Source organism: Polyodon spathula, chromosome 11 (assembly GCF_017654505.1).
Source record: "Polyodon spathula isolate WHYD16114869_AA chromosome 11, ASM1765450v1, whole genome shotgun sequence".
Lineage (NCBI taxonomy): Eukaryota > Metazoa > Chordata > Actinopteri > Acipenseriformes > Polyodontidae > Polyodon > Polyodon spathula.
The window spans coordinates 30,352,241-30,423,433 of record NC_054544.1 but is presented as its reverse complement, the minus strand read 5'-3'; the positions used below and the strand labels follow the sequence as shown (position 1 = coordinate 30,423,433).

Sequence of the window (71,193 nt, the reverse complement as noted above, 5' to 3'; positions counted from 1 at the left end):
AGGCCAACAATCACTTTGAAGGAGCTACAGAGTTCAGTGGCTGGGAGTGGAGTAATGGTGCACCAGTTAACCATATCAAGAGCTCTGCATAACACTGGCCTGTATGGGAGGGTGGCAAGAAAGAAGCCATCTACTCAAAAAATACCATCTGAAAGCACGTCTGGAGTTTGCCAGAAAGCATGAGAGTGACCCAGCTGTGATGTGGGAAAGCTTTGTGGTCAGATGAGACCAAGATAGAGTTTTTTGGCCAAAACTCAAAGCGTTGTGTGTGGCGCAAACCTAACACTGCCCATGCATCAAGACACGCCATCCCTACAGTGAAGTATGGTGGTGGCAGCATCATGCTGTGGGGATGCTTCTCATCAGCAGGGACTGGGCATCTTGTTACAATTGAAGGAAGAATGGATGGAGCAAAATACAGAAAAATACTGCAAGAGAATCTGCTTCAGTCCACTAAAAAACTGAAGCTTGGGAGGAAATTCACCTTTCAGCAGGACAATGATCCCAAGCACAAGGCCAAAGCAACATTGGAGTGGCTCAAGAACAAAAAGGTGAATGTCCTACAGTGGCCCAGTCAAAGTCCTGATCTCAATCCCATTGAGAATCTGTGGCACTATTTGAAAATTGCGGTCCACAAGCATCGTCCAACCAACCTGAACAACCTGGAGCAAATCTGCCAAGAGGAATGGGCCAAAATCACTCCGACACTGTGTGCAAAGCTGGTACATACTTACCCCAAAAGACTTAAAGCTGTTATTGCAGCGAAAGGTGGCTCTACCAAATATTAATGTGTGGGGGTTGAATACTTATGCAAGCAAGATATTTCAGTTTTTTATTTTTCTTAAAAATATTTCCCAACATAAAACCAATGTCACCTTACAATAATTGATTTTGAGTTTAAGTGTTTTAAAAAAAAAATATCGAACAGAACGAAATTTCAATGTACCATTTGTAATTCAGTAATATGAGAGAATTGGTCAGGGGTCTGAATACTTTTGCAAGGCACTGTGTGTGTGTGTGTGTATATATATATATATATATATATATATATATATATATATATATATATATATATATATATATATATATATAATGTGTGTGTGCTTCAGCTCAACCAACTTGCCAAGGGAAAGTGTGTTTGAATGCAAACAGTGGAAGTACTTGTAGGCTGTTGATGCCATAGCAGGCAGCTAAAACTGAAAAGCAGCACCTAAGTTTGCTTTCAGAGCACTTTAACACAGGCATCATATAATAGAGATGCAATAAGAGGTACTTCGACTGATTGCAAACACCTTAACAATTAGATGCAACTCACTATGTAATGCATTTATTTGAAAATTTTCCACACTTAAATGAAAGGCTTCAGCAGGATGGAAGGTAGTTGATATGCTTTAAATGTATTCTTGTGGCTTCAACTACTTACACACACCACTCTTAAGCAGCAAGCGTTGCCCCTCCTTAACCTGTGATCAATCACGACACACCCGGGCATTAGTATAAGCACATTTATTTCTAAGACTTGAGAGATTAAAAAGTGAAATATCCCTCGTCTTTCCATGGAGTTTATCCCCTATCTCACTTTAACTGGGTGCTGCTGGATTACTTTCTTATACCCTGTAACGCTGCTGATTAAGCTATCCCTGCTACTACTGCTTTCATTTAAAACTGTGGATAGAATTGGGACAACAACAACAAAAAACATCCAAGAAAGCCATGTGGTTATTCACAGCTGCACACAATAAACATCCGTAGAGATCACGAAATATTATCCACAGCTAACAAGGATAACCCTCACAATTATGACGAATCCATTTGAATTCTGGTCCCTGGGTGAAAAATATGTCACTGCAAGGATGGAAATAAGACAACCATTCGATAGCAGCTTGATCCATTCCTGGTTTTACTACGAGTTTAATAAGACACACCTGAGTGTGTTACCAATATACTGTGGAATGGGTGAAACTGCAATACAATAGGAGTCTTCTTTCTATCCCTGTACTGTATGCTGTATATGTCTACCTGAAGATACTGGTGGGACAGACAGATTGTAGTACAATTAGTTCCCTGATTTATATATGAGCTACACTTTGCTATTGTTGGCTGTGGCAGGCAATGACTGTATCACCAATAGATGCTTTCCCGTGGATCATTAATAAAACTGCAGCACATGTAATAGCTTCTGTCAAAGAAGATTGTTTTTTTTTTGTTTTTTTTTTTCAAAATTTGTATAATCGCGACCATTCTGGAAACAATACAGTAACCATGAAGTGATCTTACATGTTATATTACATATGCCTAATCAAAGTACATAACTTTTTAATCCATGTTTAAAAACGTGTTGAGTCATCATAGACACATATGGAAGGAAATCTGTACTGCACTGTGCTTAGCAGCTATAACATGAAATTAACCTGACCTTGACTGTCTGGCTATTTTAGCAGCAATCCATAAATCCAAGGAAAGTCTATGTAATGCAATCCGTCTGCTAATTCACTGCGGCATATTGAATGCAGCAGGGAGTCTCTCACTCGGTTTAAAAGGTGTGGTGCCCTGTAACATTTGATGCCGTAGTTCTCTGTGTTTTGCCATGCGTGTGAATGCTTTATCGTGCTTTTACTGTTGTGCACCACAACCTGCTTATCATTTCCAGGCACAGCCTCGATGAATATTCCAATAGCTGAAAGTTGGGAATTGTAACTCATATTTACAGGCTTCTCGCACTCCCAGGCAGCAAGGTTTTATAGCATACATACCTTGAAATATACTCCAGTCCTAAATACTTACCTTCGCAGCTTCAATTAAATACATTAGAATCTGCATGGAGTAAAAACCTGGACTGGAGTGCTACTTAGTAAATCAGAACATATACACTCACATCTAATTTGAATCCAACTAAAGTGTCGTTGACTGATTCTAATTGGCAGACGTTAGGACATAGTGGAATCCCAGTAAACCTTTGTCACCCTAACGTCCTCTCTGTTCACTGCATCCAATCAGCTCATACGGGAGCGCATGAATAGTAGTGCTGCATCAATAGTTCGGCTGGTTGGAGACCTATTTGCAAAAACAAAGGGACTTGCAGCATGATAAGGCTACTGGGCAGCATTAGGAAATCTGGAAAACTATATTAAAAAAATGCACTGTTTGTTTTTTGTGTTGGAAGTTGAACAGTAGTGAGTCGAATTAAATAGAAAATAAGCCGGGTGTTTTGTTGCCTTGATAGTATGAGAAAGTTACCCTGTCTCTCAAGAGAGCGACGGCAGTCTTGTCTGCCACTGTAGTAGCTTTTGGATACATCGTGACTCGTAAGTAAAGCTTTTTATTGATGTGCATATGGATTTTTGTCAACTACTGCTGTTAGTTGCTCACATCGTAGTTTATTTGGGATAAGTAGGGTAATGATCTGCTTGAATTATACGGTTTTATAAGGAATAAACACGCATTTGCAGTTCAGTTGAATATATTTCGCATGTTCTATAAATCAAATATGAATGACATTTCGCGCGAAACGTCGTGTAATTAGTAATTTATAAGCGACAGCATTTTTACCCCCCCAACACATAATGATATCTAAAATTATAAAGTTTTAACAACGCTCTTTCCCATTTGGAAACGGGTGTAAATGTATACAGGATTGGCAGTTGTGTACCAGCGTTATTGAGTTGAGAACACACGCCTTCATGATACGTTGTTTAAAAAACTAGCAGTTGGTTGACGTTAATGAAATTGGTTACAGTTGTAGATAAATCGATCATACTCATTTTATCAGTCAAGATTAATTACCCGTGATTATTATTGGGTCCAACAATACAGAGGGACAGTTGTGGTACAGTCTCGTGTTTTGAGTAATTAGACCTGCTTGGAATAACGCTGTGGGCTGATTAATTAATTCAGTAAGAACACGCATGGTTCAGCGAGTTGGACTAATAGTAATAGCAGGACGAGTACCAAGCGAGCACCACGCCACTGCTATACCGGAGACGGAAATAAGACTATTTATTGCACAGCAGTTTTCCTCATTCCAGACTGCAAGGTTGATTAGCCACAGTGAATAGGTAGCAAGCTGGTGTGTGTGTTATTAAACGCATTGTAACACCAAGAATGGATCGAACTTCTATACAATGGGAGTCTTGCAGTATTTCCATCTGGAAATCTGTTTGTAGAATTGCTTTGGAACTGCTTGCTTGCCATGCAAGTTTCCAGCTCATCTGGTTGACCTTTTCCTTTTTTGTGGTTAGTCTCAACCACATTTTGTGTGATTAGTTGCAGTCATGCCATATAACTTTACCAGCTACCGTAACAGTATGTGGCCTCTTAAAACAAGTGCTATGAAGGCATGGCTGCATTCCTGTAATTGGTGAAGATAAGCCATTTTTAATTGTTTACTTCTGTACAGGTTTTTTTTTTTATGAATATATTTTCAAATACTTTTGTTTTCCTTTTGTTCACATTTATGTGTAATTTTATTCAGAATTCAGTACAATAGAATAGAGAAAATAAATCTGGATTTCAGTAAGGATGTGTAGTACATGGTGCTTGCTTGCTTTCCTCAATTTGTAATTCTAAAGTAATCTTCATCAATAATGTATACAGTAGAGCATCTCCAAGTTATTACAGTGCCCAACTTTAATGTGATGGCAATGGATTGTGTTTATTTAAGCTTACTGTTTACCCAAATGCTATGATAGCGGAACAATGAGAAATGTTTTAATATTCCAGGTGAACAACTACAAATTGTTTTCGGAAGAAATTCATATAAAATCGTTGTATTAGTTTGGTACTTTAGTGCAAAACCTGCTGCTTCCTACTTATTCAAAGCTGTAAGTTGTTTGAGCAAAAATAATTGCTGGGAATCTCAGCTTCTAGGTTCCCTGTTAGCTTCTGTTCTCAGATTAAGGAAGCCATTTGTCCAACTTCATGGAGAGAGCTTGACTGTTGAGATACAGTGTGTTTTTTTGGTGTGGTGCAACGGATCCTCTGTTTTTTAACGTGGAGTTGTCACTAGAGAGGCTGACTGTATTTAAAGTCATAAATTATCTTTGTTCTAAATACAGTAGTACCACCCCTTTTTAAACCTGCTAACATGGACCCTTTTCCTTTGTAAACATACAGTAATAGGTTAATATGTCACCCCAGTTTGAGTTATAGGGAGACAGTATTTAGTATCTGCCACAGTTTAGTGTTTTGCATAAAGTCATTGATTGGCCTATCCCTACACCTCCTGGGGTTTGTTCCCAGTTTCACATTGACAAAAACATACACACCTTGCTGCTTGAATGCATCTCTGTCTGAGGATAGTCTAAATATTTGTGAAGGACTTAAGTGGTATGCTGTGGAAGCACAGGCACTGTGAGGGGATTGCAGCCTCTGCCAGCGCTCTGCAGGTCATATGAAGCAGTCAAGCAAAATACATTAAAGACTCCATTACCCAAGGAGGCTGCGAAATGACTAGTAACTGTAAGCTTGCAGATTGAAAGATGGATAAAGTGAGATTTATGTGCAGTCAATTTTTTTTCATATTCAGAAATAAAACCTCATGCTGTCTATGACGGGAGGGCGTGCACAATAATCTACAGGCAGGGTCTGCCTAATGAAACATGTCTTCAAAGGTGACTCTTGGAATAATTTTCCTTGCAATGCATTGCATGATTCATTTGTCTTTAGGGAATCCTACAACAGAGAAGCTTGTTTTGATGGGGAGAGAGGTTAAGCTGGTTGGATTTTATAAGGTTGCCGGTCCTACCAAAAATGATTCAATTGCAATACTTTTTTTATATTGTGGAAAAGGTGGGGGGGGGAGGGGGGGAGTGTGAAGAATAATTTGATATAGACTGTGGAGCAGTGTTTTGATTAACTCCTCATCGATCAATGTTAATTGAATTGAAAGAGAAAAATATTGCTCCATGCTTTCCCAAGCTTAAAGGTTAATAGTTTGGCTTTACCTGCGCAAAAATGAAAGAAATGCCATGAGACATACTGTGGCCAACTGATAAAATAATTGCATTTTATTTATTTATTATCACAATATTGATATGTTGACATGACCAGGGCCCTGTTCCTCGTAGCTGGTTTAACTAATTCAGGCTATTTGAAGGTTAGCCAGATTCATTAACCCGATCGTTGAAGTCAAGCATCTCCATTCCTCGATGATGAGTACAGGCTAAAAGTGTCTCATTAACTCTATTCCGACTTAAGAAATCCGGGTAATTGCGTGTGCTCGTGCTCCTCAAGGGGAGAATCCCAGAGCACTGAAACAATGATCTTCACAAAAGATGATGTTGAAAGAGCGAGAAACTTTTTTTCATCCTGACTGAGCAAGAGCTTATAATGGAAAGTTTTGAGGAATATAAAAGCATTATCACAACTAAATGTAACACTGCTGCTGCTGAGAGGAAGCATGGAAAAAAATTGCAGATAAGCTAAATGCGTGTTTTTAAAAAAAAAAAAAAAAAAAAAAAAAAAAAAGTGGCGCACTGCACATGTGACAGTGATGTCGCATGATCTGTCACAGATCATTTGAGAATTGAAGTCAAGTCATGGATGATGTACAGTATTATCAAAAGTCTGACACCTACTGTCTAGCACTGGCATTGTATAATTGTCATTAAAGTGTTGGATTATTTACATCAGTTGCTGAATTGTAGCTCATTTTAATTTCATGTAAGTGATAACGTACTTGTACATTAATGCTGTGACAGGATTTCCTGTTCACAAAATCCGCCTCATTTGGTCCTGAGGGTGCCCTGATGGGGATCTGACTGAAGTCCGCAGCACCAATGACGTTGGGGAACTCTGCATAATAATGTAGCCTACTTAACAAACGATAATGATGGGATAACCTATTTATTAAATTTCATCTAACCTAGTAAATTGCCTGAAACTGCATAGAAGCCCTCTTTGATGGCGTTTCCCCTTGTATGTCCCGGAAATGTGATGAACACATTAAGAAATCTCTTTAGGGCGTGGTAGACCCTTCGGACTGCATGGCATGCAGCGGCTTTGCCGATATTTTCAGCATCGCCAACTGAGTATAGGAATGTGCCACTAGCAAAAAAAAGCGCAGCCCTATGCATATAGTCTGTGTTACTGTCAACGCACGGCTGCGCCGGGTGGTATGGGCAATGTACGGCTCAAGTAGATTTATTAGGTAAATTATACCTTACTGACCGAATCTATAACACTCAAATACAAAAAACATCCGAATGATGCAAAGAATCTTGGTGATCTCTCAATACTCTTTCCCTACAAAAAGCTAATCTAATTAAAATTGCTCCTTGATCTATGGGATCTCTAAGGAAGGGCATTGCCATTTTAGAGGGGTCTGTCAAGTGCTTTCATTGGGTAGAATCACAAGGTTTTTACACACAGATCCAGCTAACTTTAAGTTAGCCTGCGCTGGAGCAGGTTTAAGATTAAGGATTTGTTGCTATGGTAACTTAGTCGGCTAGACTTTAAGCTTGCTTCGAGGAACGGAAAAAGCCAGACTTCTGTCAAGTTATCCTGAGAAATATCCGGCTAACTCAGTTAGCCAGTTACGAGGAACAGGGCCCAGGTATTGAATCCTTTATTGGCTCTTGAGTGGGCTATTGACTAAGTGGTAATTGACAGGTGCTCTGCATCGTTTCTATAAAAGACATTTTGAGTGTGTAATTATTCATATGACAAACAGTTCAAATGCTTGTATCTGGTTTAGTATAAAATTATTAGGATTTGACCTAAAACAGCACCTCAACCTAAAACTAATCTTACTAAGATTTTCTTGCAGTGCTCCGTCTCTATACAGACTCGCTCAGTTAATGAAACATCAGCGATTAACCCAGCTATTATCGATGCTTTTTAATGCCCCTTGACAATCTCTTATATCGGAGACTGTTGTCCTTCCTGTGAAGTCTAGCAAGTATGTTCATGGCATGATAGCCCCATAACTGCAGTATGTCCCAGTGAATCTGAATTTCTTTTCTCTTACTTGAGGCATCATAGACCCTGCTCTTGGCCTGCCTAATGTTAATTTGGGTGAGGTCATCCAAGATTAATGTAAATGGTGGTCTGTGAAACCACCCCATAATGAGTAATGTTAAAGTATTTTCCAAAAAGTATGTTATGTAGCTTGTTTCCCAGCTCGTATTTCTGTTTCGTTGTAGCAAATATTGCCATGTTTTTTATAAGCACCCATCTCCCTTAGAAACTAGGTGAACAAAAAGCATGCTGCTGTAATTTCTGTAGTAATGCTTCGATAAATAACTTTGGAAAGTACTTCCTCATTCAGGCATGATGTGGTAAATTTAAGTGCTCCATCAAAAGCAAAAAACCCACAGTGTAAACTTTCAGGTCAGAGGAAATAAAGCTAACCTTGAATGATAATCTTAAGCAATGGAGTATATATACATACACATACACACACAGTGCCTATAGAAAGTCTACACCCCCTTGAACTTTTTCACATTTTGTTGTGTCAGTGTGTGGCAAAGTGGTAGGTGCAGGGGTGATGCAGTGCAGTAATAATAATAATCTATTTTTATATAGCACCTTTTTTGTAGCGGACCACCATCACAAAGCGATTTACAAAATACAAGACTATGGTGTGTGAACTGTGCATCTGCTGCAGAGTCACTTACAAGAATGTCTTACCCGAAAGACGGAGCACAAGGAGGTTAAGTGACTTGTTCGGTGTCACACGATGAGCCAGTGGCTGAGCTGAGATTTGAATCAGGTACTTCCTGGTTACAAGCCTGTTTCTTTAACCACTGGACCACACAGCCTCCAGTAATGAAACACAGAGTTTTATAATCCAGTTTAGAACAGTTTTTTAATTGTATCGAGGTCTGGTGACCAAACAGTAATTCCCCGGCAATACACACCAATGTGTAGAGCACGGCAGGAAACAGTAACTGGTTTTGCAAACCAAATAATAGTACACTTTATCCGCCCCATAAGACACCAGTCCGGTGTGTGCAGTAATAGTTGGTGATAACAGTTTGAACAGTAACTATAGTGCAGTGTTGTTCAGGGTATTGCTGGCCCAGGTCGACCGCTCCAGAGACCTCTTAGCCGCCTAGTGAATTTACAAAACAAAAGACAATTACTAACAGCAACAAAACACTCACGAATACTGCTCCCAATAATTCATAGGGGAGCTCTTCCGGCCCTTCAAGTTTCGCATCCACTCTGATACCAAACAAAGGAAAAAATGTATGATTCTCCGGCCCCTTTTATGTTATCACGCATGACCCCTTGGTAAATGAGTGCAACTGTCTCTATTGCCTGCAGCTGCTACCTCGTTTTACCTTCCGGGTCAATATGTTCCTGCAACGGAGTCTCACCTTCTTCCAGGCTGACTGACTTCCTGACCCAGGAAATGAACTGTCAGACCAGCCCATCCAAAGACTTCCCCTTTCGCTACTTGGCGACCTCACAGGTCGGGAGGGAGATTTACAACAAGAACTCATTCTATTTCTGTCAGTGCCTCAGAGTTTCATGCATTTAAATGAGGATTTTTTCCCACTTCTCTACACACCATACTCATTGTTAAGGGGGGAAAAAAGTTTTTATTGAGAAAAAAATTAGATATTAAATACAAAACTGAAAGAGCATAACTGTAAGTCTCTACCTTCCTGAGTTAATACTTGGTGGAAGCACCTTTGGCAATTACAGCCATGAGTCTGTTGGGGTAGGTCTCTACCAACTCTGTCAAGCTCTGTCAAGTTCCTTGGGGAGTGTTGATGGACAGCAATCTTCAATTCATGCCACAAATTTATGATTGGATTTAGGTCGGAGCTCTGACTGGGCCACTCAAGGACATTTACCCCTTTGTTCCTTAGCCACTCCAGTGTAGCTTTGGCTGTGTGCTTTGTGTTGTTATCAAGCTGAAAGGTGAACATCTGTCCTAGTTTCATATTTCTTTCAGAGGGCAGCAGGTTTTCCTCAAGGACTTCTCTGGACTTCTCTATCCTGACAAATGCCACAGTCCCCGCCGATGAGAAACATCCCCATAACATGATGCTGCCACCACCATGCTTCACCATAGGGACAGTGTTCTTTGGGTGATGCGCTGTGTTGGGTTTGCCCCAAACATAACACTTTGCATTTAGGCCAAAAAGTTCAATTTTAGTTGTCAGACCACAAAACTTTTTGCCACATGGCTACAGAATCTCTGTGTTTTTTTGCATACTTCAAACAGGATTCACGGTGGGCTTTCTTGAGTAATGGCTTCCTTCTTGTCACCCTACCATACAGACCAGATTTTTAGAGTGCTTGGAATATTGTTGTCACATGCACACTTTGACCAGTCTGGCCATGAAAGCTTGTAGTCCTTGCAAAGTTGCCATTGACTTCATGGTAGCCTCTCTGATCAGGCTCCTTCTTGCTTGGTCATTCAGTTTGGAGGGATGGCCTGATCTAGGCAGGGTCTTGGTGGTGCCATACACCTTCCCCTTCTTAATTGTCTTGACAGTGCTCCAAGGGATATTCAAGGCCTTTGATTTTTTATTTTTTTTTTTTATATACCCATCCCCTGATCTGTGCCTTTCAACAACTGTCCCGGAGTTCTTTTGAAAGTGCCTTGGTGCTCATGAGTCTTTGCTTTGAAATGCACTACCCAGCAGAGGGAACCTACAGGAACTGCTGAATTTATCCTCAAATCATGCGAGTCACTACAATTTAACACAGGTGGAGGCCACTAAACTTGGTGTGTGATATTGAAGGCGATTGGTTACATCTGAGCTAATTTAGGATTGCTATTGCAAGGGGGGTGGACACTTATCCAACCAAGCTATTTCAATTTTCATTTTTAATTTTCTACAAATTTGTAGAATATTTTCTTTCACTTGGAAGTTGTGGGATAGGATGTGTAAATAAATGAAAAAAAAAAAAACACAAAACTATTTTAATGCATTTTAATTCCAGGCTATAAGGCAACATAAGGTGAAAATTTTGAAAGTGGGTGTAGTCACCCACATAGACTCTGATCCAGTCAATGTGTGTGTGTGTGTATATATATATATATATGTATGTATGTATATATATATATATATATATATATATATATATATATATATATATATATATATAATGTGTATATATACACACATATACAGTACCTTGCAAAAGTATTCAGACCCCTGACCAATTCTCTGATATTACTGAATTACAAATAGTACATTGAAATTTCGTTCTGTTCGATATATTTTTTTTAAAACACTGAAACTCAAAATCAATTATTATAAGGTGACATTAGTTTTATGTTGGGAAGTATTTTTTAGAAAAATAAACTGAAGTATCTTGCTTGCATACGTATTCAACCCCCACACATTAATATTTGGTAGAGCCACCTTTTGGTGCAATAACAGCTTTGAGTCTTTTAGGGTAAGTATGTACCAGCTTTGCACACAGTGTTGGAATGATTTTGGTCCATTTTTATTAGCAGATTTGCTGCAGGTTGTTCAGGTTGGTTGGACGACGCGTGTGGACCGCAATTTTCAAATAGTGCCACAGATTCTCAATCGGATTGTGATCAGGACTTTGACTGGGCCACTGTAGGACATTCACCTTTTTGTTCTTGAGCCACTCCAATGTTGCTTTGGCCTTGGGATCATTGTCCTGCTGAAAGGTAAATTTCCTCCCAAGCTTCAGTTTTTTAGTGGACTGAAGCAGATTCTCTTGCAGTATTTTTCTGTATTTTGCTCCATCCATTCTTCCTTCAATTGTAACAAGATGTCCAGTCCCTGCTGATGAGAAGCATCCCCACAGCATGATGCTTCCATCACCATACTTCACTGTAGGGATGGTGTGTCTTGAGGCATGGGCAGTGTTAGGTTTGCGCCACACACAGCGCTTTGAGTTTTGGCCAAAAAGCTCTATCTTGGTCTCATCTGACCACAAAACCTTTTCCCACATCACAGCTAGGTCACTCCCATGCTTTCTGGCAAACTCCAGACGTGCTTTCAGATGGTACTTTTTGAGTAATGGCTTCTTTCTTGCCACCCTCCCATACAGGCCAGTGTTATGCAGAGCTCTTGATATGGTTGACTGGTGCACCATTACTCCATTCCCAGCCACTGAACTCTGTAGCTCCTTCAAAGTGATTGTTGGCCTCTCTGTGGCTTCTCTCACAAGTCTCCTTGTTTGAGCATTGAGTTTTGAGGGACGGCCTTTTCTTGGCAGTGCCTGGGTGGTGTGATGCAGCTTCCACTTCCTGATTATTGATCCAACTGTGCTCACTGAGATATCCAAACACTTGGATATTATTTTGTGCCCTTTCCCTAATCTATGCATTTGTATTACTTTATCTCTAACTTCTGTAGAATGCTCTTTGGTCTTAATTTTCCTTCAGATTCACAGCCTTACCAATGATCCTTCAACAGTGGGGTTTTTATCCAGAAAATGTGACAGCAACTTTATTGGTTCACAGGTGGAGGCCAATGGTAAGGTAATTGTGTCCTCGCTAGGACAATTTCTTTCATCGGTGCAAACTGGGAGCTTCCATAGCACAGGGGTTGAATACTTACGCAAGCAAGATATTTCAGTTTTTTTATTTTTCTTAAAAATATTTCCCAACATAAAACCAATGTCACCTTACAATAATTGATTCTGAGTTTCAGTGTTTAAAAATAAAATATCAAACAGAACGAAATTTCAGTGCACCATTTGTAATTCGGTAATATGAGAGAATTGGTCAGGGGTTTGAATACTTTTGCAAGGCACTGTGTGTGTGTGTGTGTGTGTGTGTGTGTGTGTGTGTGTGTATATATATATATATATATATATATATATATATATATATATATATATATATATATATATGTGTGATTAGTGTATATGCGTAATTTATATATAATTTGATTGTGTAGTAATTGTTGCATTAATTCATTGCTATATGACGTCTGACTTGCCAGCAGCAAAGAAAGTAAGTGATTTTAGCTGAGAGCATGTTTACTCAGCCGGGCTCCAGCTGACTAAGAATCAGCCGCCTTCTCTTAAAGGGCCAGTGGTAATGTTAAATAATTAGATTAGGACCTATTGAGTCTTGAGTAACTGTCTTGGGCATTACAATGCCTTAGATGCACACAATGTTTTGACTTCAATTTGTAATCCACTTTATTATTATTAAGCCCCCTTACTATTTTTTTCTTGCACCTCTTTTTTAATTTTTTAACGATGCTTTGATTTTTGTAATATCAACTAGAAGCAAAATTACCAGGTTAGAAATGCATAGACGTGTTTTGAAAACCAAAAGGTCGGTTTCATTGTGTTCCATAGCAGGTAGCCTTTTTATGTAAGAAGAGAAAGGGTTTTAATAGGCAGTTAGTGCACATCATGGTCACTTCAAAAAGGTCACTATCTTCTGTTTTTATGGTCATCTTTTCTTCAGTCTCTGCTTCTCAGCTAGACACTGTAAACCCCCAGCTTGCTGTATAAAACTCCCGTATTCAAATTGTATTTTTGCAGCCTTATAACAGAGTGGTTTTTGGACTAGCAAACCAGCGTTGTAAGATTTGTGAACGGACAGATCCAGGTTTTTCTACAGTATTTGTGCAGTATATATTTCATGATAAATTCTCTGTCAATAAAGGCTGAGAAATTGAAGGGAATATATAGTCAAGTAGTCTACCAGCTATCTACCGAGCTACGCTATGTATTTCTGACTCCTCTGGATATTTGGAGTTATTCCTCAGCATTGCAGCTGGACCCACAGGGGTACCAGTAGATTTTCAGATCCAGTCTGAAAGCAGCTGCACCGAGTTGGTCTTCCCCAGTGATTTGCCCCTGCTTGTTTAAATGAAGAAGAAAGACCAACTTCTCTTAACATGTCATCTTAGAAGTTTAAAGCAGTTGTGGAGTTAATGAGCAGGCTGACATGCACTGTGTTCTATTCTAGTGTGTCTGGTGTCGGACCCCCCTTCCTAACAGTAGCACCTGCTGGGAGAGGCTGAGCTACAACAGCTGCTGCCTAGCAACATCTAGCAGCTGCTGCCTAGCAACACCTGGTCCGAGCACGTGCTTGAGAACCAACAAGACTTTCTTAAAAGCATGCAAAGGCAACAAAGGAGTGAGTTCTTCCCATAAGTGGTTGTGTAAAGAATGATTTTCGTTGTTTTTTTACACCATTTGCAATAATAGCATGAAATCCAGAATTCCTGGTATATCTCAGTATTGTGCATGCCCAGGACACACTGGATGAGCCCTGCAATTGGGATTGTCGTGGGTGAAGGACTGGGCATTAAGAATTCAAGGCACTGGAACGAATACTACACCCTCCAGACAGAAAAGCAGTGTAAATGATGTAGAGTAACTGGAATCCCTTCTGGTCCTGAGATTGCCGTCCAGAATAACATGCCATGGTTCTCAGATGCTATTCTGTTTTGAGCTCAAATTTAAAACTTTTGGTTCTTTTTTGACATGCAGGCAAATGTGAAAAGAGAAGCCCTCTAATTGGAACTAATTAGAAATATCCTGCAGAGGTAATGCTCCTGTTGTCTGGACTGAACTAATACAAAAATCAGGTGGCAGTTTGATATATATAACAAACAAACATGCAGGCTTTCTGAAATGATGTCCTGCTGCAGGAATGACGGTCTTCAGTTAAATTAAATTGTAATCACTGTATTGACTGTCACAAATTTGAAGCAATTAACGGAACAGGAAATTCCCTTTTATTATGCCAGTTTTGCAGAGATTAGATTGGAAACAGAGCTTTTTATTATTACAGTATTTAGGACCAGGAATCTTCACGGAGGGCCAGCACCTGCTTTTGAGGATTGTTTATTTAATTCTATGTGGGAAAAATGGAAAAACTGGGTAACTGAGTCATTTGTGTGTGGGTTTTGTGATTGGTTTCACAGACCCAGATGAGCACTAATCTTAGACTACGTAATGTTAATTTAGGTAAAGTAATCTAAGATTAGGGCTAATTGGGGTCTGTGAAACCAGCCGTTCATGTTCAAGGTTAAATAGCCCCTTGGTAAACATGAATAGCATTGCTAATACCAAGAGGAGAATGGTCAGCCTCCCATTGTCTTGTTACCTGGGTACACATAACTGGAGACTAAGATTAGCATTTAACATTGCATCCCACTGGAGAGTGGAGACTGACTTCCTCTGTTTATCCATAAAATACATGCATTGGTGCAGCTAGAACTTCCCTCAGCCAGCCTCCAGTATTGTGTATGGGAGGCTTCTAGAAAAGTCAACAGCATGAGCCAATTGTGCAGAAACTGATTGATTGCAAACTTGAATTAGACATAATTGTGCAATTCAAGGGAACGAGGTTGACTTTTCCATATATTTTTAACCTCTTGGAAAATTGCTTACATTTTGCCTGTTCTGTCCAGCACATGTATCTCAATAGTGCAAACACTAATGCAAAGAGTTGTTCTCAGTTTCTAGGAAGGCATGCATACAGGTTTCCTGTTTTAATACTAGATATGTAATGTGTAATGGAGCCAGCATCTTCTTGGTGTGTGTTCTGTGCAGTGGTGCATTGTTCTTGCAGTCGTCTGCATGGGCAAATGAGGCAATTATTTTTACAACTGTAAAAGATTTAAGAAATACAGAACAGATGCTGTATTTCATAATTGAATGGTAAATCCCCTAGGCAGCCAGGCAACACTCTCTGATAACAAAGGAACAGGATTTGTTTTTGTACTCGTGCAAGGTAGAGAAATAAACCTGTTTTTAAATAATGAAGCTATTAAAGATTGCACAGCTTGCTGGACTTTTGAACATGCTGTTTGCAGAAATCAAAAGTAGCAAAGATTAGATTGCATAGAAATGCAAAACTGAAAGCTGTTAAGAGTTGGACTCTCAACCATCAGCTGACAAAATGCTTCTTTTGTCATCTATATGCTAATTTGAAAGCCTTTTCAACCATATGTTTAAGATAGCAGAGGTAAGGAGCAAAAGAGCAAATACTGAATTGGGATACCTTGTAAATGCCAGGAATCTGTCTCCATACCTGAATTGGGAGACCTTGTCAAGAAGACGCTGTAAATGCCAGGAACCTGTAGAGGTTTGCAGAAAAAGCTCTTGGTAGAAGTCCTTGTTATTTGTTATTCATCCCCTGTACATGTTTCTCTTTAAGACCAACTCTTCTATAGATCTGCTTTTAACAGCAGGTGTTGACTTATTTTGCTAACTAATTGGTTCAGTATTTTAACCTAGGAAGGGCTTAATATCCAGAGCGGGTTTCTGATGTCTCCATTTTTTATCCATGTTTTCCAGCCAAGTCCTTAATTGGCTTAAAGTCTTTGACTGAAGGGCTGGGGTTGAGATCCAGTGCTCTCACACAAGCAGGTGTTTATTCCTGACCATCTTGAATTGAGATAATACACAGCATGCTGCTTTTGTTTATCTACTGATGCCTGTTTGGATCTGGGCAGGCTGAGGCAGAATGAGGGATGCCTTGCTGGCCATTGTGTTAGGCAAGTGACAAGACATTAATACTGGGCCTGACTTGGTAAGTGACAGTAATGAAGTATTGTCGCGTCCTAATTAAAAATGGCATGATAGATGAGCTGCCCAGAGGTTTAGTTGGCATTGATTAGTATGGTGCCAGGTGCTTCATTTGCCTTCCAGAAAAGTAATTAAGAGAACACTTAAATAGTTCAGCGATCCACGTCCTAAAATCCAATGTGACTTTAGTCTACACAATTTGCTGTTATCTTTAAATCTAGTTTTTAAACAGGATTATCTTTTAAATTGATTTGAGATATGAGAAAAAAAGGTAATGTAGGTACACAAATGTGAATAAGTGATACATTATTATAATATTTGCTGTTAAATACACTAACTCTGTTACATTTACAAGTCCCTGGACTATCTAAGGATTTAGATTACCAGTAATGCTGAAGAGTTGGCAAGATAGCTATATTTATCACAGCAGCAATTGGCACTTGAAACCTTCTTTCCAAGTTGAAAAGCATTTATCAAGCCTGCTATTAAGACACACTTTATAATGTCATGGTATAACAATTGGATGTGTCTGCCTGGCAAGGTGATGTGTGTGTTTCCATGACCACCCTCTTCTCAATTGTTTGAAGGTGTTCTGTAGAGATTAATAACCTTGACATTTATTCATATTGGCCATGGTCCTGAAATCAAATTCTGGTCGGGTTAAATGGAATTCAGTGACACAAACAGTTGGGTTTAATTACACAGTGTTTATTGTACTATCATAGGTGGAAAATTTAGAGCCATCACTAATCTTCAATTCAGCATGTGTTTAAATCTAGCAAGCAGACCAGTTATGGAGCTATTAATTAACATTGATTTTATTTAATATTTTTGTTGAAGCAGTGCCTACAGTCGATGCAGGGGCTCATGGGTACTAAAATTACCTACAGATATGACACGTTAATTACTGTAAAAACCTTTGCATTAAGGGGTCCTAAAAAGGGGTGTGGCTTATACACCAGTGTGACCTATAGGCTTTTTCCTGAAATTGTTGTCTCAAAAGGAGGGGGCGGGGGGTGATTTATACACCGGTTTTTACAGTACAAAAATGCAGACCAGCTCCACAGTGCACTACAGCACATGAGGGAGGTGGGAGAAAGTTGGCTTCTGTTTGCATAGAGCAAGATAAAAACAGAACTCTCCATCCTCATTGCAGATGGCTGCTTCTCTGTTAAATTGGTGTTTTTATTTAGTTGGTGTAATGTTTACAAATCTGTCCTGTTATCCAGTAGAACAAGCTTGTATTTGTCTCCACATTAAGAATTCCCCAACATTTGTATGGCATTGTCTGTCCTCTGCATCTCATTCCTTTTATTTATTATTATTCAGCATGCTGTTGTTTTGGATAATATGTGAACTTTGAATATTTCCTAAGGAAGCTTTTTTTGAACAGTCACCAGTTGTGCCCCTTGGACCAGAGGGAAGTGATGTGCATTGTGAGCATGACCATTTTTAATTGGTTTCTGTGAGACTGTGGGAAGGGGGGGCGTGTGTCGAGTTAAAATCTGAAGCATTGGCCACTAACTGATGATACTTGCACAATGTCGGCTTACCATCCTCCTTTTTCTTCAGTGAAACTGTGTCGTATATAATCGGCATATCATCAATCATGTTTGTCTTGCATTCTGCGCTTGTGCACAACATTGTTTATTGAAGCTGTACAGTATTGATTCTAAAAATTGCAGGGCTCTGGAGTGTTGCTGGGTGCATCAGTCTTGATTCCATTCCTAGTTTCTTGTTAGAATTCAAACTCTGCAGGGAGTCACAGCATGTACTCTCCTCTGTGATGGAGTTAGCTTACCTACAAGGCAGAGTGGGATAACGGAGATGGATATTTTTTTTACCATGCAGCTGTCTCGGGCTAGTCTTTGGCTGGCACTGCATCTACAGGGAGTTCCCTGAACCAGTACTGTTCTGTAGGTGTTACTGAGTAGAGAGTAAAGCAGAGACCTCTTTGTGAAACTTGCAGAGTTTTGAGAAATTTCTCATGGATAGTCAAGGTGGTGTCACCAGGGGCATCCCTAGTTTTAAGGCACAATTGCATGGAACGTAGGATGAGCTTTGCAATTGGGAGCTTGAAGGTACAAAAATTCTCCAGCCCTTCTTAGAGGTTTTTGAGTTAATTTCATTTAAATATTAACAAATACAATCTAGCCTAGGAGTGTCAAACTCCAGTCCTCGAGGGCCGCAGGGTCTTTTGGTTTTCATTCCAATTTAAGCGCTCAACTAACATAATGGATAGAATTATTTGTTCAATTGGACTTTCAGTACTATGTTCAAGGTCTTTGATAGTTTAAAAAAATGAGGTTGCATCGTAAATCTGTGAATATCTAGTATAGAAGGATCTTATTAAGGGGTTTTCCTTTACAGTAATTCTGAAACTTGCTTAAATATTAACGTGACAAGCAATTAAAAATAAATGGTTCAACAAACTTGTAGAGAAAAACGGTGCCCTAAAGCATTGCATGCATGGAAATGTTCTATAATGAAAAGGGCTAAGGAGCTCATGCACTGTGTGGGCCTAGCTCTTGATAAAGACCAGTTTATAGGACTTAATCTCTTTTTTGTTTTAATAGTGGGATTCAACTTGTCCCTTTTCTCCAAACCAAGGTGGAACCTTATGACAACTCAAGCAGAGATAAAACCTCAGCATGGTTGACAGGGATGAAAAAAACTTCTGACCCTAAACCTGTGGGAAGCTGGGCCATTTCCTTTTTTTTTTTTTTTTTTTTTTTTTTAGCTATTGATTTATATATTTATGTGCTTCACTGAACATGCTGGAAATGCAGTATTTTCTAAAGATTAGTATTACTGGTCTGGTGTATGTGTGTGTGTATGTATATATTTATATTAGATATATTTAAAGCGGAGGAACCCAACTGAGTTTGACCTGTACAAAGCAGCAAGTGAGTTGCAATTTGAAAGCTGATTTAATAGCATTCCGGTTTTAAGTTCGTCCTGGCTTGAAATCTGCCACCATCTTGTATTTTGAAAGCTTCCTTGGCGGAATGTTTATTGGATCCAGTTCTGGGGATGGAGAGTGTTTTGATTTATTTGCCTTTTCTTTTAAGGGGGAAACTGACTCATGGTACATTTTTATATAAAAAAGGAGTGCAGTTTGCAGTCTAATACAGAAGGCTGGAGTGGTTATCTGTGGTGCAGATGCATTTTGTTGTTGCTGAGTTAATCTGAGGAAAAAGCAGATGGGTGAATGTTCAGGGGAGTGTGAAATGTGTCTCCAAGTAGGAGTGTTTTGAAATGGTATTTCTCTTTTCATTTTTAAACTTGCAGCAGGCAATCCCTCTGCATCTGTTGTGAATTCCGGCCTGGGTACGTGCAGTAACTGGCTGCATGCATTGGCAACTTGATCCCAATATTATATGACTTGTTTGCTAGCTCACAGAAGTTACAGCATCATTTAAAATACTAGGAAACTGCAAACTGTGTTGGATTTTTTTCGTGGTATTTGTCACTTTTTGCTTATGGAAAGGGGACAGAATGAAACCAGTACAAATCCAGGTGTGACCTCTCTTTATTTAACCAGTACACCTAACCTCACACCTAACTAGTTTGCTCGCATGTCCCATTTATACCACATCTCTAATGTAATATAGCATTGAGAGACCACTTATCGCATGTAAACGCAGTGCTCCTGATTTTAATGTGCACTTTCTCAAAGCCATGTCATTTCAATGAGGTGATGTTGAAACCCATGGCACTTGGCCCTTTTATCTTCTCTTGTCCTTCTGAGATGGATTTGCAGTTCTTCTCATGAACTTTGTCTTGCATAAATACTCCATGGGTATAACTCGGCACTGGTATTAAAATAAATTCATAAATCAACAATATGTAGTATTAACACTCAAAAGACCCCAGGCAGTCGTGGTATGGGTGGATTTCCACTGGATATTTGTCGAGCCGAGGGAGAACCAAATTGTGAAACTGGCTTCTCGACACACAAACCGGGCCAGGTGCAAATTCATTATTTTTGTTATTACATAGCATCGGTCTGTACTCTCGGAAGAAGAATAATGCTGTACGGCATCTTAACGCGGAGTGTCGAATCCAAATTGCAGCTCTCTGAGTAGCATTCTTCTCTGCATAAACAGCCCGTTGTATTCTGTCGTATATAAAAAATAATTATGTTAGGTGTGACGTCACATCACGCAGGCTCGGTAGTACAGTGGAAAAGACTTTGTGGCCTGTGTACTGTTCCATTTCTCTGAAGTGCAGTAAATTCACCCTTTCTCCCTATACCATACACAGTGGGGAACGGGACATGACCACTCTATCCTAGTGAAGATTCTGTGTGTGTGCTTGACCGTCTGGTGATGCAGGATCACGTCAGGTCTCTGACACTGTCCCCCTGCAGTGTACTTGCACGCACGGAGGAGTGTTTTCTGTGGAAGGGGTAAGGTGACCTGTCTGTGCTGTGTTGGGATTATTTCTAATCCTCTGGTGATGGAGGGATCTTTGGCAAAAAGGATGTCCTTTTTTTATTTTTCTTCCCAAAACAAAATGCTCTTGTTGCGTGCTTCCTGTACATTTTTAAAATGGGTATTCTGTCTGAGTCACCACCTGAAATGAAAAATGTGCTGTATATAAATATTTGAAATCTATAAACGGGAGTTCCCTGGAGGTCTTGTTCACTTCACTATACTGTACCAGCGTAATGAAATCTGCTTTAGTATGCGAAATAGTATTTCACCACAGCGATTAATATGTAGGAATTTTATTGCTTCTGTATTAACTAGTAAATTCATTCTTTTATAGAAAATTGACTTGAGTTGGCTTTTTTATTTTATGATGCGCTGCCTGGAAAACACTGCTAATTTTATGTTCTCTTTCTATAGTCTACCCAATCAGACCCGCAAATTGACATTTAAAAACTGCAGACCCTGGATGGTCATGAACAGGTTCTTAATTCAAGTTTCTCAGGTGCCCCGAACAACTCCTCAGCAAATAGTCTGGATTGGCATTAAAGTTGGAGAAATGTGGGCCCTTCAAGCTTTTATTTAACTTGTGCATCAAGCAAGAAATACACCGGGCAGCATCTTGGAATATTGTGCTACAGCTCTGCTGTGAATTTCCATTTGTGCAAAGTGGGGATTCCTTGTGTGTAGGAAGAGTAATCAATATGTGCTACTGTTAAATGTTTCACGTGAAACATTTGATAATGTTGGCTTAAGTTTCCATAAGTAGACCTTCTTCTATTCAGGTGCACAGCATTGTGGGTAATGTGTTGCATAGCCGGAAGAGGTTTTATGTAAGGCACCAACAACTGTCTGTTTTTAAAGGCCAATTTAGTTTATAGGAGCCTGAAGCAAAATGTGTATTTAGTGAATTGGTCATCCTTGTTATCGATATTCCTTGGCAGAAGTTCTTTAGGGAATCGATCAGAATGACCTACATTTTGATTTGGCAAAACATTGGGAATATTATTTTTAAAACAAAGCCAGGATCTAGGTTATTAGTTCTACGTTCATTGGTTCTCATTTATCTCCTAGAGAATACTAATACTCATTGTCATTTTCCTAATGGCCACTGAAGTTAAAACTGATTTTGTCTGAAGTCACTTTTCTCTTGTTTTGAATTTTAATATTTGTATTAATCCGTACATTAGTAAAATGAGTGTGAAATAAACAAATATAAAACATTATTAAAATTCAAACAAGAAGAAAAGTGACTTGCCACGGTTAGTTTATAAGTGCTTCCGCCCAGAGTTCTGCAGCAGTGATTGACATGTTGTTCCTCCAATCAGTGATGTGGTACACTTTTGCCTATCTCCCCACTTAACGGTTTATAGTTAGTGTTGTTTTGTTTTCTCATTTGTTAATTTGTTTTCCAATTTGTCGTTTTTCTGATTTCCTATTTTGTTTTTGAATTTGTTGTTGTGTGTTGCACTACAGTGCGGATTGAGATTAGAGCGGAATATCTTGTGAGAAGGCTAGGCAGTCATTGTCAGTACATTATTAATGGTGCATTGTGTTTGATGCCTGTGTTGAGATAGTTATTGCATTAATTGGTTTAACTATGATATCGGTTTGGCATGGCTTTGGCCGTTGGATATTTGGAGGCAACGGATAGTCCAATAATTTAATGTATCTGTTTGTAGCCCTGGTTACTTTTTATAGTTATGGTGGAGATCTACAAGGAGGTTCTCGTAAGCATGTTTAGTATTGGGATATTTGTTCCTATTTGCTGTTGATGCCTTCTCTAATTATTGTAGAGGGGGTGGGGGATGGTGAAAAGTAGCACAGATGAGTTATCAATTTGACTGAGGCAAAGCAGCATGTAGATCAACCTTCAGCCAAGGTTTACAAAGTGCAGTACGTCTGGGCTGAAGCTAGCAAGAGCAGTTAAACCTTGCCTGGTCCCATGTGCAAATTGGATTTTAATTGACTGAGATATTTTGTAGATGAGAAGTTGCTGTTCAATTTTCCTGTGATCTCATTTTATGGATCAGCATGCAGAAGGGTCATTCTTCAAAGTCAAAGGCAAGGTTTGTCTGTAAATGGGTGGAGCTACCGTGCAGTAAGTTTTATTTCTATCCCTGATGTGCACAAAAGTGTTGTTCGTTAGGATTGTTTGGAGAGAACTGGGAAATTATAATTGATTATTAAAATTCAATAGAAAATAACGCAGCTTTATTTTACTGCGCACAGTAATTGCATTTGAATATGTGACACTTATTGTATAGGGTTCCTGGCTGCAGGTGGTTGATGCATCTACTTTTAAGCTTATTCTGTTTCCGAGGTGGTAACGTAGGGCTGAGGATATTGAATTTGCAGTGGTGTATTGTACTGCCACGGCAAATTTGTTGTGCTATGGCAGTATTGGTTTTCGTTGGGTATTCAAGTGGATTGCAAGCTCATCAGTATTGCTTTTTTTTCGCTGTACTAGGATTAAAAAAAAAAAAAAAAAAAACCTTGCATCTGTTTCTCCTCTCCTGCTTTGTTTGAACAGCAGGCAGATGCACCCTGGTTGTAAGGGGTTTGCTTCCTGTGTTAAGTCATCCTAAATCGGGTGGCTGGCCCGTGTCTATTTTTTACTGTTTGCATTTTTATGCCTGAACAAAGTTGCAGTGAAAGGAGAAATTTGATTTGAAAATACCATTAGATGCCTTATTTTTACCCATTTCTCATGTATTGTTAGCAGACGAGTCCTATTTGGCCTAATCTTGCCATTAGTAGTAACCAACACATTATTGGCTGATCAGTTCCTGGCAGGGTGAATGTTGCCTGTATCCTTGTCCCATTGCCATTAACATTCTGAATCACTCCACCTCCACCCTGTAACTGTTAAAGGGACAATGCCTATTTCGGTTCTGTTCTGGACAGCGTTTGCTAAAAGAGATAGGTGGTGCTATCAACAGTATTGGCTGTTTTTCAAATAGAAATGTCTACTATGACTTTCTTAGTTTCGAGGTGCATGTGTTTTGCAAAACTACAAAGAGACACTCCTTGAAAAAATGAGGTGACACATCTTAATAGTCTACCCATGTGATCTGTTAGTAAATGTATCCGTTATCACCCTTGTGGTGCCCAAGGACACCTCACAGTAATGTCGGTCATGTCAGTTAATTCTGCATGAATCCTATGAATCAAGTACCGTCTTGGCATTGCAATAATCTCTGAAGCGTGTGGGGAGGATGTCCACTGTTTTGAATACATTTATATCCTAAGGCAAGAAACCCAGGCATGATGCAAATAGCTTGGAAGCACTTTTCTGGCCACTGATCGAGTGACACGTTTTATGGTCTGTAGTAGACATCTGTGAGGCAGTTGGAAACTGGCATAGTTAGTGTCATTATCCAGCTGTTTTGATGGCTTATCTCAAGTAATCATAAGTGGCTAGTGTTTAGATGTTTCATGCAATATCCTTTTTGCTTGTGCACAATTTTTACTCGTCTCAAAAGCAGATGTGTGTGTGAGATTTTGGGGGGAGGGGTTGTCTCAAGTACTAAAGTACTAGCACAAAAACCTTGTGTGACCTAGTCCTGATGTGTTCAATTTTTCTTCTATACAGTAGCTTTATTTTTTCTATAAAGCATGTTCTTAATGCAGTGCTTCTCGTGTATTTTAAGTGACTCCAACCCTCTTTTTTAAATATTCTTTTTAATCCAAGTTTGCAATGTCTCCTTTTTTTTTTTTTTTTTTTTTTTAACATTCTACAAAGGGGCACTGTAGCCCAAGAGTTCAATAGTTCAGGAGGGATTGCTAGATTGAACTGCCACTCCTTGTTGTACAAACAGGCAAGGAGATCTGCCTCTTGGGAGCTAGCCCAAATGCCACATTATTCAACCCGTAAGCCGCTTTTCAGTCTGACATTTTGATCGACACTGGCAGCAGGCAAAAACTAATCCTGACAAGGAACACATTTGTGTCCTAACCCATTTTCTGCAGGTTTCACAGACCATGATTAGCACTAATCTTGACTAGGTAATGTAACCCCACATGAGATGTTCCCAGACTGGCGCTAACTCTTGTTGTGGAACCAGCCCTTTTGTTTCAGATGAAGTTGATATTAAATGCATTTTTTACTTTTGTACTTGCTATTCTTACTACTGGTCACATTTGAATTATTGCTGTTAACTAACTGCAGAATCTCTACGTTTTGATAAGAACATGCTGGCCTACAGAAAAAGCATTATGTATAGATGAGGAATCTCTGAACATGATGGTCACCCAGACTCCTCTTTTTTCAATACAGAACTACTAATTTAATCTTAGCCTGTGGTGTATTTGCAATTTTTCTATTGAAATTTTATTTGGTTTTTCAACCATATTCTTCAAATCCTGAAAGATAATACAACACATGGTATGTGTGATGGGTGTTGTGGAGTATTTCAGTGCTGGTAATGATGGGTCCCAGTGCACACTCTGGCTCATCCTCACGTTTTGTCAGCCATCTGCCCTGGGACGGCCCGACGCCTGCCAGCTGAGCACCCCTCCTGCTCCTGCTTGCCCTGGTAATCAGATGCTTTGTGGCTCCCTTTTGAAGCTGAGACAATAGGCAGTCTTTGTGAGGCGCACATGTATAGACTAAAAGTGGCTCTTCCTAACCCTAACCAATTTGCGCTTTGTGAAGAGGGGCCCCAGATGTCTTCCTGCCGTTGGTCCCCTTTCTGTAGAGAAGCATTATCCTGCAAATTACAGAGCCCACGTTCTGCATAGATTTAATTAATCTTGTAAAGGCAATCTTTGACTCTGCCTCTAATAACTGCTCTTGGCATAATAGTTTTTTTTTTTAAATGCAAACCTGGTAGGAAATGTAATCCCTTTGGAAAGAGGTTATGTGCGAGTGCTGCTGCACTGAGGAATTCTGTGCTACTGATTTTAAAGAGGAATAAAAACATAATGTGAAGTTCAACATTATTCATGCTTTCATTATCAAATCAAGATGCACCAATCTCTTAAATGTTGCCCTCTGGTTTAGGCATACAGGCAGATTTGTATTACTAAATGATTGCAGAACAGGTCTGTAAACTCATCTAAACAGAACACAAACACATCCCTTCAGGCTGCATTTCTCATTTTTAAAAAACAGTCATGTCTTGTTTGCTATATATAAAAAGTATATGCTTTTTTTTTTTTTTTTTTTTTTCCCATGGGGGGGTGGTATATTTTGTTTCTTTTGTGATGGTTTTCTATAGCCTTATTGTGTGAAACATGAAGCATTATTCAGTGCAATGCTTTCAAAATTATTCTCCAAAGTACGTTTTGCACACCGGCAAGTAACCCTTGGCTGCATGGCAGCGTGCTACAAGCTAAATGTATATAAACTGGAGCACAGCAGATCTGGGGGCGGGCAGGTGCTCTTGTTCCTGTGAAGCCCAGTACAGAGGAAAGCCTGTATCGAGAGAGTGATACATTGTCTTTGTGTAGTCTGTCGGGGGCTGGTCCCTGTGTGAGGGGGAGGGGTGGGGAGGGGGCGTCTCCATCTGTTCCTTATTCCCTGGCCACTGCATTACTAGTCTCCATGATGAGATCAGCAGGATCAGCTTTCACCATGGGGCAGTGCACTCGCTTGAGTTGAAGGCTCGTCACTGGAGCAAGCTGGCTGTTGAGAGAATAAGAAAGCGGCGAAGTGGCTGAAGTCTTGGGCTGCGGAGGTCCAAGTGGCTTACAAAGAATAGTGGGATCTTGGGTGTTTATTTTTAGATTTGCCTGCAGAGGTGAAGGACAGAGCAGTTTTAATTGAGAGTAATTTGCTGCACATTCCCCTAGCTGTGCTGGTACTGGCTGCCAGCTTGCTACTATAAGCAGCTTGTGTGCCATAGAGAGAGAGAGAGAGAGCAGAGTGAAGTGTGTGTGCGTGCTTATGAATTGTCTGCTCAAGGGATGTCTTTCCTGTTCACCACACACACACTAATGTGTTTTTCACACAGTTCCTGGCTTTAACTTTGAAGTGGACATCTTTTTGTTGGGAAGTTTTCCCTGTGGTGGTTTTATTATTTTTATATTTATTTATTTTTTTATGACTTCTAACTTGGTTCTTGGAAAGATGTAGAGGTCCTGATCTCGTGGAAGTTTTGCCAAAAAGGTCTTTCTGCTTTTGCTTCAGTTTGAGGATACTGTAGAAGTTTCACTGCTACGTCTTGCGGCAGCTTCATGTCTGCTTCATGCAGGAACACATTTGAACGTTTTATGGTAATTTTTTTTTTTGTATTCAAATTTGTCATGCTTTTTTTTGTATTTGCAAGAAATGTGATTTCCATGTGGTTGTGTGGTGTGTTTTTGTTTTTTTGTGCTGTGCATTTATAACAGACCCACAAGACGAGCAAAACTTGTGGAAATATAGCTGCGTATGTGCTGTGTAGTGTTTCTAAGCCTCTTTAGGATTGCTCAGTCACCTATATATTGCAATGTAAGAATGTGATTATTGGGAAGTTGACGGAGGCTGCTTTGCCAAGTGTTCAGAGAAACACCCAAGGCTTGCCCTGGAGTATTGAAAAGAGGATTTCTGTGGAAGGACTTGTTGAATTGAAGTTCTTGCAGGTTTGGTTACTGCTAGATGTGTTTGCAACTTCTACTGTATGTTTTTGTGTCTGATGACCGACCTCCATTGACCAAGTTTTCATCCAGTTGATAAAGATTCAATTTTAGTAGCTTGGATTCTCTAAATGCTCTTCACACCTGTGCTGCTGTAAAGTTTATTGCAGATGCACCACCATCATACAGCGTGTGATCCCCAACACTGAAATGCTTTGGAACATCTTTTTAATTCTGAGGAGTTTACATACTGTAGGTATGTGCAGTAGTTTTTATTTATTTATTTATTTATTTATTTTTATTTGCAGCATTCTTAAGTTCTGACCTTTTTTAAATTTTGCAATCTTGTAGGCTCATCCTTTTCAGTTGATCTGTTTTTATGTTCCTTTTATTGCACTAGCTTTTGTTATTGAGGGAACTGACTTCAAAGCAGGGTCAAGCGGCTTTGACCTCAAATCACAATATTCCTTAAACAATGAAAGGCCTGTCAAAGTTCTGGCCTTTTTCTTAACAGGTACAATAGGGGTATGTTTGTGTAGCAAATATGCACCTTCATGCACTGGTAATGTAAAACTGTGAAAATCAACATTTTAAAATTTGAAATGCAGTGGAAGTACGACTACATTCCAAATTAAGTGTGCTTTTTCATTTGAAACTTTGTATGATGTTTTAGAGGTAAGCAGAAGGTTTAGAAGGTGAAACGATTTTAAAGCTAATGACATTACCCCTAGATGTACAGTGTGTAGTATAAAACCTACAGCAGTTGGCAGTGAACGGTAGTAAACTAATTGAGGAAACGTATGCTAGTAAGAAACAAACACTGCAATAGAAAAGCTGTGGGGTAAACGAGGAAGGGATTAGCGCTCAATGGGAGTGTGTCAGAGAGATGCAAAGAGGGGAAGGTGTTAATAAAACAGCAAAGCACCAGAATGAGTTCAAAAGAGAATTGCTAATCCCAGCGGCTTTTTAAAAATGGCAAGCCAGCACACTAAAATAAATAACTCTCTTTTTTATTTCTCTTTTATAGACATCTTTTTTCAGGCTTTCAAAAATTAATTTACTTTGTAGCTCAGGCAACACAAAGCCCTACTACTAGGCAAGCCCAAATACTCTTGGGAGAGCCTTCACATTCCTGGAATTACTTCTTGTAATAAACCTTCTATTTTCAGATTCCACACTGATGTCACAACACATTACTAAGCAACATGAGAATGTGTTTTATTTATTTTCTTCCAAAAGCACATAATTTGCACAGTAGACCTTTTTGATGGACAAAATGTTTTCTAGGAGTTCATTATAACGGCCAACCAGACTTTGATTTTAATAATAGACGAAAAATACACAAAGGAGGTTGCTATTATTTTAATAAATAAATACAGTTCTGTAATTTGAACCAGTATTGTTTAAGATGAAGATACAGGATGTTCTTACTGTCGCCCATTTAACTTTGAATCAAGGCACTCTGGGTGAGTTTTCAAAAGAATTCGTCTAGCTTAATCTGCTTGCTGTTTTTGCACAATCTCTAGAGAAACAGGACTGTTACCTAAAGCCAGTGTGTGGAGAGAGAAGGGGTCAGTTGGGTATTACAGTACCACTGTGATTGTTAGATGGTAGAACTTTTACCGTTTTATGTAGTTTAACAAATAGATCATTCCAATGTAGGGAATTGGGTGAGCAGCAGCACAACATGGCCTCTCACTTAATTCACGGAATGCCTTTTAATTTGACATTTTTGCAAAACCAATCAATAAAAAATAAACCCTGATGTTCCTCTACCCTGTTTTACATGGAAATTTAAATGTGAGGTTGGCCCTGCTGAATGGGGGGTGAGATCTTGAGGTGAGGTCTCTTCCTTGTGTCATTTAACATTCTAGACTTCTGTTTCTTACAATCCAGAAACTGCTCTCTTCTGGCAGCAAGCCACGAGAGCAAGAACTGCATTTCAGACCCAGGTATCGGAGGACCATTTTTAAATGTTATTTTAAAGGAACATAGAAACACATTCAATTGCTGTAATTAGAAGGGTGTGAAGAGTTTTAATCATACTTGGGTCGTAATCTAAAGTGGACGAGGGGCTGTAAACACAATTCTGGCACTCCAGGTTTTAACTTTTTTTGACAGTGATTTTTAGTCCATTTTAAGAATTTTTTTTACATTTCTGATCTGAATTAATTGTTCTAGTCCCTGAATTTTAGTAGTTGACAAATACCATGTTGTATGTATGATGAATTTGTCAGGAAGGTTTGATCCTGTAAAAGCACTTTTTTGCTGTTTTGAAATTTTGTATAAAGCTTCCTAATAGACAAGGTAAAAATAAATAAACCAAACTGTTCACCCAAAATCCTACCTGCTGACTGTTATAAATTATTTGCAGACTCGTGCAATGTTGGCTATCTCTCTTGGTGCTGCCACCTGCCTTCCACACTTGCAGCATATTAGTTTTATAACCACTTTTGCATCCTGCAGTACAATATATTTTGCAACCTCATAGCAGTTTGTGTGTCTCTGCGGGGATATTAGTTTTACATGCTTGAGTGGCTGCAGGGGAAATGGAAGTTGGTGTGTGGATGTTTCTTCTATGTGATAAAAGGCTTGGCTTCTCTCCTGTATTGGGAGAGGGAAATGTATACCCTGCACTTCCCTAGTTTATTGAACAGCCTACTGAGTGGCTAGGAAGTTGCCAATACCTAGAGTCTGGTCATTTTTCTATTTTCTTCCATTTTTTTGAAGCGTTATATATTTTTTCAAACTAAAATAAGACCAAGGCGGCATGGAAAACAAGATATTTTGTTAAGTCTCCTGCTTTCTTTTTTTTTTTTTTTTTTTTTTTTTTTTGCACCCTTTTTTAATGTAACCAATTGTCACTTGGATGTGTTTAAAAAAAAAAAAAAAAAAAAAGATAAATTGCATAATTTATACAAAAGTCCTTGATCTACACAGCATGTATGAGAAACAAGCTTGCTTACAAAGCAGTATTGGGGTAGAACAAAACAGACGTGCCTCAGATTTATGTCCTTTTTTTTTTTGCTGTAATTGCATTTTAAGATGTTTGTGAAGGAGGAGAAACTTATTTAGAAACATTTTATGGATTTAATATTTTCCAATTGTGATAAAGTTTCTTCCAACAGTAAAGTAGAAACTTGATTAAGTATATGCATTAGGTTTTGGGTCATTTCAGATTGCATTGACTAGATAGTAGATGCCTTTTTTTTTTTTTTTTTTAAAGGAGAATCTTTACAATTTGTTTGTGTAAATGGCAGTTTCTCTCCTATTTTGTCACCACCGTTTGCACACACTGTAGTGCAGTGAGATCATCCGTACTCATGTCTGGACTCTGCTTCCTGACCGATTTTTAGATTTCTTGGCCCCTGTTCAGCCATATTCTGACCTCATCATAACTTCCAGCTGTGAAGTTCCAGTCACAACAATATCTGTCAGACGCAGATGAATAAGGAAAAGAACAGCAATTCAGTGGGTGGTGTGTGTTTTTTTTTTTAAGCTTGTAAAACAAGTAAAATTCTGCAAATCTGGGCTTCTACTGAGATCATGTGAGGATAATGAAACCATTTCTCGTAACCTTTCTTTTCTTTTTTATTTTTTGTCTGTACAGTGACTCAAGCCTGACTGGTCCAGTTGGAGGATTGGTGGGATGCGAGGTGTGGGAATGTCTGCATTCTATTATGAATCTCAGGAAGTTTTTGTCTTTTAATATGGGTTGAGCTTTTTGAGCAGCAGTTGTGGCTTCTGCTTCATTTGTTCAGCAGTTTGCTGGGAAACGTATCCAGTCTAGGGGTTTTCTTTAGAATTATTATTTTTTTGTTTTTTAGAAAAATCATCTCAACTTTTTTTGCAAAGACAAGCAAGTGCAAACCTGTTAAAATAACCCACTGTTTTTGTTTCTGTTTTTTTAGGAGTGGGCTTTTATTTGAAGGGTTGTGCCTTCAAAAGAGGAAGTAAAAAGTGTTCTGCGTGGTTGGGCTCTCAGTGAACAGCTTTCATGAGGTAACAGCAGGCAAAAGAAGAAAAAACAATCCCAAAAAACACTGCAAATCCCCTCTCCCATCCTTCGTTTCATCTGTAGCCAAACGATGGGCCAAAAAATCTCAGGGAGTATAAAGTCTGTGGATGTGAGGGAACCTGCGCTCCGGCCGGTCCGACGGGAGCTCCAGGGCCCAGACTTCTGTAAACCTGCCCGGCTGGACATGTTGCTTGATATGCCTCCAGCCCCCATGGACGTCCAGCTGAAACACTCCTGGAACAACGAGGACCGCTCGCTCAACATCTTCGTCAAGGAGGACGACAAACTGACCTTCCACAGGCACCCGGTGGCCCAGAGCACAGACTGCATCCGGGGCCGGGTAGGCTACACTAGGGGGCTGCATGTCTGGCAGATCCACTGGCCAACGCGGCAGAGAGGGACGCACGCTGTGGTGGGAGTGTCCACGGCTGAAGCCCCCTTGCACTCGGTGGGCTATACCTCACTAGTGGGCAGCAACAGCGAGTCATGGGGCTGGGACCTGGGACGTAACAAGCTGTACTATAACAGCAAAAACCAACCTGGACTTACCTATCCTGTATTTTTGGAGCCGGACGAGTCCTTTGTGCTGCCAGACTCTTTGTTGGTGGTTTTGGACATGGACGAGGGGACGCTGAGTTTTATAGTGGACGGACAGTATCTGGGAGTGGCCTTCAGAGGACTCAAAGGAAAAAAACTGCATCCGATCGTTAGTGCAGTATGGGGTCACTGTGAAATTACAATACGATACATCAACGGACTTGATCGTAAGTGTGTTTCTATTATTAGAAAGTATGTATGTAGAGAGGAGAATTAAGAGTTTATACAATACTTACATACACACATCTGATGATTCAATATGGATATGCTTTTCTAAGTATAGATGAGTTCAATATTTAGTGGGCAGACAATTTTAATCAAAGATGGAATTACTTTTTTGTAATGGTAGTTTTATGGGCTCAATGTAAAATGTACTGTAGTTGCTAATTTCTCTTGCTTTGTTTAGCTGAAAGTAATTCCAGCAAACCAAAACACAGCTGCATTTGAAAGCCTGTGAATAACAGTATCCTAAAACATCTACCTCCTGGTTGCTGAGCAATTTAACTTAATTGCAAGGCAGAAGTCAAAGCATATCCCTGACGAGTGTTAACTACACGGTGAACACAGGGGCTCTGGAACTAGGGATGATGGGGGTGCGGGAGCACCCCTTGGCTTTGAATGGCTTCCATCATATACAGGAGTTACCATTTTGGCTTTCAGCACCTCCACTTTAAAAATTGTTCCAGCTCCACTGGGTGAACACTCCCTTTTCCCAGAACTATTTTGAGCAGTGGTTTTATCCTTAAGTACACTCACAATCCATCTACTGGTAGACAAGACTTGGTAAATGATTAACATGTTGTTAGTATAACAAATACACTCTTTCAAACTTGTAATGGCAAACAGCCACTAAATAAGCTTGCATTTCCTGTATAGTTTAATATAAAGATTTGATTTTGTCAGCCTACAACCTGTTGTGGAAACTGGGTTAAACTGCATGCTATTTTTATTGATGTATTTTATTTATTTAATTTTGTATTATTAATTTATGTATTTAGCATTCACAGCAATGGAGAACCACCCTGGATTGCATCAAGTACTCATCTGAGGTTAAGAAGCTCCAGTGAGCAGGGATTTAATAATTGCTATTGAAGTAAGACGCTAATCCACACGCTGAAATAAAATAAGTTTGATTTCAAGGTGTTGCTAAATAAGAAAGGTTAAGCTCTGTTTTTAAAATGTATTCAAATCCATCCTTCTGAAGCTGGCCGGGGCTAACTGTTCACAGTGGTGATCTTAAAACATGTTATCTGACAACTACTGCAGTAACCTCCCTGTCTCCTCTGTGTGGGTGCAAACGTGATTAAATAAGTTCCCACATTACGAACTCGGCGACGATGCCATTCCCACCTACAAAATGTAAAGAAATAAAATGTATGGTTTGTGGGTTTTTTTTTTTTTTTTTTTTGCTTCTCACAAGCTATTATGCTGTTAAAGTGAACAGTATCCTTAGTGCTGTGCAAAGATGCTCCAACAGGAGGAATACTTACAGAAATAGCCTACAGTATAGAAGTATTTACTGAATAACTATATGTTGGCCTGCAGGTGTTTAAATGTAATTTATTGGCACAACTGCGTATTCTAGTGGAATGATCCACTTGGTGTAGATTCATGCACTTTACCCAGGGCACTTGGATAAGCTGTAGTTTTTGTCTTGATTTGAGGAGTAATGGATATTTTCCTTGCACATATGCCTGCAGTCCATGCTGGAAATAAAAAAATGTGTGCGATTATTGTAAATGGCTGTCAAAACTAATTTTAAGGAATGTTATCTGTTTTGGCTCTAATGGAGCCGTGCCCGGTACGCAGGTTATTGCATCTGTAATCATCTGTTGAATACCTACAGAAACCAACTTTCTCCTTTTTTAAACTTGGAATTTGACGATTAGCTATTTTTAGATTTAACCGCAAATTGTAATTTCCTGCTAAATTTAATTATTTTAAAACACTGACCTGAATTCATCAGGAGAACAAAGTTTGGTCAATAATACTGGGCCCTGGCTACTGCAAATCTTCACACTCAATCAGGAATTGAGTTCACCTCGATAATTAATTAATACCCCCCCCCTGCCCCTCCCAGGAAGTTTTGATACCAAATTTCAATTTTGGGAGTAAAGGAGTGTTGTGATATTCCATGGATTTTCATGGAGTACTGTTATGCCACATAAGAGGACAGCCAAATAACAGGTTGTTAACAGCCATCATCAAGGGTAAAACAACATGGAGTGTTCTGTTTTTCTAAACAGAGTACAACGTATGAAAGAAACCACATTTACACCCAAATTTAAGATTGAATTACTTTTGCCCCAGTCATTCTGTTGGAATTTTGGAATCTTGCATTTCTTAAATCCAAGATCCAGTTTAAAAATAAACAAGTCATCCAAATCCGGGTAAGTTTATGATTTGGTAGCTGTCTCGGCCCTGTAAACTGCTACAGATTTAATCTTGGACACATTTCAGCATTCATTGCTCTTACGTGGTACCCTCGTCTGTTTCTTCTTGTTGACACGCTTGCAAATTTAGAAAAAACGAAACAAAATACAACAGGAATGTTAACATATGACTTCCAGCAATTGAATGTAAACCGTAAATCTTCCGTGGATAAATATTTGCATTGCATGTAAACCATGAGCATTCTTGTATAACTATTCATTCAGTATCAACACATCTTTAAAGATTGTAAATGTAAAGACTGCATTGTTGACATTGACACTGGCGTAGCTGGAAACATTAGGGTGCATATTATTTTTTTGGGATACTAGGAACCATTTACTTGAGTCATGTACCTGTTTTATATTTTGTACTATTGATAAATTCATGTCTCGTGGCTTCCTCCAGTTTATTTATTTTCTCCATTTCACATTTTGCCTTTACAGGCACCCATTTCCTATGATGGTTACTGTAAATTCAAAAAAGGAAAGGGTTTAGTTAAATCTGTCCAAATACTTAACCAACTTTGCCGGAAATCCCTACATGTATTGTTGTAATGGTGTGTGTGCATATGCAACACTTGAAATGCTGCTTTTCTAAATTGCACAGTGATTCCTGCTAGGTTTCAGACTATTGATGTAACACCTTGATTCCTCTCGTCAGTTTTGCATCTGAAGAGGCTTATTTCTTTATATGCTTTTATGAGCTTGCCTGCTGCTTGCAGATGGCCCAGTGAGTTCAAGATCACTTTATGGACCAGCCTGGCTTTGATGTGACAACATGACATCACTTCCTTGAAAAGCCAGGAAAGAGCTCGCCTGTTGCTAATGTGTTCTGTAACCATTGCAGTAAAAGAGCACTTTGTCTGGTATCGACAGCCTTGAAATAATAGTTGCAGCTCCTGAGTATTTTGTTTGTTTTATTTATTTATTTTAGTTTCTTTGTGTTGTGTTTTTTTTTTTTTTTTTTTTTTATATCTACTTGGTGCAAATGTATTCTAAAGTTTTGAATGGGCCATTGCCCATTTTCTGTGAATCACTGCCAAAAACAACCTGGGGATTTATTTTATTTATTTATTTTTTTAAATCAAGATGCCTGTCATATTCCTAGTCATCAGGGAATCCTGAGTTTAATCAGCTGCTTGGCTCCCACAATGTCGCCTTGTGCAAGAGCTTCTCTGGTTTCATATTATATATTATGAAAACAGAAACTGGAATCTAATTTCCATGCAAAGACTGCAATTTAGATTTTGTATAATATCATTCTACACTCTAATGTGGGACAGTGAATGTGGCCCCGTTTACCCAAAACCCATGCCCTCTTTGTACCTGTATCGGACCTCCTGCAGAGCAGAGTGACCCCTCAGTCCGTGCCTTGTCCCAGTCCAGTCCAATTTTAGTTTCTGGGGCTTTCTAATGAATTGGTGTAAGATTTTACATAAGTCATGTAGAAGTTTTATAGGAATTATCCCCAAGGAGTCTAACACTCATATCCCGGAGTGACATCACTGGAATCAGTTATTGTCCTAGGTAAAGAGAGTTTTAAAAAAAACAAAAAAAAAAAAAAACTCCAATGCAGCAAGATGCCTTTTAACTGCTTTTTAAAACCCTCTGTTTGTAAGCATTTGGAAAAGCACATATTTAAACAGTTTGTTTAATAGAGATGCAATGATAGGTCATACATTTCCAGATTGATGCTTTTAGAGGAATGTATTCCCAAGGTGCCAGTTTCTATATACTTCATCTGTGGTCCATCCAGTCATTGTTGAACCAAAGGAATAAGGATGTTCTTTTCAGGGATGGAAATAAAACTCCCATTGCGTAGCAGTTTATTCTCCATTCTTCCCTTTTTACCATAAGTTTAAAAAGACACACCCGAGTTTCTTGCCAATACACTGTGACTAATCAAGACCCTATTAAAACCTGGAATGGGTTAAACTGCTATTATTTCCATCCCTGGGAATCCAGCATTACAAGCTGGCTAATAATGAGAGTGAAGGATATACTACTGTATGGGCACTTGATTAGAATTGTGATCTACATTGTGTAACATCACCCCCCATCCCAACCCCTATTACACTTTTGTAGTATCAGTCTCTTGGTGGCTTAGGCTTGTTTTTGTTGAAGGAGCAGGTGATTTAAACATATGTAGCATTTGTTATTTTTAATGTACTAAAGTTATTTATGTATTCCTTGTTACAGTGAAGCATGCTGCATTGCAGAATCTGTTTTTAATTGACTGTTAATGATGGAGTTTGACCCGTGTTGTCCTGATGATTTGATTGAGAGAATATTACATTTCTTTTCCTACATGTCGTGCTCGTACTGTGAAACAAGTAGCTCATTGAACTATGAAAGCTACCCATTAAAACAAATCTGTTCAAAGCGTTTTAAGTGTCACAGTTACCAAGCGTAATGTTCCAGTATGCATTCATGCAACTAGTTGTATTCACTTGCCTTTTTATAAACTTGTATAGCAGTTTTACTTGGTGGAAAGAATAAGTCCAGGTCAATAACTGGGTTAAAATTGCTTTTCTACCATGAAAGATCATGTTATGTTGTGTGTTTTTTTAAATTTTATTTATTTATTCTTGCATGCAATTGGTGACTAGTATATTGATTTTTAAGGCATCACTTCCATAGATTCACAAATGTAGCAAAATATTTTTTTTTTCCCCAAACTTAATCCACTGTCATTTTATTTTAACAAATCTGTCAGGGTGTTGTAGGTAATGACCGGTGGATTTTAGTCCTATTGTATCATTGCAGTAACCCTCCTTACTCTGTGTTTGTAAATAAATAAATAAAGCTGCAGTCATTGACTGTGAATCGATAGGAATGGCTCTGTTCTCTGTGTGTGTGAACCATAGCCTTTGCCTTTCACATCACAGCAGAGCACAAGGTCATTACAGATGACAGGGAAGCCTTTCGGCTCGGAGGTTGCATGAAGGACCCAGTCTGTCAGCCACGTGGGAATGTTTGGCTATGAACACAGCCTGGAGCGCTTGCTCGGTATGTCAGACACATGGAAGTTACCAGTTTAATTGCTTTGTTGGGCTTGAGTGTTGCTTCATCAGCAATGTAGCGTTTCTTAAAGTTAATTTGGAAACGAGCAGAGGTCATACAATCCATACAAAAAGAAAGATGATATGTAATATATGCATTAGGGATGTCACAGTATTAAATTCAGTCTGTATGATAACCATCAAAACTTACCACAGTCATACAACTATTAACCAGTTTTTCAGCCATTTTAAAGTAGTTATTTAAAGAAATACACAGAGGTCATGTAAAAATAAAAATAAAAATGGAACTTTAACAGCTTTCCATAGTTGGATATGCTCTATCTCCCTCTCTGATTTTTAGCATATTTAATATTTTAGGTGTGTGTGTGTATATGTATGTGTGTGTGTGTGTATGTATATATATATATATATATATATATATATATATATATATATATATATATATATATATATATATATATATATATATATAATATAATATAAAAAAAATGTGTGGTGCATACATACATACAGTGGCTCTCAAAAGTATTCATCTCCCTTGGACTTTTCCACATTTTATTGTGTTGCAATGTGGAATCAGAATGGATTTCATTAGGAGTTTCTGTCACTGATCAACACAAAAAAGTAAATGTCAAAGTGAAAAATAAAATCTACAAATGTTTTGTTTTTAAGCCACTCCAGTGTGGCTTTGGCTGTATTTTGGGGTCATTGTCCTGCTGAAAGATAAATCTTCTCCCAAGTCCCAGGTCTCTTGCAGACTTCAGCAGGTTTTCCTTCAAGATTTCTCTGTACTTTGCTGCATCCATTTTATGCTCTATCTTCACAAGCCTTCCAGGCCCTGACGCAGAGAAGCATCCCCATAGCATGATGCTGCCACCAACATGCTTCACGGTAGGGATGGTGTTCTCAGGATAATGTGCGGTGTTAGACTTGTGCCAAACATATAGCTTGGCATTGAGGCCAAAAAGCTCAATTTTGGTCTCGTCAAAACATAGAATCTTCCACTTGGTCTCTGTCTCCCACATGCCTTCTGGCAAACTGTAGCTGAGATTTGATGTGAGTTTTTTTCAATAATAAAGGCCAGTTTTGTTATGCACAGTGTCTCCCAGCTCAGCCGTGGAAGTCTGTAACTCCTTTAGAGTTGCCATAAGCCTCTTGGTGGCCTCCCTGACTAGTGCCCTTCTTGCCCGGATACTCAGTTTTTGAGGACGACCTCTTCTAGACAGATTCACAGTTGTGCCATATTCTCTCCATTTCTTAATGGACTTTACTGTGCTCCAGGGGATATTCAGTGCCTTGGAAATGTTCTTATATCCTACCCCTGACTGGTGCTTTTGAAGAACCTTATTCCGGATTTGCTTTGAATGTTTCTTCGTCTTCATGATGTGGCTTTTGTTAGGAAATGTATTAACCAACTGTGGGTCCTCCCAGAGACAGGTGTATTTAACCTGAAATCATGTGAAACACCTTAATTGCACACAGGTGAACTCCATTCAACTAATTATGTGACTTCTAAAGACAATTGGTTGCACCAGAGCTTATTTAGGTGTGTCATAGCAAAGGGAGTGAATACTTATGCAATCAGTTATTTTCTGTTTTATATTTGTAATTAATTTAGAACAATTTGTAGATTTTATTTTTCACTTTGACTATTTACTTTTTTGTGTTGATCAGTGGCTAAAACTCCTAATTTTAAATCCATTTGGTTCCATGGTAACACAATAAAATGTGCAAAATTCCAAGGGGGGGTGAATACTTTTGAGAGCCACTGTATAAAATGTTGTGTAATTATATATATATATATATATATATATATATATATATATATATATATATATATATATATATAAATTGATTTCCCACTTCTGAAAAGTCTCTCTTTCAGCATTGTTAAATTGTGTTTTATAAAGAGGAGTAAAAGTGACCCATTTACTGAAACTCCGTCCAGCTGTACTACGTGCAGTGTCAAACGTTTTGACCGCCTCGTCCTGTCCAGTTCTGTTAGATTCATTGGTTTTATTGTTCAGTTTCCTTTTTTAATTCAGTCTTCTAAAGGACCACAGTAAAGTTTTATGTTTGCCTGTCTTTCTGCGCCTGTGTCGACCGGCAGTACCCACTGCCTAGGTCTCTCTGGCTGGATTTTGCTGTTCTAGCAGACAAAACAAGCAACCCTGAACTGAAATGGCCTCAGAACTTCAGTGGCCTTAAAGAATGAGGTCTTGGTCGAAGTATGTACGATGGATATTCTTTTTTCCTCAGGTGTTTTTGGGTTCATACAGGGAGTTCTGCTTTACTGAGTTTAAGAAAGCGATTTTGCTCTTGATGGTGCACAGCAGGAGGGCAGCATGTGGGTGTAATACTGTTGCAAGTTCCCAGTCATTAATATTCCATACGTATCATTTTACGCGGTGGCGCCAGTCCTTTTCACTTCCGTATTGATTTGGCGTAAGGGACGTTTCTTATTATTGTGATATCCGTTTTTTATAATGTGAAATTGTGCCTCTTGAATCTGACCCTGTGAAATCTGAGTGGCAAAATCCCCAATTGAGCATCACTGATGTCTTTTATAATGAGTGATACATTTATTTTATTGGTTTTACTTTATTTTTACCTAAACCATTTTCCTATCACTTTTTTAAAAGTTACTTTCTAAGTAAAATTGGTATGAGAGATCTGATATGTCTATTTTACTGACCAGTTAAAAGTCACCATGATTTCTCTCAGATTGAATCTTTTAAAAACATGTTTGTCACCTTAATCTCAGTTAAGCCTTACGGATTTTGCTAAAATAAACTACGACTTTTGTATCTGTTTCAGAACTAATACAGTTCCAATACTGGGTGCAAACCCCTCCCCCCCCCCTCCTTTCTTTGCACTTTTCTTAATGCATTTTTTAAAAATCATAATTTCCTGTTTTTAATTTACTTAAACCACAAGTTCTAGAATACTGCAATACTGCCTGCTCTGTATATTTTGTTGATCACATTTCTTTTTCAGTAAAGTCTTTAGTCTTTTCAGTAAAATGTTTTTACTATTAATTCTGCTGCACACAATTTACGTTATCTAAACATATAAGAACATAAAGTTTACAAACGAGTAGAGGCCATTTGGCCTATCTTGCTCGTTTGGTTGTTAGTAGCTTATTGATCCCAGAATCTCATCAGGCAGCTTCTTGAAGGATCCCAGGGTGTCAGCTTCAACAACATTACTGGGGAGTTGGTTCCAGACCGTTTAAAAAAAAAAAGTGCCCCTATTTTCTGTTCTGAATGCCCCTTTATCTAATCTCCATTGTGACACCTGGTCTTTTTTTTTTTTTTTCAGGTCGAAAAAGTCCCTTGGGTCGACATTGTCAATATCTTTTAGCATTTTGAATGCTTGAATCGGGTTTCTGCATAGTCTTCTTTGTTCAAGACTGAATAGATTCAGTTATTTTAGTCAGTCTGCATATGACATGCATTTTAAACCCGGAATAATTCTGGTCTCTTTGCACTCTTTCTAGAGCAGCAATATCCTTTTTGTATTGAGTTGACCAGAACTGAACACAATATTCACTTGTGGAAGTGTCATTTTAAGAAAGGCTTCCTTTTAGATGGCGTTAGTGTACATTTCATCTTGCAGAAAATCACAAGGCTCCTGATGGACAACTTCTACGTGACATTCCAGTCCTATGGTCCCTCACTAGTCTCTACTCTACTTTACAGAATCTAGGCGAGAATTGCCCTGAGAGTAACGGATTTTAATTGGACTTGACAGATTTTTTTGGCTTTCTACTTGGTACTATATCTTGGTTGGGGGTTGGGGGGTGAATGGCTGTATATCATTCATGAGCTAACCTAGATATCACTTGACTCCAAAAATAATGGAATATTAAAACCAGAAATTCCTTCGAGAGGTGGAGCTGTGCACATTAATCATCCTACTGTACCCAGAACAATTATCATGGGCTTCACTTGTGAAGTGATCTTCAGCCACAATAAGTGATGTACACTCTGAAGATTAGTGTGCCTTTTTATCTGGTAATGGAGCCATGCCCTTGGCATAGGATTGAATGAACAGTTTTGTATTAAACTGCATGCAAATTACTAGTCGGGTCGGCTGGTGTTTGCCTAGCACAGCAAAATCACACCAATGACGAGGCTCGTACAGTACATCTAATAGTCAGTGGGTTAGTGTTTTGGGGAGATGGGCATCTTTACAAAAAAACAGCATGTAAAAACAGTACCTGCCCTGCAAACTTTCACGCACACACAGTAATGCCATCTTGCACACAAACGCAAGGTTTATATCTGTTTGGATGGAAGTTGATTTAACAATGTCGTGAAATTCCATACAGTAGCTGCCCAAAGTGATTTTATAGTGCATTGAAAGCTTGACCCATTTTTATGCAAATGAATCCCCTCAATAGAAAGAAAGCAGCGCTGATGTATGGGCAAGTAAGCTGGGCTGAGTTGAGTGGGGGATGGAGAGGGGTGCTGCTGGGACGCCAGAATCACTGTTGAGCCCTCTTGAGGTGTCGTGGGCTAGTCGACAAAACAGAGGACAGAAGGTACCCACTTGATGACCCCAGAGATGTACCCTACTTGGCCCAATCCAGACAGTTGTCATACTGATGCGCTGGGGAGACCGCACTGTGGAGCCAGCATCACAGCCGTTGTGTGTGCTGATGCGCTGGGGAGGCAAAACAGGCTGATCCCTGGAGCCAGCATTACACTTCAGCCATCAACACCAGGCAGAAGGATATCTTCATCAACAGATGGAAAGAAATGCAAATGAATCGAGATGCAGATGGATCACATTAGTTTACTGTAAAGCTATGTCTTGGTTGGTGCTTATCTTGGCGAGAGCAGAGTTCAAATTAGCATGAAGGGTTTTTAACATCTACTCTCATGTAATGGAAATCTTGATTTCAGCTTGCCCCTCCAGTCTCCTTTTCACACTGAAAGATTGCAAATGTCGTTATGGTACATGTAACAGTAATTTAACTTTTTTAAAATGTCTTAAATTACAGTTTTCTGCAGCAGATATAAATCTCTGGTATAAATTATAAAACTCATTCCAAAAGCCTAATCGGTCAACTTGCTAAAAATGCACAAATAAAATAAAATAAATATGCTCAATGTTTGACTTTCAGCTATTGTTCATTTTCCTATGTGTTTAGATACAAGCTGCCCTGTTCAGTGGTTTGTAGCTAATGGTAAATGACAAGTTAGTGCGCTTCCAGGCCCATTTCTAATCTACCCTTTCTAGCTAAACTACTTAACGTGCTGTCAGTGAGCAATTAAATTGTCTTACTGCGAAGAAGCTTTATGAACCTCTTCAATTTGATTTTCGACATCTTCACAGTACCGAGACTGCTCTTGTTAAAGTCACAATAATCTTTCAATGGCTGCAGACTCGGACGCTGTATCAATTTTAATTATACTGGATCTTAGTGCCGTATTTGATACTGTAAATCATGAGATCCTACTAAACAGATTAGAGTGTTTATTTGGTCTCTCTGGCACTGCTCTTAAATGATATAGCTCATATCTAACAGGGCGTCAACAATTCCTATCCCTGGGTGGGTTTAGTTCTGAAGTCGGGTCAATTACATCTGGTGTTCCTCAAGACTATTTTGGGCCCTCTTTTATTTAGCACAATCTTAGATCACTTGGTTTGAATTGCCATTTTTATGCTGATGACACCCAAATCCTGTATTCATTCTAAACCCAACATTGCTGCTGCTTCCACCTCTGCTCTTACAGCTTGTATCTCCCGATATATTTAAAAAAAAAAAAAAAAAAAAAAAAAGTGACAATACTGAGGTAATGCTGCTAGGCACTTCTTGCCAGCTAGGTAAAACTAATGCCTTAAATGTATCTGTTGATGGCACTGTGCTTGAGTTTACTTCTAAAATGAAAACTGGGTGTGATGTTTGATCCTGGGTTAACTTTTGAACCGCATGTACTGAACACTGTCAAGGTTTCTTTTTCCCACCTCAGAAATATAGCTAGACTGTGACCTATGCTTTCGCAGTCTGCAGCTGAAAAACTTGTCCATGCGTTTGTGTTCTCCAGGATTGACTACTTTAATGTCCTGTTTACTGGTGTCTCAAATTGCATCTTTGTTAGACTGCAATATGTCCAGAAGTCTGCAGCCAGAATTCTGTCCAGGTCTTGCACCAGAGATCATATCGCTCCTGTTTTAGAGGCCTTGCATTGGTTGCCTGTTAGGTTCCAAGTCGATTTTAAAATTCTGCTGCTTACCTGTAAGGCTCTTCATGGGCTGGCCCCGCTTTATTGATCTGATCTTTTATCATTTTATACTCCTACCTGCAACCTCCGCTCACATGATCTTATATTGTTGAGTGTCCCTCGTGCTCGCTATACACTATGGGTGATGGGGCATTTAGTTGCTGTGCCCCTAAATTGTGGAACTCTCTTCCTATAGAGATTGAGCACTCTGCTACTTTGAGTGTTTTTAAATTAAGTCTTAGCCTTTATAAAAAAGTAAGTCTTATGATACTGTTTGGGTTCTGTGTTTTGATGACTTGTATTTTCTTTTGTTAAGCACTCATAGATTAATGCTTTTAAGGGCACTATATAAAATAGTTTTATTATTATTGTTACTTTTCTTCCATCCCTTCAGATAGGCAATACTTATTGGATGATTTATTTGATTTCCACTAGGACAAAAAAAACCTGTCAAATAGACACTGTATCAACCCCTGATTGTGACAATTACTGTAGATGTGTGTTTTCTACATGGCTTTATTCACTTTGTTTCCATTAAACAAACCTCTGTCTCTGCTAGCCATAGCCATCCATCTTCAGGGCTGGTAATAGCAGTTTGATGTGTTTCCTGATTTTTTTTTTCACCATGATTTTTTAATGAGACTCCTGAGCCTGTTACCTATGCATGGTGTCTAATCAAGCTTATATTAAAGCCAGGAGTGGGTGTCTTATTTCCATTCCTGCATCTTGGTGCAGCATTTAATCCAGCTCTGCTGAAACATGTTGAGTGGTAACCTGAAAGCAGAGAGATTTTAAACGGGCTTGGCTTGATCATACACACAGGAGCCAATGAAAGGCATTAGGTCTGATCTCTGAATAATGTATGAACGGTTGACTTGCAGCTGGTTTAACAGTCAAGTTTGTTCCTTTTACAAAGGTAGCAAGGAGGACAGCAGTTTTATTTATTTTATTTATTTTGGTCATCAAATTTCTCCTACTTGCTAACTTCCGTTTTTTAGAGGTCAGGTAATGGGATTCCACATCTACATTGGTAATGCAAAATGGGCTGCTTAAGCCATCGATTTTGTATGGGGGTGTAGAGGGAAAGGAAAAGCTCCTCTGTAATGTGACCTTGCAAGTGAAATGTGTAAATATAGAGCAGGGCTCTCAAGGTGCAGAGCCACTTCGCAGAGTGCTGCAGTAATTCAAGCTTTGCACAGACAGGCAAGCTGTTTAGAACTGTCCAATGCCAGGTAGTTAACACTGTTGCCTGTTCTAGTTAATTGTAGAGGAAAGTTGGATAAGGTACAGTAGGAGGGCAGTTGTACCAGTTGGCTGCAATAGTAGTTCCTCAGTGATTTAAAAAAAAAAAAAAAGTAAAGCAAGACACAGTTGAACGTCCTAACCGGTAAACTACAGTACGTAGTATAATAAAATAGGGTTAAAATATAACTAATCTCTTCTGCCACGAGTGGTTAATGTCTCTCTGGCTCTGTGTATTCATGCTGCTAAGGCTTGGCAGCATTTTGGGGTCTCAATCTTGACAAGTTTATTAATCTGGCTGTTCCCATCTTCCCTGCAGCAGGAGCTTTGGGTGAAGGCTGTGAAATCTGGTTTTGTGCCTCTCTGCGCACGGATTTGTTTAAGGATTAAGTGGTGGTGGTGTGTTTTTTTGTTTTTTGCCCTGGAAAGCATGAATGTAGGTTTTAAATGAATTACGATGGTCTTTTGTTTTTAAGCAAAAACATGTTTGCAGAGGATTGGGAATTTTGGATCCACTTCCCTGGTATGCAAATATTTTTAAATGAATCTTCCATATGGGCAAGGCGTTAACATGCTAAAATACAGTGCATATGCCAGGTTCTTAAAATTGTATAAATAAAATGTATCATCTATTTTCTCTGGAAAATGCTTTAGATTGAAATAATTTTCTGAATTATTGATGACTCTAGACAACAACAATTTTACCCAAAGCATCAGTGGTTAGTAAGATTTTGACTTGGCTTGTACATATTGGGAGTCACAGGCAGACAAGTCACTACGGAGCTGATTCTGTATGGAGCCAATGCAGGAAACTCATGACCATCATTAAAATCCTAGGTGCTGTGGGTTATTTGATTGAAGTTTATGGTGTATTCAATAAAGGGAGATGAAGTAGGGTTTAAAACTGCAGCACTGCCTTCATTTTATCAACACTGAAGGATTGTTTGCAATGCTTTTAAACCAGAAACCACTAGTGTGTTTGTGTGTTGTTTTTATTTATTTATTTTGACAGGCAATATACAGATTTCCTAGCCTGAAAAGAAGCGTAAAAAAAAAAAAAAAATCATTTTGAAATGTTGATAAAACATGTAATTGATTAGATTGCCTTTTTTTCTGTCTTCAGCCGTAACAGATAGCATGAATCATCCATCAGTTGCCGATTTGCATCAGTGCAGACTGCATGAGCAGGATCCATTCCTCTTTTAATGTCGGCCTGTCTGTAAAGAAGTACACAACCACTTCATTGTCACAATGAGAGTGGAGATGATGATTGGAATACTTGCATTTAAATTGTCCACTGATATATATATTTTTTTTCATCCAGTTATGCTTTTTATTGTTTTTGAGACTTGTTTGGGATTGAGGTATAGTGTTTTGATCAATCTCCATAAAAAAGCACTCTACTGTGTGATTTCTGTACAGTCTAACTGGGACAATTGACTACTTGCCTAGCTTGGAGAGTAGGACCTTTTTCATGACTGGCTGAAGTGTCACACTCGGCAAATTACCTGGCTAAGAAAGGGAGACACTGTCCCCAAGTTTCTTAGAGGGCACCTCTTCTGTAAAGCAGTCAATTTTTTTATAAACTGCTAGCCTTCACTGCAAAAGTGTGCATCATAGTCTGTAAATGTTTTGAGGAATTTGAATTCAAATCCATACAATTGGGAGTGAATTAAATAGCATTGCCAAGCCGAATGTGGAATCTTTAAATATGGCTTGCTTTCATAACGTGATAAACAATGTGATTCCCCACACAATACCACATTACTGTAAATGCATTTGGCGATAACAGAGATTATCTGCCTTCTGTTGTACTGTTGAGCCTCGAGCAGATTAATCTTGATTTGTATGTACCATCTCTAGTTCCTGTTGCCCCAGTCTAACTTTCCATTTTCCATCGCAATCCCTCCTAATGAGGAACTATCCATAAAGTCCCCAAACTCATGCCATTTTAAAATGCAAGCCTACTGTAGACCCCCCCCCCCCCCTGTCATCTGTCCCCCATTGGCTTCATTTTATCATCTTGCAGTAATGAAAGTGCTTCTGAGTTTAATGAGCTCTACGTGATGTGCAGCAGAGCGGTTCTTTGCCATGTAGGTCATTGTTTCAGATATAGTAATTGGTACCTTTTCTTGACAGTGGTCAACTCTTGGGGGTTTCCAGGTTAATTTCTAACACCTGCAGATATTTCAGCACCACGTTGTATTGCATGCAAGGTGGGTATTTGTTGTGTGGTGCGTCCACAACAGTGTACTGCTTATATGTTTCCAATTTGGGCTTGGCATCAGAGCTGGACTGGAGTTTGAAGTGTCAAGACTACTTTATTTTCCTTGGTTCAGCTTGTACATTTGAGATTTGAAGGCAAGATGAAACTGACACATTTCAAAACACTTGCATCATACAGGGAGATAATGCACAGAATAGCATTTCTTTTGATAGGTTCGGTTTGACGAATTTATTAAAACTGTTTTGTGAACAGTGCAAATGGTAGAAAGGTTTGTGGAAACTGAACATTATATATTTCTTTGTCTACATTAATATTTTAAAGATGTCTCTCCCAGACTCTTCAAATTTTAAAACTGAATTTTGTTTCCATTACATTAATGGTTTTTGCTGAACCCATATGCAGATCTTGCCTAAAACCGCACAAATGTGATCATTTACAGTGAGCTTTCCATGCTGTAGAAAGTGTGCAGCTGTGTTGATGAATGGAGGTTTTCAATATTCTGCAAAACAATAAAACAAATATCCTGTGTTTTTGTTTTGTTTTTTAAAAAGAAAAACCCATTTTTCTTGAAGTACTTCTTATAGGCCTAGTCTCAACAGACATTTGCTTTGAAGAAATGTTAAACTTTGTACTATTCAGAAGTGCCCTGGCTTTACATGTACTCTGAATGCACACATTATTGCTTCCACAGTTCAGACTTGTGTAAGCTTTTCTTGTTTCAGAATAATTTCTTGTCACGGCCTAAATTCCTCTTAATATACACATCTCCAGCCAATATTGTTTTGCATTAACAGAACCATACAGTATGCAGTAGAGCATCAGTTTACAGTGCCCTTGGGTGCACAGCTGAGTGGCTGACCTGTGTGTCTTCTGAACAAACTGTATGGTTTGTTTTTTGTGGTGTGTGGTGTTTTTTTGTTTCATTTATTTATTTTAAATCTGGTTGACCTAGATGCAACACGTAATAAACTATTTACCGCAGTAAATAATTTTTTATTTTTTTTTAAAAGCATCAAGATGCCAAATATTTGAACAAACTCAATGCTTGAACTAAATAGGAAATTGATAGGAAAATCTGGTGTGTGTGCCCATCTACAGCCATGTCGATAACTGCTGAAACGAGGCCTCTTCTGAGTTCAGTGATGTAACTCTGCCGCATGATGTGTAAGCTCTTTGGGAGGAAGGAAGCATGGATTGGAGAGGTATTCTTACCAGCCATTTACTCTATCTAATTTTGGCTTCATTCAGTGACAGAGTATTAGTATCTGTCAACATGCTTTCCGAATATCCAGTTATAAGCTGCTCCTAAATACAGTAGGGTATTGACTGGGGAATTAAAGTGTCTTTCGTTTTAAAATGAAAACATTGTTTCTTAGACTGTTGTGGCCTGTGTATCAGTAAAGTGGTTTAGAAAAGAGCTGGTTTGACTTGTAACGTGAATTTTCACAGTGGTATTTTGTGAAGTGTTGGTGCAGTGTGCTCAGGCACTGCAGTATTGATAGGCTCCTTACTGAAGTGCCCATGATGACCTTTGAAATAACTGGTGCATATTGCATTAAGGTCAGCAAAGCTAATGTCACTCTGCTAGGTCCTGGAAAACGTGACGACAAGGCATTGTATCCATTGCTTATGTCTGGTAGTATATACATTACCATGAGCCAGCTGTTCTGTATTAAGTCAAGCCTGCAATATGAAAAACAAAACATGCTGAGGCATTAATTTACATTATGGATTAGTCATTATGTTGCATTACTTGTGTATGTATTTGTTCATTTACTTATTTCTGTCCATGTGTAACAGTGTGACATTTTAAAATAATGCAAAAAAAAAAAAAAAAAAAAACACTACAATGAGTATGCTGCTATACAATCATCCTTCTGCCAGAGGCCAGGGTTCAAATCAAGCTTGCATGTCACAAGTGTAATGGGGTTATTGGTCTTTATACAGTGGATCCTCAATAGCAGGCTTGAGGCAATTATGAGGAGTTTACAGTTTGTGCAGAAATACAGTGGACAGTCAGTGCTGCCAGTTCAATACATTTCATGAGCACCAACATTTTAATACACTTAAATAAAATGATGAGTTGCACCATCAGCTGTACCTGTATGCGCTTCCACGTTGCCTTTTGAACTGCAAGTGGAGAGGTCATGTCATCCAGGGTGGACTCCGAAGAGAATGATTCCAGATAGAAGCTCTTGGTTTTCACCCCCGCTCTGACCCTATTCAAGTGATTCGTAACAGTGTGGAGTGTTTTTTTTTTTTTTTTTTTTTAATGCATGTTTTTATATGAGTGATAAGTTTAAAATGCTTTCCTAAGAATAACTGTGCCTTTGCCTGAAAAGAACAGTTTCCACATTCCATTGTTGTGAAGGCAACAGGAGAGCTTGGGGTGTTTTGCACCTTTCTAGGTTTGGAATCCTGAAAACAACCGATACTGCTGCAGTGAGAACTAAAGCAGATGCATTTAATATCCCTTGCTGGGATTTTGTATAGTGGAAGTGCCTATACACATAACCTACGAAAAACTGCGAGTGCGATAAAACTTTAAGATATTCTTTAATAACTGAATGGAGTTTATGGAAAAACACATCCATTGGTGTGCATGTGGCATAAACTATTTTAAATGTACATAAACAGTTTACTGTGCTTTGTCGATCTGGCTTAGAACAAATAGTTCACACAAGCAGTGTGGAAGTGTTGTGGTTACAACAAATGATTTCCTTATTATATTCGGATTGCAGAAATCATCCATTGAATTAATTGTTTAAATGTTCTCCTAGCTGTTGCTACTCAGGGTCACTTTCATAAGTGAGGTGTTGCATCACCAGTGAGTTCATCTGGTAATGTATGTGTTTTTTATTTTTACATCCCCACCCACTCTGTCCAGTTCATTTTGAACTCTATCTATCAATCCTATGGATCTTTTTAGAAACTCCACTGTGATGACCTGGGTCATACCATTATAATGTGTATGTGTGTGTTTATTTTTATTTATTATATAAAGAGCCCTGTGATTTGGTATTAATCCATTAATTAGAGTGACACATTTAATTTGCTGTGAAATGTTAATTAAAAGTGCAAAACAGCAGTGATGGAAGCTATATATTTATTGAATTGCAGATTACTTCATTTTTAAAGAAATATATTTTGTATTCTGAAAGAACTACAAACTATACCACTAATCGCTAGGCTGTACTTCTATGTAGAAACGTAGACATTCTTCACCTAACTTTTTTTTTCCTCAACATTTCTGGGGCTGTACTGCAGAGGTTGAAATGGGATGGAACTACATCTAGTGCTATCAAGGTTAATTAAGGGGGCTCATTTAAGGGCACACATGCCCGCAAGGCTCTGTCATTTTCCATTAGTTTTCAAATAAATGTGTAATTTCCGGATAAGAGCACTTCAGAAAGCATTACGTTCTATTGTGCTGATAGTGAGTCACCCCTGGAAAGGTTGACGTGTGTAATTTATACCTCCACACTGCCATGCCACAGCATCTTGGATTCAGTGCATCCCCCCCTCCCCCTTTCCTACTTCACCAGGCTCTTCAGTGTGGATTGATTAGAAGCTGCAGTAATTCCCTGAAGATGGGGGAATTAGATGCTGAGGCTGTCTGGCAAACAACTGGGCTGCAGCATGCCAGTGACAGCATCGTGATCTATTTTTGTCATCCCTTTTTAGAATGCATCTTGTGGGCTTGAAGATGTGTGAAACATTTATACGAGCTCCGCATGAAGGGTTTTCAGGCAGTTTTAATGTGTTTTAGGAGTAATAAAGGGGAGACAATTCTTGTGTCATTTAATTCCCTCTTGCATTTTGTTCCTCTGGTCTGAGAAGGAAAACAGCTTGTTAATCAGTAACTTACTTGTCCCTTGTGCCATTTTAAAACAAATTCAAAAATGACAAATCCCTTTTGGCATCACATATTAATCTAACACTGAAGACGTTGGGCAAAACACTCCCCTTAATAAAAAAACAAAAACAAACAAAAAAAAAAAAAAAACATTTTGGAGATGACATTCAGCAATGATGCTAAAGCTAGAATATAAAAAGTGAGATGCTTCTAAATTAATATTTATCAAAATGATTTTACGGATTGGCATTTATTCACAAATCTCATTAAAAACGAATATCCCACTTTGGTAAAGTATTGGAGATTATTTCAACTTTCTGGTTACAGTTATTCTGTGATTCACTGAACTCTCCTTTTATCTGGGCCTTCAAACTAACAAAACTGTCAGTTAGAAAAAAAATTAATAAAATGGCTTTTTTTTTTTTTTTCTTTAATGGATTTATAAATATTTACAGCCCTATGGGGTTTTGCCAAGCAGGCTCTGCCAGTTTCCAACCCTTGCAAGATTTTAATGGGAACCAAGGGACTGTCTGCAAGGGGCCATTATAGGCTGCTGGTAATGTGGATTTACAGTAATGGAATTATGAAAATGGGGGTCATTCGAAGTCCTGATTTGCAATACAGATGTACAGTAGAACCTTTTCCACCCTACATTTTATCTTGAATGTTATTTAAAAAAATTAAAAAGTGTTATTGTTCACTGAAGTAGGATCCTGTGTTTGTAAACTGATAGCAGTATCATATGATATCCTCCTTGAAACATGCTGGATGTATTTTCAAAACTGAAAATCAACAGTGTGCCGTTGTTTTAAGCATCCTGTTTTCTTCATGACTGACTAAGGAAGCTGGAGGAGGCTGCAGATTGTGATTTTGCAACTCCTTGAAAAAGTTTTAGTGGCAAAGAAACAACCAAATGGCCCTAAAATAGAGCACTGATTGAATAATATTCAGAGGAGGAGCCGTTTACATGTAGATCTTTGTTTTAAAACAGACATAACTGGTGGTTTATAGCAGTCCTGAAGTGTGTGTGTTTTTACAGACGGGGTCTGAGTTTAAGTATTCATTGTGGGGTGTGTGTGTTTTAATATGCTTTAGTGGATTTTAATTTAAAAGAACGCTTAAGCAAGCTTGAGCATTGGGTTGCATTGTCGACGATTTAAAAAGGATGTCGTTCAAGCAGGGCTGGCCTGAAAGGATGCCGTGAGGATGTGCCGGCTCATGACTCAAAATACCAGTTCAAAGAGAGCCTGTCAGAGGGTTTCCTCACATCTTCTCTGTGGGGTTAGAAATCTGCTCTGCAAGCCAAGCAAACCACGGCGGGGAAGTTCTGGCAGGTTAGGTTTGAGGGACGGATCACGCTGGTTTATCACACTGCTCTTAAACACATAGGGGTGAAAGCAGGATGGGTTTATGAGACTGGGGTCTTGAGTGGTTGCAGGCTCTATTGAAAATGCTATTTATGGAAGGTTCGAGGGTTCTGTGCCACACGTGCAGCAGTCAGCGAGTTATAACTATGTTACATAGTATATTCCATTGGTTGCATGATCATTCCTACAGTACCACTTAATGAAGTAGTGTTGTGATGGGCAGCGCCTAAATAGGTTAACAAGAACTTCAGTAATCTACAATGTGCCTTCTCCTAATGGAGGAGATTTGAACAGAAAGAAAAAAAAAATCCTGAAAGGTCAGTAGTGTACATCAATGCAGGCCAGAGCCCTGCGCGGGATTATTTTTTTAATCCTGCTCCCTTCCGCAAAAACCTTTTAAATACTGCCTAATCCCGCACCAGAGACGGATTTTAAATTACTACAGTAAGATAGTGTCAACAGATGGACTAAAAATATATAGGATGCAACTTGGTTTATATTATACATTTTTTAATGTATATATGCAATTTATGCCAAATCTACCATTTTGAGTACTTACTACGATTAACACTGCCGTGGTCTATGTGGTTCTGTTTTGAATCTTTACCATTCAACGTTTACATGTTTCAACTTGTGTTTTAAATGAATGAAATCGAACAAGACTGCTGATTCTCTGACTCCAACTTCACCCGGATTTGGAATGCTACTGAAAGCTACATACTTATAAACAGAGAAGCTCAAACAGAACAATTAAGACTTTTCTTGTTACACTCAGTAAACGGATGAGAGATTTTAGTCTGTTCCTGCAAATTACCGCAATCCTGAAGTTTTTGCACACCCAATCCCACCTGCAATGAAGTAATTTGATCCCATTCCTGCTGACATGTTCATGGGTCCCATGGGAGTCCAGTCCCACTGCTGGGCTGTAATGCAGGGCTCTGATTCTCTTCAATAGCTACCCCCACTGCATGTGTACATTGTGAACCATCGATCTGCCGTTGGGCTGGAGAGACTGTAGGCAGCCCTTCTGCAGGATATATAATCATTATTTGGAAGACATATAGTGAGTCCCATAGAAAATTTGGGCAGTAACTTGAGGCAAGTCAATCTCTACTGCTGATCCCTCTTCAGACCTTTTGTTTTATGCTTGTACTCCATTTTAAGGCTTTCATCTCTAACAAAAATTAAACAAGTAGACCTGTAGCATGTAGTCCTAACCAAGTGCAGCGATTTGACTGCTGGATTCAAATTGTAATGCTGTTTTCAGTCAGCTGCACCTGGCACCTCCAATGCAGGTCACAAAGGCTTTATTTATTTTATTTTTGTTTTATTATGTATTTATTTTTATTTAATTAACTTATCTACAAATCAACACATGGAAACCAGGGAATTGATGAATGCTTTTTGAAGGGTGAATGGCTCTATAAATAGTGGAAATCGACTTTCCATGCTGAAATGAAAACTTTAACCTTTGCAGATACAGAGGTTCCCTCAGGTTTAGCTGGATGATTTATTCAACTGGGTATCTGGGAAAAACAACCAGTATATTTAGCGATTTTAAAAGTTCAGCTCTGTGGCAAGGAGTCATTACAAACTTTGTTTTGGTTTCTACATAGATTGCTGTAAAGCAGAGTCTTCAACCCTGGTCCTGGCGCTACAGGGTCTTCTGGTTTTAGTTTCTATCAAGCTGTTAATTGAACCAATTATTGGCTTAATTAGTCATGATTTAACATTAGTTCCAGACCTTTAGCCATTGAGAATGTAAAGACACCTATGAAAGCTGCAGGATCGGGACTTGCCAGGACCAGGGTTGGCAGTCTCTGCTGCAGAGGGATGTCCTTAATGCCCTCTTTAACTTGTGCCAGAAGATTACAAAAAATTACAAAAAATACAAGTGTTTTTTTTTTAAGACATTCTGCAAAACCCCTATAGAAAACAGTGAACTGTTCTGCCATTTTCTTTGATGATTGGAAGAAAGGGATTCTTGCAATTGAATGTCATTATATAATGAGGCTGCGTTCTTTTGAAAATCCATTATAATCAATCACTGCTGTACAGAGCATGTGGTGTTTATATTGTATTGAAAGTGGGTGGGTGTAACTTGCACACCTAAATTGTTGGCGTTTTATTACCTACGGTAAATGCCTGACCTTTTTAGTAAAGCTTTTACATTTCATGGATACGCTCTACTTCCTTAGATATTCGCCTCTTTACTCCAAGGACTGTGATTATTGTAAATATACACCAGCGCTTTTTTTTACAATGGCTAATCTTGGGCTGCTTTGAATTGTGTTGATCCATTTAAAACCTTACCCCCTGTGGAAGCAACGGTTTTGCATGGAGATTCAAACAAGCATCATTTTATCCAGGGTCTTTGGCTTGAGGGAAAAGTGTGGCTTGAGCAATGATAAACAGCAAATGAAGTTGTGTTCATCATGGTTTACAGCTATTACTAAAAGTCCTACAATGATGCCGTTGTGTCTTTTTGTTCTTTCAAGTACGAGATTAAAGAAGGGGAAATGGGATTTATTTAGAGCTATCTGAAACTGATATCAACCATGTCCTCTTAATGAATTTCCACTTTCGCTTGGGAACACTGTCTGAAATGCAACAAGCCCCAATACCAGTGAAATAATAAAGTACCTTTTGAGAAATCATTCAGGTACCTGTTGTCATTTGGTGCCTTATCTAATCTGTTCTTCCTTTCCCTTGTCGCAGCTGGGAGTGGGGAGAAGGATCAATAGACTCAATTTTGCAGTGCCCTGGAAGGTGTCTTTTTTTTTTTTTTGAATCCCCTACTTGTTAGAGTAGCTCAGTGAGAGCCATGAGTTACTTTGTCGTAGTGTTGACGGAAACAAAAGCCCCATCACGTTCTTAACCCCAGAGAAATTGTTGGTATTTTGTTGACTCGCAAGCTGAAACTGGTGCCTCACAATTTGTATTTTTTACCTGGTCAGATACCGATACATGAATTATATATCAAATGACCTGGGAGTCTTATGGGGCCTGATTTTTAGGAATGGAGTTTCGTTCTTTCCTATAGGTGCTGCTGTTTTTAACTTGGATCAGCTTTACAGTACCACACTTTATACAGCAAGCAACTTAACACATGCCTCCTGTTGTATGCTTATCTGTTTCTAGTCTTTAAGTTAATGGAATTAGTCGGTTCTTGGAAATTTAAAGATTGCTATACAGAAACACTGCTGTACAAAGCTTTCATGTCATATGTGATTTGTGGATTCCCACTGTGCAAGAGCCCAGGGTGAGCCGATCAGGAGCTTGCTGGTTTGAGTCCTGGTAGTGCTACCTTGGCCTTTTTGTGATCCTGTGCATTGGGCAGGAGAACTCGACCTGGCATCTTTCCAGTCCTGGTGGTGATCTCTACTGGTCAGATGCCCCATGTATCCAAGTGGTGATTTTTACTAGCCTTTCTCCGGGGCCAAATAGTTTGGTAGCATCAGTTTTTGGTGAGGTGAAAAAAAGTTATTGGGTCTAAACAGGCGGGAAAAATGTTTTTGTGTTTTTTTTTTTTTTTTAAAGTGATTTAATCTGCCTTCCTGTCTTCTGAGAGGATACATTACCTTTTTCAATTCATTTAATTCAGTTCCATTCCCACGGCAGTTCTGCCGAACATGTACTTGTCTTTTTATAATGGGTATAATCAGAAAAGTAATTTTAAAAAGAAATGTTCTCTCTTGTTGGCTTGTTTCTAAATGAGTCCAGCCATTATAAATGATTCATACCGCCTGTCTGTCCGCAGTTGCAAGTGTGAGTGTGTGGCTTTTGTGTGTATATATATATATATATATATATATATATATATATATATATATATATATATATATATATATATATATATAAATGTATGTATTTGTCACCATCTGTTGCCAATTAGAGCCTCTTGCAGAAGAAAACCCAATGAGACATAACTGTCTGACTCAGACTAAATATTTGTTCAGTATTGGCTTGAGTGTTTTTTGGAAAGGTAATGAGTCCAGTAAGTTTTATGTATGAGTTAAGGGATACTGTAGAGCTAATTGGTATGTGAAGCTGCTAGAGATATAATGCAGACAATAGTCTTTCATGTAAGGTTATTGAAGTGATGCCTTCAAAGACAATTGCAGTGTTAAACTGTAGCCTAATGTCATAAATGAAGGCAATAGCTAAACCAAAGGGATGTGTCTCCTTCTTTTTTAAAAATGTTTTTATTTAAGTTTGTGTTCATCTCTTAAATCCATACTGTATATGGTTTGTCTGGCTGGACTTTACTTATCATTCAGCTCTCTTGAATATATTACCGTTTAGCAAACTATGCCCCCAAGTCTTGAAGGTTGTGCATTTAAATTGCAGTGCTAATTTAGCTGCAGAAATTGGGATTCCACTGACTTGGAAAAGAATGTCAGTCTGACTTCAGTTGGTTTTTCATGATGATGGCACAGGGGAGTCATGGTGATATTTTCTTGATGGGGGGTGGTATCTGATGTAACCCAGTTCCTGAATGATGTGAATGGAAATTGTGGATGTCACTCAAGGCAGTGTTTTCAGAATTTGCTTAACTCATCAGGAAGTTTTTTATACAGGCATAGTCTCTAGATATTTAGCTTGACATTTTATATACCTGTATACTGCCTCGTCGAGATATGGCAAGGCAGAGAAATAGAACTTGTCCCTGTTCAGTCTCAGGTGCATGTATTAAGCTGACAAGGGAAGATAAACTTGTCCGTGAACTGCGCTAGTCAAGCGAAGGCATAATTGTTCCCAGAGAGCTGCAGAATTTGTCACTGCTTTTTGTTATGACAGGTCAGAAGAACTCTGGGTGTAACTTTTTTTCAATTCTTATTAGTTGGCTTGGAAGAAAGGTGCTTATTTTGGTAATTAAACTAGAACCCCTTTCACTATCACAGTGTGTGTTGCTTTCAACAGCATGTCTAGTAAAAAGCTTTGCAAAGATGAGAATTTAAATGTGTTAAATAAGGTGTGTCTGTTTAATAATATGCACTCTTGTCGGCTAAAGATTCTTGATAGAAAGATTTTCATGTGTCCGTTCCTTGCCTGAAAAAAGTAATCAACCTTAATTTGATTGTAAAACTTGGCAACACCATCGTGTGCTATACATTAGAGGTATGCTTCTGAAATGTGTGGGTGTTTTTTCTCTCTAACATTTTATCACTGGAGCCTAGAAGGAAACCTAAGGTTTCCTGTCAAAATTTTTTTTAAAAAGCCTATCACAGGGATGTGATGCTGTTGGCACACTCTGTGTCAAGTTTAGTAACTCAAAAAAACCTTTCTTGCAGTCTGTTTTTATATAAGATTGTTTAGAAACTTGTTTTTTCTGCTTAGGTGAAGACTTTTTCACTGGTGTCTGTGTTCAGTTATTCCACCACCAATTGCTAGCTAATTGCCTTAGGTTGAACAAACTGGATATTCAGCAGGGGTCTAAATATGTAGTTGGTGTGGGGACTCGCTGAAACAAGAGATAGGGAGCAGTCTACCAACTTTTAATTATGTGAACTACTACCAAGGTCTTTTTAGAGTGTCGAAAACCTCCTGTTTTTAGTAATAGCTGTTTATTTAAACACGGGTCAAACTTTGGGCTGTCTGTGTGGTTCTCTGCAGCAGTAGGTACCAGGTGGGGTTTTATGCATCACTGCTCACGTGGAGTGGTAAAACCCAATTAATCTGAGCAGTTGACCATCCTGTAGATCTGACTGGCTTAAGATTTAGCGTTGCCTTTCCATTCTAGTGAGTTTAGATACTAATCTATAAACTCATCATGTTTCCTTTCTCTTCCAGCGGAGCCTCTTCCCTTAACGGACTTGTGCCGGAGATCAGTGCGCCTAGCGCTCAGCAGAGATCGGCTGCAGGAAATAGAATCGCTACCCTTGCCTCAGTCCCTCAAGAGTTATTTACAATACCAGTAAATAACAAAAGAAGAAAAAAAAATTCTGGACGAAATCGATGCAAACAATGACGGAAGCTATTGTTTACACAGAGTGCTGCTCATCTCTGTGGTGAACACTTGAGTTTCTATTTTATGTGGTGTCGTTCTGAATCATTATCGGCAGATCTCTGCAGAGCCCAATGGGAACCACTGTACCAGAGGCAGGAGTTCACACACCCTCTGACTCGCTGAGAAGACATGAACCCTCTGGAGATGCCTATGTTCTGGATCAGGCCTCTGCTTTCCATGCACAAACACCAGGAAGGACTACATTAGAGTACTATGTTAGCAAATATTTTTTTCATTGTTCAATATGGGTCTTTACCACCATTGCAAGACAGTTTGTCTTGTAATTATAGAATATAATATATTACGGTATTACTTTTTTAAAATTAGAAGCCTGCTAGATCTGGCTGGGGCTTAATATTTATTCTGATACGTTCAAAGCAAAATGTGTTCCTAGGCAGTTCTGCATGACGTCGTCCTTGAATCTGTTCACTACCATGCTGCCTTTAGACAAGTCACCTTTTCAAAGCTTAAGTCTCTCCTTTCCTTTTTTTTTTAATGAGCTTCCTCTCTGTGTTTGTGTGTGTGTGATTTTATTATGTTTATTTATCTGTTTCGAGTCAGAGAGGGGGTTTATTAATTCTGCTCTCGGTACCCAGGATAATGTCTGGATTGGAGCTTCACAATAATTCTAGCGTTTCCACACACAATTTTTTGTATTTTTAAAGGATGCTGCTTTTTCTTTTATGATTTGTTTTTTTTGTCTTCCTGACTAGTTCTGCTTTTTATTTTATTTTTTATTTTTTAACTGGAGTGTTAAATTGGCAGGAAGTCGAATGTATGGACAGTGCTGCCTTTAGCATATTTTAATGTGAATAAAACAAGTGACTGAAGGAGACCTTTCTCCGTGTATTGTCCGTGTTCAGATACATTTTGCATTACAATGATACGATACTACTGGGATTAATGTTGGGCACGAGTTTATGCACATGTTAGCAGGTTAAATTACTTCTGAGTTTTGTATCACTTCAATATAAATGACAGAAAAACAAACTTCAACCCTCTGTAGTACGGTAAATATGCTGCAGCTGATTTTTAACTGACACTACTAATCATCTGTTTCGTAACATGCAAACAAACCTAGCAATTTAACATTTTAACAGACATAGGTAATTTCAGAGCAAAGGGTGTAAAGAAGGGGGGAGGAGGAGTCATTTTTAAATGTATTGTCCATTCTGTTAGTAATTCGTAGAAATTAGATTTATGTCTTGCAAACCATTTCGCGTATGGTATCCTAAAAAAACAAAACAAAAAAAAACTTTCCTGACATCTGTTCTGCTACAGCCTCGAGCGTACTCCTTTAAAGAATTAACTCCTCCTTGAAGGGCATTGTGACTGTATATAAAAGAAAGACTTCCAGTTCCTTGCCATTTGGAATTAGAGTTCTTGACTAGTTTTAAAACGTGTTCTTTTAGGACAACTGAATTGTTTCTAGTAAACAGACCTTAATAAAAAAATGAATGATTTGCAGTTTAGACCTTGAGTTTTCGGCATCTAGCCTGCTATGCAGCTGGAGAAGTTTGCTACATTTGTTTTGAGGAGTTGGCAGTGAGATTGCTGTGCGTGCTTTCAAAGAAAAACTTTTTGCAGCACATGTACATCAACAAGAATGTTTTGAAGCATCTGTTGAGAGGAGCTTATTTATAATGGTCCTTCCACTGGTTCTTTTATTTTGAGATACCAGATTTCCAGTGTTCTGGAAACTCCTTGTGAGGGAAATCTAATGGCATCTATCACTTTGAACTGTGACCCAAGATGGCTGCCACATTTGTGGTCATACAAATCATCTGGTGGACATGTTTTAAAAGAACAGGATTTGGTTTTTTTTAATATTCCATTTGTAAAAGCATAAAACCTTGTTTTTTCAGAACAATGGGTGTATATTTGAACAAAGGTGGGTGATTTTGCACTGCAGTGCTAAGTTTCTGACAGAAAGTGACTATCTCTTAGAAAGAGTTGAAAGATAGACTTTGCCATGAAACTTGATTTGAATATCTCTTACCATGAGGAAGTATGCAATAAATAGGATTTGATTCATTGGCTTTGCATTATTTATGGGTTAGGAGGGTTTTCCCGTAAGTTACAGGGACATAAGTGAGTCGGGTCATAGATTGAAATTAATTACCGTTCATTGAGATGTTACGTGTGCTGACTTTGATTGTTCTTGGTCCACGTAGGGTTCCAACAGTGTATTCTGTGCTATAAATCATGGTGTCGTCATTAGCCAATCAGAGTACTGCATTTCATGCATCAAAGGACTTTTTTAGTTTTCTGCTTTTATTTAAAACTTTAATGTGTTTGAATTATTAAGCACATGGTTGGAACAGATATCTGGCCTGGAGGTGCAGAGGTTATCTACCTCTGCTGTATAGCGTTGTGTTTTCAGGGATGGAGAGAACAAATAGGGGAGCAGTGCAAAGCTGGGTCATTGAAGTTAAAGGTAGGGTAAAGGTTTTCGGAACCTTATTTACTACACTTTGTCACTCCAGAGTTCACGCCACTTGCAAACTCTGAAGCAATCAGTAGTGATCTTTTTAAAAGTGAATGTCTGCACAACCTGCTTGACTTTTAGGGTTTGGACTGGTGTGCTGCAAAGTGCTGTTGCTTATCAGAAAATATCTAGTATTACCTAAGCTACAAAGGATACACTTTATGGCTTAAAGTGAAGGGGTATCCCAGAGTTTAAGATTTTCTGAGATCCATGTTCAACAAGCATGAACAGAAAGTACTTTGAAAGGGTAAGCTTTTACCACCCAGTCCCACATCTCCTGACCCATGGTGTTTCTAGTTCTTTCTTCTACATAGTTAGAGTGACCTTCAAAAATAAGTCTCTTTTTTATGCAATAATGCATGCAAGTGATAAGGGCCTGGTTTTCATGAATTACTAACTGACAGATGCTGTTTTCTGCACTGCTTCTGTCATCTCGGTGAGGACACGGTACCACAGGAGTCCAGGACAGCTGGTCATTGAGACTCCACAATGAAAGACTAATTAGGTCCAATAAAGTGTCTGCAGGGAAATAGACCAGGTCCATAACGGCTGGCTGGAGAGAGCCTGGCTCTTTTGTACAGTGATAAGATCTCAAGGTGAAGGGTTCACACCCTATCTGTCCATGCAGTAGGTCTTTGCATCAGTGAAGACATATGTATTAAACCTACTGTACTTCACCAACATAGCTCGCCAACGAAAAACAGTTGACACACACCGAAGACAAACACTTACGTACTATACAGGATTTGTTGGCTGATTTTTCATTTCTGTGCTGTCTCTCTGCACTTCAGTATAGAAGGCATTGTAACCAGGTTACATTGAGTCATCCTTGTGTTTTGACCGCTCCCTTTTAGTGTGATGAATTAATAAATAAAGGATTGTAACTTGGTGAGCAACAGTTCTGGGTGTGGAAATATCTTTTTACAGTGTATGTAATGCAAAGAATATCCAGAAATAAAATAAATCAATAAGATTTTTTTTTTGGCACTGCCAAGATCTTGCATCCCTGGTGTTTGGTTCTCAGATTTCAATGTGCTTTGAGAGCTCTTTTATTGTTAATTTCCTTTCTGTATGAGGAAAATTATGTTAATAAAGCACTTAGTGTAGTTTCAAGATGGATTTGGGGCCAAGATTACAGCTTTTAAAAGTCTGCTATGCAGTCTGGTTTTGAAATTGCATGAACACACCTCCTTAACGAAAACGCCTAGCAAAGCTGAATGTGTTCCTCCTGTACAGAGTTGTAATCCTTTAATTATGTTTTTCTGGTCCTTTTTTTATGAAGTATAACCTGGAATTTATAGTGAGCCACATCCTATCACAACTGTTAGGAAATAAAATTTAACTAAAAGAAAATACATTTAAATAAGTCGTCAATAAAAAAAGAAAAAAGAAAGAAAACTATCAAGGAAACTGTTTCTTCCCTTGTTATCGAGATTGCAGCCATCTCAACAACTCCAGAACAGTAATGTAAAAAAACTAGGTTAGCTAGCCTGTTATCACGGACAGTAAAGCAGGCCCAGGGAATAGTTTTCAAAGGCATGTATTCTTAACCCTTAAATACACTGACTGCTATATTGCTTTGCAGCCTTTCAGTGAGTTAGGATGATAAATTTAATGCAATTTACATTGTGGTTTTAAAGCTATTTTATAACTAGGTTGTCATCCTACATTAGTTTTAACATGGTTTCCATGGAAATGTGACTGGACCCAATTTAGGCTGAGGAAAACTTAGGCCTGTATAAGTGCATCATGACAATCCTTCATACAACACCTGCCTAGAGTGGCACGCGCTCCCTTTATAGAATGAGTGTGACTGGAGTGTATATTTAAGGTGAAACATGAAGTGCTTTACTTTACTTTAATGGAATTAAACCTTGAAGTGAGCATTGCTTAGGTTGTCGTAGAATTATGAATGAGAATTTGAAGATTGTTAATTCACACATTTAAAACTCAAGCTTACAGTGCAGTTTAAAAATTTAGCTTTGATAGTCGCAGTGTTTACAGTGTACTGTTTGCCAGATAATCAATAGTGTATTTGCTCCTTTTTTTAATGACTGTATCTAAAGACCATCGCCAAACCATGTGTTTTGTTGATCCAGACAACTTGTAACACATACTAAAATCGTTCTTGGTTAGAAGGTTCTGTATTCTTGGTTTTGTTTTTTCCCCAGTTATGAGATTTACATTTTGACCGTCCAATGTAGGCAAATTCTATCTAATTCCTGGTCCTTTTGGTTTGATTACTGGTAATCAATTTTAAATGGTGGTAAATTAAATGAATCCATTGGTTGAAGTAAATAAAAAGTAAACTATATTACCCACCAAGTCTTGCACTGTTGATATTGAGGGTGATTTTAAAGAACGAGGGACTGCTAGACTCCTGAAGAAAACTGCCATAATCTCATTTCTACTGGCTTCAAAATTGCACATGGCAGCCAACTGTTTACCCTTACAGTTGTACTGGGGATTAGTAGAATAATGCACACTACCAGATTGAAGTAAAGGGCACTGGTAGCATTTTATACAACCAGTTACATGGTACATAGGGACACATCTTTTCAAAGATGCTGGTTCTTTTCTGCTGAAATACGCCTGTGGTACATTTCAATTAATGAAGATAAAGTACAACAATAAAATGATAGTCCTCATCCCTTCGAGGTGGGAGCATTCTGTTAAGAAATGTGCATTATTTGGGTTTCTGGCCCCCAGTCAAGTCTGGAAAAGCCTGCACATTCGGAAGCAATTTGTGCAGAACAGACAGTCCTAATATCTCAGCCTTATGCTCTTAAGGCACATGCCAAGATGGAGTGAAGCCAGGAGAAAGCGCACACGTGATGGTCTGAGCAAGACACAGACTCTGGGAGGAACGGAGCCAATCCTTTATAACTTGATACGCTGGAGACAATGTCACGGCAGGAAACAAGACGGGGAAGTTCAAGCGTTCAGTATGCTTTTGGTAAGGTTATTTGGATATCAACATGTTCTCCATGGACTCCGGACCAAGGTTACCTGCTTAAGAAAAATAAAAGGAGATGTTGAAAATACATTGTTGGGGAGATTTACTGTACGCACACAACCCTGTGAAACAGGTGCTTTATTAAATACCTGGACAGTTGCTTTCCCCTCCAGTTAACCACAAGCTACAGAAGCTTTTCTCTCCAGTCCCTGTGACCTTCCCATCTTCTAGCATCCCTGTCTCTGCTGTTTAGTTTTTCTGACTCCATCTTTTATTGTGTTTTGGGCTTTTATCCAACCTGGAATTTATGTCTTGTTACCTTTTTCCAATTTCAGGATTTGTTTTCCTTTACAATATATGATGAATGTCAGTGCTCTAATAAGCAGTGGATTTACAGCACTCGATATCAAGGTAGTCTCAATCAAGCTAAATTAGTTTCAAGTCCCATGCCGATGATGACAAATAACCTTTTTAAGAGAGTGTATCTTTTAAAAAGCAGTCCGGGATATATTTAGCTTTAGTAATTGAGAGAAACTTATGTGTACAACGTGATATTTGATGATCTGATAGTTTCTACTGTGGACTTCTCTATTTGAAACTGCATGCTGCCAAAAAGTTTTGTTCATGCACTTGGAAACTCAAGTTTTGTGTACTGTGCTAATCCAAAAGGTGCAGGTCTGTTAATTACAGCAGAACTGAACAATGTTTCTGTTGTGGTGGTATTCTTCTGTCTGGTCAGCTGCTCCGTCACCATCTACAGCAGTTTAAAAAATGTATACCAGTTGAAAGAAGCCTGTATCTAAAATGTGCTCCTTAAGTGAATCCCATAACAAAATGTAGTTTCATTATATTTCCATCCTTAAGGAACCTGGATTAGTTTGGACCTGAATTAAGCAGGCTGCAGTGCAAAGATGGTGGATCTCCCCCCACCCTTTCAGCTGTTTTGCTGAACAAAAGGCTGGGGGTTGTGTCATATTCCTGGATCAGTAATTAGAAGGAGGAATAGACCTCTGATTTTTCCCCTGGACTGTGTTGACTTAAATGCAACTGACAAACCCACTTGCTTGCTATGAAAGGAAATATAAGAGTTATTTTTACTGTACTGAATGCTGTGGCTCTTTCGTTACACAGCCCACGATCATTCCAGGAACAATCTATTTATTTGCTGGAAGCATTTGTTTTCCTTTTTATTATTTTTCGTAACATGTCCTTTCTTCTAGGTGGCAACTGAAACTAATTACGCCAACTAATAAACTGTCCATCTGTGTCTGCAACAGTGTGCAGTAGACTGCCTCCGGCTGTTAGTCCAGCAAGCACTGGAGAAGTGTCCAATTCCCCTTACCCTTTATCAACAGGGTAGTGGTGAAGGAACATGTCCAAATGTTGGTCTACTTAACTCCTTATCCCATTAAACATTTACATTTTACATTGAGGCTGCAAGGGGGAGCTGTTTAAGATATTAAAAAAAAAAAAAAAAAAAAAAAACTCATCCTATTGAAACCAGTGTGCCGGCTCTGCTCATTATACATGGCGTGTGTTATCTGCATTCCATGTGCTTTTAGGGAAAGGGTATTGTAACAGGAGGAAGCAGCTGGAAAGGAACAAGAAGTCTGGGGGTGGGGAGGGGGAGAGAAATGCAATAGTATTCTCATCTAGCAGTCAGACGACACACCTTTCACCAAGACCAGGTAATCCACTAAGAAAATCTTGGCATTTAAATGATGTACATGGTGTGAAATATTGTTTGAAATTCTCTCATCAGCATGGTAAAAGCGCATGTAGTTTGCTGGTGAAATGAATGCTCAGAGAGCCATAATGGAGTCGTGTCCAGGAAACGACTCATTTGTTATCTCTTGCAAACAGACAGCAGTTTGACATGGACCCTGCCAAGCCCTGTGCCTTGTGTATTGTTAGAGTGGACAGTGAACCAAAGGAGAATGGACGTGATCTTTCGATTGCTTAGCAACCCTGCTTTGCTGTACAGGTGTCAAACCAAAGATTGCCTTTTCCTTTTTCTTCCTGTGGTTTGATGTATATGTGTGTCTTAATAGAGGATGTGGATGCATGGCTGAACCTTCCCAGACACCAGATGATACATTGGAGCTCAGCGCCCCCTAATGGGAGAAGTGAAACTTGACTTTTTATAATGAAGTCATGTTGGATAAAACCTATATAATTCATACATACATAAAACACAAGTATGTATCTTTCTAGATATTACATATTGTATTAATATCTGTGATATACATAGGCCCAAGTTTGCATTAAAAACATATTCAAATAATCAAATGTCCAAAAACAATATCTTGGGCATTTCAGAGGTACACTTTTGATTGTTTTATGTTGTAAAAATGAAGGCTAATGCTCTATATGTCATATTGGATTATTTTTTGCATTTAAAACACTGACATTCCTGTCTACACTGACCAGCTAATGGCTAAACAGTTGCTAAAAGTGCAGGTTGATTTAGAAATGCGTTCTATAGGCGTCTCAATCTGTTATGTGTTATATATAAATAAAATGCATGTAACTTGATTGTTTCACTTAGCAAGTGCCAACTAATTTCAGTTTTTTTTTTACGTGTTTTCCTTTAACACTGTAATGAGCAGGTAAAAGATTTCCAGTGCAATGAATCAGCTGTGGGAACAAACAAATGTATAACAGTAGAGTTCTAGCAGTGACTGATAATTTAGTCAAATGTTTAGTCCCTAAAGGTGGGACACCCAATAAGCCCAATTGTGGGTTTGTGAAAGGTAAGCAATGTTTTCTGTATTAAGCGTGCAGTGCTTTTACCTTGGTTAGTCTTTGTCTGAACTTTAAGCTCAGTTAAATCTACAGCTAAATATAGGTTCAGATCCTAATAGTAGTGTGGGTGTCTATGTGTGAAAGGTGTATTTCATTTCTGTAAAATGTTTGAATAGATATTTTAATACCTTGACAGCTCTATCAATGTCAGTACAGCTGATTGAATCAAAACCCAATGCACATGTAAACCCAAGCAGACAGCAGCTTTTTCCTGCTGCTTATCGTAATTGAAATCAGGTTGTACTTAGTGCTAAAAACATGGAACATCACCGCCACCTGCTGTATGCAATGTGTAATAGCGGATGACACCCATAATCCCATTACTGAACTGGATAGTGATGTATAAATCGGCTAATGCAACCATGCCCCACAGGGGTACAAATCATTTTGAAAATTGGTGCCCCCCGCCTACTGGTGTTAAATGATCAAACCCAGCCTTAATCAAGTCACAGAGACACAAAAATACAGCACACAAATACACACGCACAATACCAATTGCAATCAAGGTTATTTTCATGCTATGGTCACCAACGCCTGAGTGGTTGCTGGTAATGCAAAGGCATGTTGACACCTAAACATAGTTTGGCTATTTAGGAAGGATTGGCACTCCTGTTTAAAAGTGGAACCAGTACAATAGTACTGGGTAGGAAAGTTTATATCATAATGGAATGGCAAGAAAAATATCCAGCTTGTACTGTTTTAGCATTAAGCAACTTTGCAAAAAGTAAACCCTGCTAGGAGTTATTTCTGCTGCGCCGCTTCAGATTTCACAGCTTGACCTGGGACACAGTATACAAACAGATTTTCCTATGGAAGCCAGCAGTTACTATATAGCATACCAGTGACTTAGTCCACAATGCCATCTACCGTGGCTCTCAAAAGTATTCACCCCCTTTGGGCTTTTCCACATTGTGTGTTACAACATGGAATCAAAATGGATTTAATTAGGAGTTTTTGCCACTGATCAACACAAAAAAGTCCATCATGTCAAAGTGAAAAATAAAATCTACAAATTCTTCTAAATTAATTACAAATATAAAACAGAACATGATTGATTGCATAAGTATTCACCCTCTTTGCTATGACATACCTAAATAAGCTCTGCTGAAACCAGTTGTCTTTAGAAGTCACATAATTAGTTGAATGGAGTCCACCTGTGTGCAATTAAGGTGTTTCACGTGATATTAGGTTAAATACATCTGTCTCTGGGAGGTCTGACAGTTGGCTAGTACATTTTCTAACAAAAACTACATCATGAAGACAAAGGAACATTTAAAGCAAATCCAGAATAAGCTTCTTTAATAAGCACCAATTAGGGGTAGGATATAAAAACATTTCCAAGGCATTGAGTATCCCCTGGAGCACAGTAAAGTCCATTATTAAGAAATGGAGAGAATATGGCACAACTGTGAATCTGTCTAGAACAGGCAGTCTAGAGTATCCGGGCGAGAAGGGCACTAGTCAGGCAGGCAACCAAGAGGCCTATGGCAACTCTAAAGGAGTTACAGTCTTCCATGGCTGAGCTGGGAGACACTGTGTACGGGAACAATAGCCCTGGTGCTTCACAAAACCGGCCTTTATGGGAGAGTGGCAAAAAGAAAACCATTATTGAAAAAGACTCGCATCAAGTCATGGCTAGAGTTTGCCAGAAAGCATGTGGGAGAATCTGAGACCAAGTGGAAGAAGATTCTATGGTCTGATGAGACCAAAATTGAGCTTTTTGGCCTCAACGCCAAGCGATATGTTTGGCACAAGTCTAACCCTGCATGTTATCCTGAGAACACCATCCCTAACGTGAAGCATGTTGGTGGCAGCATCATGCTATGGGGATGCTTCTCTGCATCAGGGCCTGGAAGGCTTGTGAAGATGGAGCACAAAATGGATGCAGCAAAGTACAGAGAAATCCTGGAGGAAAACCTGAAGTCTGCAAAAGACCTGGGACTTGGGAGAAGATTAATCTTCCAGCAGGACAATGATCCTAAACATAGCCAAAGCCACACTGGAGTGGCTTTAAAAAAAAAAAGGTCAATGTCCTGGAGTGGCCCAGTCAAAGCCCGGACCTCAATCCAATTGAGAATATGTGGAAAGTGTTGAAAATTGCTCTTCACCAAAGGTCCCCCATCCAACTTGATGGAGCATGAGCAATTTTGCAAAGAAGAATGGTCAAAAATTGTAGTGTCCAGATGTGCAAAACTGGTAGAGACTTAACCAAATAGACTCATGGTTGTAATTGCTGCAAAAAGTGCCTCTACCAAATATTGACTCAAGGGGTTGAATACTTATTACTTACTTATACTTACTTAATTAATTATTTTCTCTTTTATATTTATAACTAATTTAGAGCAATTTGTAGATTTTGTTTTTCACTTTGACATTATGGACTTTTTGTGTGTTGATCAGTGGCAAAAACTCCTAATTAAATCCATTTCTTTTATTTATATATATATATATATATATATATATATATATATATATATATATATATATATATATATATATATATACACACACACACACACACACACACAGTGGCTTGCAAAAGTATTCAGACCCCTGACCAATTTTCTCATATTACTGAATTACAAATGGTACATTGAAATTTCATTCTGTTTGATATTTTATTTTAAAACATTTTAAACTCAAAATCAATTATTGTAAGGTGACATTGGTTTTATGTTGGGAAATATTTTTAAGAAAAATAAAAAACTGAAATATCTTGCTTGCATAAATATTCAACCCCTGTGCTGTGGAAGCTCCCGTTTGCACCGATGAAAGAAATTGCCCTAACGAGGACACAATTACCTTACCGTTGGCCTCCACCTGTGAACCATTAAATTTGCTATCACATTTCCTGGATAAAAACCCCACTGTTGAAGTATCATTGGTAAGGCTGTGAATCTGAAGGAAAATGAAGACCAAAGAGCATTCTACAGAAGTTAGAGATAAAGTAATACAAATGCATAGATAAGGGAAAGGGTACAAAATAATATTCAAGTGTTTGGATATCCCAGTGAGCACAGTTGGATCAATAATCAGGAAGTGGAAGCTGCATCACACCACCCAGGCACTGCCAAGAAAAGGCCATCCCTCAAAACTCAATGCTCAAACAAGAAAGAGACTTGTGAGAGAAGCCACAGAAAGGCCAACAATCACTTTGAAGGAGCTGGAGTAATGGTGCACCAGTCATCCATATCAAGAGCTCTGCATAACACTGGCCTGTACGGGAGGGTGGCAAGAAAGAAGCCGTTACTCAAAAAATACCATCTGAAAGCACATCTGGAGTTTGCCAGAAAGCATGAGAGTGACCCAGCTGCGATGTGGGAAAAGGTTTTGTGGTCAGATAAGACAAAGATTGAGCTTTTTGGCCAAAACTCAAAGCGCTATGTGTGGCGCAAACCTAACACTGCCCATGCCTCAAGACACACCATCCCTACAGTGAAGTATGATGGTGGCAGCATAATGCTGTGGGGATGCTTCTCATCAGCAGGGACTGGGCATCTTGTTACAATTGAAGGAAGAATTGATGTAGCAAAATACAGGAAAATGCTGCAAGAGAATCTGCTTCAGTCCGCTAAAAAACTGAAGCTTGGGAGGAAATTTACCTTTCAGCAGGACAATGATCCCAAGCACAAGGCCAAAGCAACACTGGAGTGGCTCAAGAACAAAAAGGTGAATGTCCTACAGTGGCCCAGTCAAAGTCCTGATCTCAATCCCATTGAGAATTTGTGGCACTATTTAAAAATTGCCGTCCGCAAGTATCGTCCAACCAACCTGAACAATCTGGAGCAAATCTGCCAAGAAGAATGAGCCAAAATCACTCCGACACTGTGTGCAAAACTGGTACATACTTACCCCAAAAGACTCAAAGCTGTTATTGCAGCGAAATGTGGCTCTACCAAATATTAATGTGTGGGGGTTGAATACTTATGCAAGCAAGATATTTCAGTTTTTTATTTTTCTTAAAAATATTTCCCAACATAAAACCAATGTCACCTTACAATAATTGATTTTGAGTTTAAGTGTTTTAAAATAAAATATCGAACAGAACGAAATTTCAATGTACCATTTGTAATTCAGTAATATGAGAGAATTGGTCAGGGGTCTCAATACTTTTGCAAGCCACTGTGTGTGTGTGTGTGTGTGTGTGTGTGTGTGTGTGTGTGTGTGTGTGTGTGTGTATATGTATATATATATATATATATATATATATATATATATATATATATAATATTTCATATATACTTTACCAATAAAGTTTATTCATAAAGTGGTAAGTGGAACTTTTTTAGTAGAGTATACACACACTTATTTGGGTAATTATGTATCTATTACAAAATAAATTCATTAATGCTGGATAGGGCAGTGTGTTCTAGGAAAAAGTTACTGCTGCCTTTTCCCCGTATGTTCTAAAAATGCTTTCGTCACCGTACCCATCTGTTTATCCAAAGTTAATCATAAATAAACACATATAAAATGTACTAGAAAAAAAGGAACTGTAT

At 38.7% G+C, this 71,193-nt stretch overlaps 1 protein-coding gene across 2 annotated transcripts; it reads left to right on the top strand.

The window, feature by feature from the left end:
- Positions 1–26,452: 26,452 nt before the first annotated feature.
- LOC121322583 (SPRY domain-containing SOCS box protein 4-like) lies at positions 26,453–59,219 on the top strand. 2 transcript variants are annotated; one of them, XM_041262716.1, is made up of 4 exons: positions 26,453–27,098; positions 31,051–31,096; positions 31,352–32,222; positions 58,229–59,219. In XM_041262716.1, exons 3-4 carry the CDS (start codon positions 31,529–31,531, stop codon positions 58,354–58,356), a joined length of 822 nt encoding a protein of 273 aa, XP_041118650.1. In that variant the 5' UTR covers positions 26,453–27,098; positions 31,051–31,096; positions 31,352–31,528; the 3' UTR covers positions 58,357–59,219. The 2 variants fall into 2 exon arrangements, with proteins under 2 accessions (XP_041118650.1, XP_041118649.1); XM_041262715.1 differs by lacking the exon at positions 26,453–27,098 and adding an exon at positions 27,256–27,696.
- The last annotated feature ends 11,974 nt before the right edge of the window (positions 59,220–71,193 follow it).

Excerpts from the sequence above, each read along its gene's own strand:
- LOC121322583 (XM_041262716.1), top strand. The coding sequence starts at position 31,529 with ATGGGCCAAAAAATCTCAGGGAGTATAAAGTCTGTGGATGTGAGGGAA. Across the intron at positions 32,223-58,228 it reads ATACATCAACGGACTTGATC|CGGAGCCTCTTCCCTTAACG; the intron begins GTAAGTGTGTTT and ends TTTCTCTTCCAG.